Below are 72,089 nucleotides of genomic sequence, written 5' to 3' on the forward strand. Positions count from 1 at the left end.
GGCATACATTGTCGCTTCTAGGACAATCATCTCTCATAAATTATGTAGCGAATGTGGATCTTTTTACTTATAATCTCATATAGAGCATTATAGGGCTTGTATAATCTTCCCTGTTTTGGGAGTTTAAAACTTTAGACCTGGTGGATACAATCCACACAAATTCACGCCGTTATTCAAATGACAGTAGTCTTTCCTCCCCCTAACGGCGGGAAGACTGTCTTATTATGACCATGCTCAAAAGATGCATTCAAAAATCTATCACTTTCTTTGGAGTGAAGGTGTACATTGGCTAGTGGCGAACCCAAACCAAGTTTTAGGTCAAAAACGTTTTGTCCATTAGCATCAACCATATTGATTTATTATTGTATCACTAAGACATCATTTCATAATGGCGTACTTACACCCTTTATATGTGTAGCCATATTAGGAGTTGTGATATGTTTAATAACATTCTCTTCAGGAGAACCATGTCAATTGGATACACTTGCATCCCACAAATCAAATGGAGTCTACATTGTTTGTATTAATACGGTTGGTCTCAAGGACTTTAACCCAAGCAGATGCCTTTGCATTTAGCATAAAATTTTGTCACTTTCTTTTATCAATTCACTAGTTTTGATATTTCTCAAAGTCAAAATGAGACGGTGGATAAATATCTCACACCAATTCATATCGTTCTTTAGGAACAATATTTCTCCCCCTCATTGCAGGAGGATTGTCTCATTAAAGTGACAACTCGCAAATATGTAAATAAACAATTTGCTTGTGAGTAAGATTAGCAATCATCAAACTTGTATGTGATTCCATGCAACATGGTGGACAAAAGATGACGTAACGGGTCATGCCAAAATAGTGTATTTGGTTCAAGGAACTTCAGGTTCATGACATCATATGCCTTAATTTACTGCAGAAAATTCGATACAGTATATATCTGATGACATAAAGTCTTCTCCAACCATATAGTAAGCAATTAATGCAACAATATTTCAAATTCGGTAACATGATAGTAGCTCATTTGGAGCCATACATCAAGATCTACAGCACTTGATATGGTTGTTACCTTAGCTTCAGTAAACATTAACTATGAAATACTGATAATTGGAATGGACCAACTTCATTTTGAACTACTGGCCAAAATGATATACTCGAAAATTTCGAGTTAAAGACTACAATCCATAAGAACAAGTAACTTTATCATGTGGAGAACCTCAAGTTCTGTGTCACATATAAATGTGTAGCCATAAAGAGGAGGGACTTCAGGCCCTCATATAATTGGAGATCCAAGAAACTTGAGGTTTCAATTTTTTTTCAATTTATAACAACCTCTTAAGGAACATCAGGTTCCTAGATAATCGGATTAAGAAACATTTAGTTTCAATGGGAACTCAAAAGGATACAATAAATCTATGGAGTAGCACAATAGTGCTTTCAAGTTGCTTATTGTAAGCAAAAGACATCAGGGATGTGTGATGATCTCAATGTTCTTACTAGTCAATGCAATTTAATTTGACCAGTGCCCTTTCGAAATTGGCTTGATAATCATCCACCATATAGTGTACCATAGGTGACACACACCCAATTTACAATTTCCTCACATATGTGGATGTTAGGACAATATTTACATTGACTCCTGATTTTTCTCTTGCCATGATCCACTTTTGGTGGCATTTCATGGTATAGCCATGTCAATCGGCTTTCTTACTATACAATGAGATCTATGAGACGGGGAGATTATACATCTCTAGTAATATTGGAGGCACAGAATGCAAGGGGACAATAATGTGTGCTCTGCTGGAGCCATCAATCAGATATGTAAGATCTGAGATGATTGTTATATTAGCCTCATAAGCATAAGCTTTAATAATATTTTCTGGACACCATGCATAAAATTGCATTGCCTGAAAATCACTCAAAACATAAGTTTGAAGATGACACAAATCAAATTTGTAAGAATTGAACGGTAGATCTCATACGATATACACGAAGCTTCTGGTCCGTGTTATACAGTTAAAACATGACGTTCAATTATTGTATTGATGTCTGATGTAGATTAACATCAAATGCATTTTGAACTTCTGGCCAAAATAATATACTCAAAATATCGAGTTTAAACTTTATGACCATAACTTATGAGTGAAGGACTTTAGATGGTCATCTAGTTAGTTTGATCATTGAGGAACTTCAAGTCCTCATGTAATTAAGGATCAAGGAACTACAGGTTCTGATCTCTTTTAATTACAAAATCCACGATCACAAATTTGGGGTATACTCATACTCATTCGTCATAGACCAACGGTTAAATATATGCTTACTTTTAAATTGGTGTCAAAATAATCCCCTCAAAGCTTCAGGTTTGAGGTTGACCCAGATTAAAACTTTATGATAAATTGTCTATATATCCACTCGATACTTAAGGCTCGAGTCTGCACAATTAGAACTTTAGGTTCTAAGGTGGAATGCTTTAAGCAGACATAAAGAAGAATGTATCAATCGACATATGAAAATTACTCGAAACTTCTAGTTCGAGTTGACATAAAGTCAAATAAACTACGAATGAATTATATGTGTAATCGAAGCTTCAGGTTCGAATATTTTTTCTATGAACTGCAAGTTCTAAGATTTCGTAATTTGAACTTCGGGTTCAAATAAATTTGGTGCTCGAAACTTCAGGCTCGAGGAAACTAAAGTGAATCTTCAAGTTCACTTTTAACTAATTTATATTTTATACTCAAAGCTTCGGGTTTAAGTTTTACTGTTAGAACTTCAAGTTTTGCTATGAAATTTTGAACTTCTGGTTCAAAAATATTACATTCGAAATTCATATGTTCGAGGTATAGGACTGCTGCTCCGTATAAGTAACAAAAAAAAAAAAAATTTAAAGATAAGTACTGTAACGAAAGTACATAACAAAATAGGAAAATTGCAGGGAAGAAAAATAAATAGATAAACCATGCAATAAAATTAACTATGGAAACTTCTGGTTCCATTAATGAAGAAATTACACAGAACTTCTTGTCTGCTTAACTTCACAAAATGATAATTTTTTTTCTCTCCTCTAATCACACAAGTACATAATTTTATCTTGTGGAGAACGTACTTAGCTTCTAGCTTTAACCAAGTGTTCAAAATTGAACTTCAGATTCACATTGTCGTACGGAGGAGGGAACCCCAATACTAAAATAATTTGAGGAACTTCCGGCCCTCCTATAATTATTGGGGATTAAAAATATGTGAGTTCATATATCCAATTATATAACTCTAAGGATCTTCTGGCCCTCGTAATTGTATAAATTTATGAGACTTCATATCACAATTTTTCCACTACACAATCTTTGAGGAACTTCAGGCCCTCGTGTAATCATATAAAGAAAATATTTTGATCGCATTGAATTTACAATGGTCATTGAAATCCGTCTATGAGCAATAAAATCATATCATACGTCCTTACCTTTTTAGCATACTTATGCACATAATCGTAGGATTGTATAACCTGGATATCAAAAAAATATTGATCCGCCTTTGGGAGTTACTGATCCTGCCATAAATTGAATCAACATAGATAGTGGTCATCACTCTCATCAAGTCAAGATTGCTTCTCATATTAATCAATTCATAAATACATGTGCAGATGACAACATAAGGCATATACTAATACTTGTAATCATGAAATATATGACGAATTAGGATTGATGCCTAACGACAATTGAGGGAAACACACAAAAAAATCTTATGAGTGTATACTGACAAAAAAAAACCCCAAAAAAATGCTATTAAATAGACAAGTAAAAACTAATGCCTCTATTGCACCTTATGGGATAATACGTTGGGTTTTGGTTGCAAAACCAAAAATAAAGGAGAGAGGCATGATTATTGACAAAAAAAATTGAGATTGTCAGAAAGGAAAACGGGTATGATTCTATTTGCGTGATCAACCAAAACTTTCAGCAATTATACTCATATATGAGAAAAAGAACATATGTATATCAGTATATAAAGCAGGAATCGATGGCACCGTAATGATTATATATAAGATTAAAGCATAGATCATAGATCATGAAATAAACTCATGAAATAAAGCAGGAATCGATGGCACCTTAAGAAATAAACTGATATGCATAAATGACATAGATCATGAATAAACTCATAGATCATAAGTTATAGTTAATAGCAACAACGTTGCACCATAAACTCGTAGATCATCATAGAGTTTTCAAAAAATAATAGCAGAGTGTGCTGATAACGTGTTATAAAGAAGAGAGAATATGGAGAGAGAATAGTAGGGAGGAAGTAGAAGTGTATCATTCAGTCTCATTAGCCTCCTTTATATAGAGGTAGAGTTTACAACAAAGTACATAACTAATAAGTATTTACATGGACATCCACATAGATAATAATATTTACAACAAATACTGCTTTTTTTTTCTTTTTCTTTTTTTGACCAAAAAATGTTTTTATTTTGTTTTTTATTTGCTTATAATCTACATTATGTGATTATACAGTTGATAGCATCATTTAAGAGGAAATATAATCCGTTGGGCCATAAGGCTCAAATAGTTCAGCAAGAAGTCCCTGCTTCCTTTTCGGATTCCATCCCATATCCTTGCACAATTGGTCATTGTACCATATGTGAAGCGCTCCGACGCATGATCTCCGGTAGTATTTTCCGGAGTATCGCTTGGCATACTCATCCCACTGTTTCACATCTTTCTCCATTTCTTTTATGCTTGGTACCTTGAATGTGCCTCCAAGAAGCTCTGCTAGCCATCTGCACCTCATCTCTGATGTGTGCAAGGTTGAGATACTCACGGAGAATCCAATTACAGCTAGTTGTGGAATTCGTGCATGGATGCATTCCCTAATCGAAAATAAAAGGATAATATGCATGAGCTACTACAGCTAGTGAAAGTCTTTATATTGGCTATATATACAATTAAACAACCAAGTGATCAAGCCTACACATACTCCATAAAAAGAGGGAAAATAGCTGCTACATTATTGCATTCTGGTTGAAATAAGGCTAATATTGACAAGCTACTACAGTCATTTACAAGTTTTAAATCCAACTGATATAAGAAATGAATACACAGTCACATACTAAAGTTCCTAACCTTCTATGTTGTTAGATTAAAAATACAGACAATTTACTAAACTAATCTTGTTTCATTGTGCGGCCCAAATTCAGTTTGGAAAATAGCATGTCAGATATTTGGCAAAAAACTTACTCTAGGCCTATATATGGAAATGGCAGGAATATAGCTAATTAACTAACCTGTAGAGAGGTAAAATGGACTTAGGTGATCCAGCTATGTAGTCTTGAAATGTTGGTGACACAAAGATGTCTTTAAGCTTCTCATCACCTCTAAATCCAGTAGCCAATATGACCAAATCTGTCTTTACAGGGGAGTTTTCTCCTTCAACCAAAATGCCTTCTCGGCAAAAGCTGAAGCTTTTGGGAGATTTCTTAAGTAAAATACTTCCTTCTTGGACTCGGTCATAGAATTTTTCAGGCACGGTTGAGATCAGACAGGAACTGATTTCTTGAAGGAAACTATGCTTAGGTACCATTCCATACTTGGATAATCCAAGCTTCTTATCTATGTAGCTTTCAACAAATTTTGAAAATGCCCATCTCTGTTTAACCAATTACAAATCAATTATAAGTGTCAGCATTATAAATGTAACTGTATCATTCTAGCTTATGAATAAAAGATTTACCAGAGGTGAAAGAATTGTTGCAAGGAGACTGAGTAGGAGGCCTTCACCAGGCTTATGAACCAAAAGCTCCGAGAAGCGATTGAGGTATAGGTATTCGAGAGGCACACGGGCAGGAACATTCCAGTGTTCTGTCTTGTACAACACTGTACATGGATGTTCTACCCCTGCAAAATTTGACCAACGAAAGGATCAAGAGAAATTTATATACAAACTCTGAATAATTGATCTCATTAATTTTGTGGCACATCTTCGGCGCATGTGCATGGCAAGAAAAATTCCAATACCATTTGCATTTGAGCACTCCATTGCAATGTCCAATGCAGATTTCTGAAACCCAACAACTGTTACTTGCTTTCCTTTCACAAATTCAGCCGCGCTTTCATGATCCTTGGAAGCATATTCCATCGAGTGTATGACATCACCATGAAATTCTTCTGGACCCTTGTTCGGAGGAAATTTAGGAATGTTTGGAATACCACTGAATCGTCCAATGCAGAGGACTACAAAGTCCACCAAGTAAACCTGCTTGAATTTATACTCAATGATTAATGCGACTATATCTTACTATATGGTAAATTTTCTTGTTTAAGAACATTGCATGCCTACAACTAAAATATTGACGGTCTGAAAACACATCATCTTCACGACCTAAGTAAAGATGCTTTTTCATCATAGTCTGTATGAACAGTGATTCAGAAACTTTTCTCGGATTTAAATTGAACGGTCGTTCAACACAAATATTGACGGTCGGAAAACACATCATCTTCACAAGCTAAGTAAAGATGCTTTTTCATCATAGTCTATATGAACAGTGATTCAGAAACTTTTCTCGGATTTAAATTGAACGGTCGTTCAACACAGAAAGAATAGATATTACTTTTATAATTAAAGATCAATAAAAAAACTCAACAATATCCACAATAAAAAAAATCAATAAAACTTACAAGTAAAAGTTAACAATTCATTCGACTGTCTAATAAAAAAACAAAAATATGAATCACTGAATTTCATATAAAAAAAGTCCAATGATGACTTCAATTGATCAGTTAATCACGATCATTTTAGTCACTGTTGAGCACCAGCATTGGACTTTTTTGATATGAAATTCCTCGGAGGGCTTTCAACCCATCGTGTTGGAGCACCTCGAGCAACATACATTTTTATAGGAAAATCTACTCCATGACTAAAATGTTGCAGTTTAACATTATATCATTCTTAAACTCAATTAAATATATACATGACATACATACATGAAGTGGTACATACCTCAGTTGAAGGGCTTTGTTTGTCTTCTACCATAACTTTCCATTTCCCTTTCGAGCTGAAAGGCTCACCGGTGCCGCCCCAGAGACTCCATGATTGCATCTCATCCTCAGATGGGCCTTCATACTCTATACCACACACTTTGGTATTGAATTTGATGTGCCTGAGCAAGTCGAAATGTTGAGCGTATGATTGGATGTAATCCATAACTTGATGCTGCTTTGGAAAGTCCTCTGTCACTGAAGAAGGCCATGGAAAATCTGAGAATTGGTAGACTGCTTTAGGAGTTTGGAGCTTGGTACTCTTAATAGTTTTGGTCCATACCCCTCCGATGGTGCTCGAGGATTCGAACACGATGGGTTGAAAGCCCTTTGAAAGGGTGTACTTGCAGGCAAGAAGGCCACTGATCCCAGCTCCTATTATGGCCACCTTCTTCCCCATCAATTCTCGTCTAAGCCGTTGTTATGATTCTTGATTTGCATGCTTTTTTATAGAGAGCTTTCGTATTTATATATAAACAAGGGTGGATTGAACCGTTTGTGTTGTGTCGCAGTAGCAAGGCAAAAAATGTTAGAATATAATATGAGAAATGGAATTGTATTTTTTTTTTTTTTTGAAAGGATGGAATTGTATTTATATCTGAGAAAAGAAGAAGAGGATTGGTGGGTAGCTGGGGGATCACGTGCTTGCTCAATTGCCTTGTTAGAAAGTAGAAACCACCTGCGAATGGCACGTGCATGGTGTTTTTGTGTGATCAAAACCCACATATGGAATGTATCCTTTCTCGTCTTACGACCAAACAAAAGGGCAGGTGAAATTCAACAGTCGTCTTTATTTTTAATTCAAATTTTGATTTGACATATGAATTAATTTTGATAGAGCAACAGCAGGCCGTCCCGTGACAAAGTGAGGCCTAAGGCAAAATTTAAAGAGACTCTAATAATTTTTTCCATTGAAAAAAAAAATGTCAGCAAAGTAAAGTTCATACTAAAACATAGCTCATTCTCAAAAAAAAAAAAAAAAACAAAAAACACTATAACATAGAAAATTATATAAACAAAATAAAACAATACCAATAAAGAACAATAGAACCTGATTTTTTAACTACAAAATTTTAGACTTCAAGCCTTGACGGTTTGTTACAATTGTATCAATTATCTGAATTCTGATTACGAAATTAGAACAGAAGATGAAATTCAAAATTGAGTGAAAGGAAGAGAAAGATTGCTTATATGCTTCTGTGAGAGTCTGTCAATGGCTTAAATAGACATAAAAGGAAGAAATGTTACCTTTTATTTTTGAAAGAATTAGTAGGGAATCAAAAATTCATGTTTCAGCAGCCAACATTTCATTTTTGCCCAAATTTGTAAAAGTGAGAGCAAAACTTTTGGTTATCTTCTTTTCTAATCCCAGAGTGATGGAGAAAGAGAAAAGCTTGGAGTGTTTAACTTACAAATACAAAAGAAAAACAGGAAATTTTGAGGCCTCACGGAGTCATGGGTGAGACAAGGTAGTGTACTGGTGGGTATGAGATACCCTCATTTACAACTATTTGAACAAAATTTTACAAGTATTTGAACTAAAATTACAACATTGAGAACAAAAGTTACCATATTCATTTACACTATTTACATATAGTTAAACAAAAATTACAACATTAACAACGAATTTGTTCAAAAGCTTGTAAAAATGTCGTAAGAGGTGTAATTACCATTATTAGAACTAAGATTACAACATTGACAACGAATTTGTTCAAAAACTTGTAAAATATAATAAGAGGTGTAATTACCATTATTAGAACTAAGATTACACAAAGTAGGACTCAAATTACAACTTTGACAACAAAATTTGTTCTCATTTTTGTAAATGTGGGTATGAGATACCCACCACTACACTAGAATTTCCTGTCATGAGTTTGATTTCATCGGCCTCGGCATCGTCTTCCATAAACTGCAGTTCTGCATTTTTTTTTAAAAAAATATATATACACACACATTTTGAGATGGAGGCCTTCCCCAAACTGAGACCCAAGGCCACTGCCTTGGTTGCCTTGGTCGAGGGACGGCTCTGAGCAACAGTACCATACGGATCATAACCAATAAAATTGTGATTTCCCCTATATCAAAGATATATGTGATTCAAATATTACTGTGTGAGTTTTATTCATTTAAGAATACGATCATATTTTAATGTTACACTATTTTTATTCATCTGAGTGAATAGTCATTACATGTGATACTCCACCTATAATACATCAATCAATAATGGAGAAAACAACTCTAATCTCTCTCACAACCCTTATTCTCGCACTCCCTTTAACGCCGCCTCCTGTCGACGATGCATATAGCGGTTCCGACCGACTCCCAAGCCCAAAATCTTTGGGTCCGATCTCTGTTACCTTTGCGGGTGATGGGACTAATCCTTCTTGGAAGAGCAGATTTCTGCTCGAGGAAAGCCTGAAGTGGTGGTCTGATCTCCCGGGCTATGGTAGGGGCGGCGGCGAAGCAGTCTGGCTGCTAAAGACCTCCCAATCTCTCTCTATGTCTTCACTGGCGTTATCGTCGTTACTTGAGACGCAGATGACAAAGGGTGTTGCACGAAGGTGCAACGCAGAGGTTACAGATTTGGAATGGATGTTGGACGAAGCTTGGACCCGCTGCAGACGTAGTCAAAATTGTCGGTGACTTGCCAATGGATATGGGTTTCCAAATCAATAAGGCGGGACTGTTTTTTGGCTCATACTCGAGCCCAGTTCTTGGTGATTTTGATGATGATTGCCCGGTGGTGTTCTATAAAAGCTACGTTGGTCTTGAGCGGTGGTCCAGGTGGCTGGGTGACTCCCTGCGACGGAGATGGTGGTGGCTGTAGCAGAGAGGTTACTGCCTTCGTGAGATTGGGTTTGGGCCTAAATGGGCTAGGGCAAACTGTTGGGCCCGTGCTTAAGGCTGCTGCTGTGGGCCAGAAAAGGAAGATGCAAGAAGAGGGTGATGGGCTCGTGCTATTCCTTAACAAATCAATTCGGATCTTTAAGAGGTTGGGCAGCTGTAGGGCCCACTTCACCGTGCTGTTAGGCCCAATCTCTCTATGGATCGGACAACTTTTGTGTTCGACAAAATCTCCTAACCCTACCTTGAAGGGCAAGGAAAAAAATATAGATAGGTGTGGTAGGGGCCTATTCACTATGTCTTACTATTCTCCATAGTTTATAGGCTCACTTTAAATAAGTGAGCGGTTAGTTCGAATATAGGTGGTCTGTTTCTATGTATCACAGTAGTTCTCTTACTATAACTTCTTGATATGTCTAGTCGAAGGCAGCATAAGGATATGTAATGGTCATCTTGGCATGCGTTAATGAAATCCACATTTCTTTAAAAAAAATTCATCTGAGTGAGTTTTAACGACTTTATTGTCATTAATAACAGTGCCGCTTCTCCTCGACCCAAAAAAATAAAAATAAAAAATAATTTTAGTTTTGGATAAAAATACCAAAAAATCAAAAGACATTAGCAAATTGATTATTATCAGTTTTATTTCAGGGTGGTAGCTAGACATAGTGACATAGCTTATTAGCTTATAGTATATAGACTAGCAACGGTGTCCGCACTTTACTGCGGGATGTGAATTGCAACCATGAAATATAATTAAGTTTAGCAAACTTTTTGTCTGCACTAAAGGCTTCTCGTTACTCCATAGTGTCTTTTCCTACTTCCTCTTATTCATCACCTTCAATTAGTATAGAACTCCTTGGGGGTATAGATAACAAAAAGATTAAATTCAGTTTACTCCCCTGAGGTTTGGGGGTAATTTCATGTTAGTCCATGTCCTCTCAATTTAATTAGTTTACACCCAGAACTTTTCAATTCTCCTCAACCGTGTCCAATTCCTCACATTCCGTCTAAATCGAACGTTAACTACCACCACAGGACCCACTTTAAGGGCTAAAATCGTCATTTAAAAAAAATATTAAAAAAAAGAAAATAAAATCATCTTCTTCTTCCTCCTCCTCCTCTCGTCCTCCTCCCCAAAACCAAACCACACTTCATCCCAACTCACCACCATCACCATGCTCGCCAGTCTCCGAAAAATTATGTCCGGCCTTCGTGTTGTCTGGTGATGCCAGAAACCAGCTCATACACCGATCTCATCACTGCCCAAAAATGCTTTGGGCACCCATTGTTCTACCATGGCCGCCGCCTCGCCACCAGACCCGGACCGCCCCTCACCACAAAATCTGCCGCCTAGCCACCAAACCCGGACGGCTCCTCACTACCAAAGCTTTCTAGGTATCCAAATCCCAATCACACAAACTACTTCGTCACTCAAATTCATCACCAACATAACCCAGATTCTAAATCCCACTAATGCATCTCAAGCAACGCCAAATTGTAGAAAACGAAGCTCCAATTCCAAATGCCCAAGTTCATTCTATTGGCCCACCAATTCAAACAATAAGAACTCAATGATGATGATGGAAAATTTCAGAATTTGAAAGGTTCTCTTTCCAGAAAATCATTATTTACACCTTGTGAGAATCAAAGGCCGATTAGAGTCTGATCCAAATTCCCATTCTTTCGAATATTCAATGCTCGCATATTTGACCATTCTTTCTTGGATTGAGTTTTCCTATCTTTTGAAAAATTCAATCTTTCTTTCATTTTGCTTTCTTCACTGTGGTTCTCCTGTTTCGCTGCCATTTTCTCTGTTGTTCTTTCCCTGTTTCTTCTGCAGCTCTGTTTGTTGAGCCTTAAAATCTACAAGCTAAAGAAGACGACCTATACGTACGGCGCAGATCTGCATCGAGTCGATAACAAAGCATTCTTCATCGTCTGAACAAAACCCTTAGATTGCTTCCCCAAATTGGGTCTCAATTTTTGGTTGATCTTTTTCAATTTGAGCTTTTGTGCAAAACCCAACTTGAAAAGATGGAAGTATAAACCAGAACCAAAGGACGATGAGACTTGAGGCGAGACCTTGAAGCTTCGGAATCGATTGGGTCTGGGAGAAGAGGTAGATGGTGGAGTGGATGAGGTCGAAGGTGAGCTTCTTACAAATGGCCGCAACATCACTGTGGTCCAAGATCGCCGACGTTGTGTTCGCGTCGGCTGGTGGTTCTCAGTCGACGTCGTAGTCTGCATCTCTGTCACAGCGTTTTTGGGGAATCGGTGGCAGTGATGAGGGTGTAAGGTATTAATGCTGCTTCAGCTACCTGGTGGAGGTCGTGGGAAGGTTTTTGGGGAGCGGTGAGAATGGACAGAGATAGAGAGGAGGAGGAGGAGGACGAAGAAGATGAAATTTTTTTATTTTATGTTTTTATAATATTTTTTTTTTTAAATGACGATTTTAGCCCTTAAAGTGGGCCCTATGGTCGTAGTTAACGTTCGATTTAGACGAAATGTGAGAAATTGGACACGGTTGAGGATAATTGAAAAGTTCCGGGAGCAAACTGAATAAATTGAGAGGACATGAACTAACATGAAATTACCTCCAAATCTGGATAAACTGAATTTAATCTATAACAAAATATTTTACATGGCAATACAAAGCCCACTCATGTTATAAGACAAATGCACTAAATACTCTGCCAAAGAAAGATGTGTCGGCACTTGAAAAGTACCATTTAGCAGAAAGCGATGGTGCAACTAACGCATAGGACGTCCAAGACCAGCCCATGCATAAAATATTGAAAAGTTTTGGACGCTGATTGGCTTTTCCGTGTACGTAAGTTTTTTTGTCTTATAGCATGCCGGCTCTCTGCTCTTTATTTGGCTGAATTAATTGTTCTAATAGTAATATTTGTCTTATAATTGATCTTTATTGGAGGTATTGACTTGCATTCTCCGGGTGCATCAATAACGTAAGAGGCAAACCGCAAATGCAAAATTGGTGAATAATGCACAATTGGAAAGTCAGAGTCTTCTTTTTACCTCTGTCTTTTGCGTCTTACAGTGCATTTTCTCTTAGGAGTGCTAGGCTCACACTCATTGAGTGGCTCACCCTGCTCCTCACCCTCCTCATCTCAACCCTCACCGCCCCCTCCTCCGCCGCCACCTTCAACTGCACTACCCCCTCCGCCAATTCCACCTGCCAATCCCTCATCGACTTCGCCCCCACAAACGCCACCACTCTCAACGCCGTCAAGACCCTCTTCAACATCACCCACCTCCGCACCTTACTCGGAGCCAACAACCTCCCCCTCTCGACCCGAACCGACGAACCCGTCACGGCCAACCGGAAGCTCCGAATCCCCTTCTCCTGCCGCTGCTTCAACGGCTCCAGCGTCTCCTACCGCCGCCCCCAGTACATCGTCAAGGCCGGCGTCAGTGGCATACCCGACCCGAATAAGATCGAGGTCGGGCAGAAGCTGTGGATCCCACTGCCGTGTAGCTGCGACAAAGTGGACGGCTAGGAAGTAGTGCATTACGGACACGTGGTGGACCCTGGGAGCTCGGTGCAGGGGATCGCCGAGGAGTATGGGACCACCGAAGTAATGTACTATGATTAAAATTTGAACTGGAGTTGCATCACTACCGTAGTGACTTAAAAACTTTAGGGGCTTCTTTGGCAGCTTCAGATATTAGAAAGCGACCTTTGTTTTCTACCCTAGTGCCATTAGAAAATCTCGATAGGGTTGCATACTGCATCAATTAGATGACTTTAATTAAAGAGGCTGCAAATTAAGTAGTAACAGCAGATATTGTTTTTTATTTTTTTTTTATCCGGGTGTCACCTCAGTTACGTTCTCACTTGATAGTCAAAAATTAGTGGGAGTTGGCCACAAATTTGTGACAGTTGAGACTCGAACCCTAGATACGGAGTTATATGCTAAGCCGCTCTACCCAACCTTACCACACTAAGTGGTTGCAAATACTGTTGCTATACTAGTGATTTTGATATAGAATTAATTAAGATAATTATGACTAATTCGGAAAGGTTGGTTTAAGTGGATGTGGGTCCCAATTGTGTAATCTTGAGTTTATCAATAAAGGGCTAACATATTTCTATAAAAAAAAAAAAAGTGGACGTGGGTCCTAATTGTGCAGCTGAACTCCGAATTGTGTAATCTTGAGTTTATAGGGCTAACATATTTCTATAAAAAAAAAGTGGATATGGGTCCTAATAGATTGAGTTGTCCTTCTCTGGAAGATTCCCATGGCCATTCTATAATGGCAGTACTGACTTTTATTATTTTGTTAGGAGGGATAGAAAAATGTAGACACGGTACTAGAATTGTTTGGTAGGTGAGACTGTGGAAGGATAATCAGGAGGTATAGTCAGAGACATTCTGTAGAAAGTTAGCTAGCCTTATTATTCGTGTCTATAATTGTTTTGTGGGGACTCCAATAGCTACATTGTAGACAGCTGAATCAAACAGGGTGTTTATTGCTGGTGAAATGGTGCTGTCAAAAATAATTTGTATGAACTTTATTGCTGGCTTCAAATTGATCAGGTTTTGTTTGATACAAGATAGTACTGCATTTGACTGTTTAGCATTTCACTGCTTACAATTGTGTGAAGTGCCAATGTAGTTCTCTCAACAACTGGACGTGAGTGCATCTCTAGGCCGGTACTTTGTTTTTTTTGTTTTTACCCCATTGGAGAGTTTTCATCAAGTTTCAAGTAACTGTAATTTTTGTTTTGTGGCCAGATTACAATGCGAGCGATCAAATCTTAATTCAACTCTCTGGATGACATGCCCTTCGATGCAATGCCAACGTTCAAATCAATTATACATTGGCAACACCACATCTTCCTCCTCCTGCAATCAAACAACTTGTGCCTATAGGGGGTACAATAACCAAACCATTTTTATAGATCTGGTAGCTCAGTCCACCTGTTCGAGTAAGCACACCTTAACCAGTTTCTGAGCTTTTAATCAAATTCTTGGGCCATTCTCTACATAAATGCTTTAGACAAATTCACGAGTTTGGCCCCAGCAAAAAGGAAAATTTCATCAGTTTGGACTGTACTTCTGAACATGATTGCATATGGTCCCGGGCCATTCTCTTAGGGGTTTTTTTTATTTTAACAATGTCTGAACTCTTCGAGAACTTTTGAAATGATACCTGAATTTTCAGAGTGATATCTAGACTCTAATTTTCTTGTTAACGGAATACCTACGTCAGAATTCCGTTACAGGTCCATTATCCGGAGGCATGTGAGGAGCACGTGATCAAAAAAGTGAGGGCAAAACAGACTTTTTATCCCAATTCCCCTAAAATCTATCAAAAACTCCATTCCCTCCAAAGTTTGGAAGACATGAGATTCAAACCCCCAACGTCTCTCACAACAACTCAAATCCCCACCACTAGAGCACGAAATGTCCTCAATTTAACGTCTCCAAACTTCATATTTATAGACTTTTTAAGAGATACCGAATAATTATACAAAATATAAAACTTGGAAGACTCATTCGAACCCCCAATCTCTCTCACAACTCCTCAACTCCCGAACACTGGAGCACGAACTGTCCCGAATATAGTACCTCCAAACTTTGTATTTATACTCTTTTTAGGCGATACCGAATAATTAAACAAAATATATAAACATTCCAACACATGAGATTCGAGCACCCAACCTCTTTCACAACAGCTCGTGCAACAGCTCTACTCCCCACCACTGGAGCACGAGCTGCCGGTGTTATAAACTCTACAAACTTTATATTTATACTATTTATATATTTATACTATTCTTAGGTGTTATAAACTCTACAAACTTTATAAACTCTACAAGCACTCCCATGATCGTCCGTAGTCTTGATCCTGAAAAGGATCCTCTTCGGTCGAAGGATGATGACGAAGATGCACTAGGGGCAGAAATGCCCTAGTTAACTACAATAAGCGCATTATTGTACTTAACTCAATGCACAAGACCGGACATCTCATTTGCAGTGAACTTGTTAGCTAGATATAGCTTCGCGCCAACGCGACGCCATTGGATTGGTGTAAAAGATATCTTTTGATACTTGAGATGTACGATTGATATGGGCTTGTTCTATCCCTACAGAAAGATGATGGATTCGGACCCATCACACACCAGGAACGCCGCCAACACTGGCCTGCGTGCATCTTCCCCATCCCAAAACGACATGTGTTTTGGAAGGTTTTGCTGATATTGGGTATCTCTTTGACCCATACAAAGGTCATTCCCAAACTGGTTAAGTGTTCACCATGGGTAAAGACCTTGATATCTTCGAGGTCTACATAACAGACCCTAGTTGCTATATCTTCGAACAATGCAGAGATCGTTGCTCTTCATGAAGTGGTTCATGAATGTATATGGATTGGATCCATAATTACGCATGTTCAAAAAAAAATTGTGGTTTGAAGTCTACCACAGATGAGCCTACGAGCATTTAGAATAATGCTGCTTGTTTTGAACAAATGAAGCAAGGCTACATAAAAAACGACAACACCAAGGATAATCAGCAACAACAGACACTCCTCAAGATCAAAGTGAACTAGGTTCAATCTGCGGACAGTGTGGCAGGCTTGGTCACTAAGTCATTGCCTCAATTCCACTTTCGAGAAACATGTTGATAGCATCGTTTGCGGAAGTTATCCGAACTCCCATGACCGTTGTCATCAGGGGGAGATGCAGACATCAGGGGGAGATGTTTACATGTATGGTCTTGAAACGTGAAGGGTGTGTTGTGCTCTTTTTCCCCTTCGACCGAGGTTATTTTTGTCCCACTGGGTTTTTGTTACTCGACAAGGTTTTTAATGAGGCAATGAGAGAAGCACCGCGTTTGGGCAACACAAGGGAGAGTGTTCAAGTAAAACCCTAATTTGTGTTTGGCTCAAACTCTAGGTTACTTGACCTAGTGGTAATAGGGTTTCATTAGAAGAATCTAAAGATTATCTTTTCTTGTATGATTCAGACTCTATACATTGTAATCCTCTATATAAAGATGCCCCTTTTATAAATGAGAATACACAGCGATTTCCTCTCAATTTCAGTTTCTCTAAAACACATTGATTATTTTTAGATATAAAAAAAAAATCAACAATTTATATCACATTACCACAATCATGGGAATGCATTGGATATTTAAGGTCTGCTCACCTGAGGGACAGTTTTTAAGGGACTGTGAGGGACAAGTGAATCTGACAGCTGAAAATAAGTGCACAGTTTTAAGTTGTTATAATTTCTACTTTTATATTTAATACATGTGGTTGAGATGCATTTGTCCCTCATAGTCCCTTAAAATTGTCCCTTAGGTGAGCAAATCTGTTGGATATTTTATCTGTGGGTGTTGAACTAATTTAATTGTACGCACAGTGTGACAAACCCATTTTTTGAGATCAAGGGTGGGACTTGTACCTACCATTTACCTCCAAGGAATTCATAACACCTAATTTCTTATTTGATTAAAACAAAATTTGGGTTTTGAACCAAATTACAGTTAATGGTTGAAATTTCTTTATGAGATCCAACGCCCAGCTGAAAGGTACTTCATTTGCTGTTGAGCCGAGGGTTGGTCCGTTAATATAAATGAGTCACTTAGCTTATCATGACCCATATATCCCATTCTCTCTCTCAACTTCACAAAATCCAGAATGCCAGAAAGAATGAGTCCTTCAACAATAATGACCATCCTCCTGGTTCTACTCACATGCCTTTGGTCACTCATCTTTGCCTCCTCAAAATCAAAACACAGAAAACTACCACCCGGCCCTCGGTCACTGCCAATAACGGGAAACCTCCATATGCTAGTCAACCTCCCCCATCGAAGCCTCCAACAATTGGCCAAAAAATATGGACACATTATGTCCATTCGTCTAGGCAATGTTTCTACCATAGTAGTCTCCTCCCCACAAGCCGCAGAGCTATTCCTCAAAACTCATGACACTAATTTCGCCAATCGGCCCAAAATCCAAGCCTCAGAGTACCTGGCCTATGGCACAAAGGGCATGGCCTTATCCACTGGGCATGACTACCAGCAATAAACACCAACCAGCAGCAACACGCCGGCATGCCAACAATTGTCTACACCCTAGCCAACTCCGCTGAGCTCCAGGTTCGCCGTCTCCGCTGAACTCTGAGTTCCGCCTAACTTCGATCCTCTGCTAAGCTCAGGTCAGTCTCCGCTGTCTCTGCCGAGCTCCATGTAAGGACCAAGCACCCTTCGCTGCTCCGCTCCCCGCTACTGCAAACCGCTAGACAACAATGCCTCCGCTGAGCTCAAAGTCATGGCCGTCTCCACTGCTAGCAAACAACATCGCAGTCCCCACCGAACTCGGAGTCTACACTACTCCGCCACACTTCACCAAGCCTCCCTACTGAGTCTTTAGGAATGGCTCCGACAGCTGCTACAACTAGGCCCACAGCCAGCGCAAAGCTCCGCTCCGCAACCGGAAACCGCTGGGCAGCCACCGCTGGCCTCCTCCACTGACCAAGCTTCGCCGAAGCAAAATCTCCTCTTGGCAACCTCCGCCGAGCTTCTCCGCTGAGATTCACCCCTTAGGGAAGACCGCTGAGTTTCTCCTCCGGTCAACCTCCGACGAGCTTCACCACTGAGCTTTCCCGCTGTGCTCTGGTCGCTGCACTGAGTTCATTTGCATCTTTGCAGCATAGCCAGCTATCAAGGGAAATTCAACTATTTCTACCGAGCATTCCCCTACTTGCAAATGATACCTCAACTACGAGTTGACGGACATTATCGGAATTCTTTATCCGCCACAAGCAATGAACCGTCATGCTCGGCCAACTCCACTAGCCTCCAAATCGGCATAAGATAAGTAACTATGTCTTATCTCTTACGCTCTTGCAATTAGAGCCTTCACCATGACTATACATGTCTCCATGACCCTTAAGCATGCCTACAAAATATTATTAGCAACTTTACTACAAGTACATGCTACACACATACATGCTTAAATGCACTTTCATGTGACATGCATCTAGAAGCTTGTGACACTTACGACTTAATTAAACATGCTCTGATAAACGACTTGTTCGGGTTACGACTTGCTTGGGTATCGAGTATGGCCACAACTTACGCTTGGGCCATGCCTCGCATGCTCGCACAGCACCTACACACTCAACTACACCCAACTTGCTCGATCATGTCCAAATGCTTTACTTAAAGCCCCAAGTTCACAAACGCTTCATACGATGTCACCGGGACTACTCTTACAATTTTATATAGACACCCATTACACTTGCCACTATCTGTTGTGCGTGTTATATGGCCATAAGATCCACATATATAACTACCAATATTTTACATGTTCATACACATTAATGGAATATTGAATTCTTCTACAATTTGTCGCTCGCAACAAATCGAATTCTTTTCGCATTCCATTAATACGAGCGGTAGCCAATACAACAAAGCATTCTACATATGCGCGTTTTTTGTCTCATTGTGCAAGTTAAACTAGTCCCTTCTTTCTTATGGAGTTCAAGGACTTGTAGGGACTAGGCGCCTCTCAGACATTGTTTATGCTTGATGACTTCATGATTATAACTCCCCAACCAAGAAGCTCCTCTTACTTGGGGACTTGTAGATACCTCTCACTAGCAAAGCTATTTGCTACCTCACCAAGCATAAACAACACCCTCTTTGGGACACCCACAAGCCACGGTGAGGCCCAACCGAGACATGCATCCGGTAGCCCTATGTTCAAGCCACGCTACGGTATCTGGAAGTGGCAAATACGTTGCCGGGAAGCCACCTTCCCGGCCTTGCAAAGTTGCCTTCACAAACATGTTTTCTAGACTAGAATAGTGATTTCTACATCCCACATCTAAGAAAATGTAAAGGAGATGGCTTCCTTCACCTATAAAAGGAATGCCTCCTCCCACTTAAACATGATCCCCATTACACACTTTGTGATCCCCTTGGACCACAAGGCCCAAACACACATAGTACAATATTCAAGTGGAAGTAGTTTCCCGCTAAGGCGGAGTCGAACCACTATACTTCTCGCATATCTCTCTCTCTCTCTCTCACTTTCTCTAAAGCTAACTAGAGACCCCCTCGGATCTCTAACGTTAACACATAGTACTCTGGAATCTTAATGATGCAATAATTCCTTTCTCCCAGGGATTGACCAAGCGCTTAAAGAAAATTAGCAAGACGATCGATCAACTCCTGGAGAAGATAATAGACGAGCATGAACAAGTTGCCAACACTAGGAGTGGGAAACAAGGCCATGAGTATTTTTTAGACGTGTTGCTTTCATTAACGAACCAACAGTTGAACCCGAATGATGAGCAAGTACACTTTCTTGATCAAACAAATGTGAAAGCCATCTTACTAGATATGATCACGGCGGCTTTTGATACTTCGGCCACATTGATTGTTTGGAGCCTTGCCGAGCTCTTGAGGCATCCAAGGATCATGAAGAATCTCCAAGAAGAGCTCCAAAGTGTGGTTGGTATGGACCGAATGGTGGAAGAATCTGATTTGCCCAAGCTGGATTACTTGAGTATGGTGGTGAAGGAGAGCTTCAGACTACACCCAGTTGCACCGTTACTAATCCCACATGAACCCATCGAGGACATTACAATCAATGGATATGACATTCCCAAGAAATCGCGGATCATAGTAAACATATGGAGCATTGGAAGAGATCCTAATGTTTGGTCCGAAAATGTTGAGGAATTTTATTCTGAAAGGCTCATGAACAGCAATATAGACCTCCGGGGACATGACTTTCAGCTCATCCCATTTGGGTCTGGGCGTAGAGGGTGTCCTGGTATGCAATTAGGACTAACCACAGTTCGGCTAGTTTTGGCACAGCTGGTGCACTGCTTTAACTGGGAGCTCCCAAATGGCTTGGTACCTCAAGACTTGGACATGTCTGAGGATTTCGTCTTATCACTGTCAAAAGCCAAACACTTGCTTGCTAAGCCAACGTACCGTCTTATGTAGGTTACTTTTTCAATGTAATCTTTTGATTATGGAATCTTATGTAGTGTGTTGGATCTCAACAAATATTCATCCATAGTTTGTTGGATCTCAACAAGCATTCATCCATCTGTCATTCTGCAGCTTCAAGAAATGTGCGGATTGCAATTGGTAAAATGATTTCATCAGTAATATTGTTTGCATCATGAATCAATACTAGGTAATGTGCCCACGCTTTGCTGCGGGTGTTGTAGTTCATTAATTCATCTGTAGTGGTACACAGCAGTTGGATTGTTCTTAATATAAAAAATAGGACACATTGCTCATAAAGACTAAATCTCCACATGATCTTCAATAACTCTCGTGTAAGCAAACATTCAAGATGCTTTTGTTACCCCCAACAATTAGAAGTAAATCATAAAATCAATCATATTTCAGGTGATCAGATTTGAAAACTTTTAATGTTTGAAAGGGATGATAATACAGAAGCAAAATACAAAAGGAAAGAATGGTATTGAGGCTGTTGAAAAGTAATTACAACCTCTTAGATGAGTTTATAATTCTGTTCTTTTTGTTAGCATCCACCTTAGCTGCTGCAGCTTCTTTATCTTTAGCTACGGCTTCTTTCTTTCTTTCTTTATTTTCATAGACTCCGCTCCATGGCTTTCATCAATGCATCAACTTTTTTCATCAACATTTGGAAAAGTTATAACATGTATTAGTACATTTAGGTTACAGAGATACTGCATTGAGGTTACTTAATGGCACAGATTATTATCTCTGACTTGTTTGACTTAGTGTGTTCATGAACATATTTTAATTTGATCTGTAATCCTATATACAACCCTAGAATGATATACTCTGTAGAATAAGGAAAGCATATATGATGGAAAAGGCTTGCAGATAAAATCCCAACATTCTATATGGCCATGCACTAAATCCTTGCTAACACAGGGTTTCAAGTGCTCCATTTAACTCAACCTAAATAAAAGGAACAAATGTAGTTTTATTTATACTTTCAATTCACCTGTTGACATATAATATGGTTAATATTCCTTGAGCATAAGTTTGTCATCAGCAATGTTTTGATTTGGAAATGCCTTTTAGTAATAATGCTAAACAACCTACAGGTTCTTGTTCCATGTGGTAAACTAACAATTATGAAACAGAAATAATATGCACTGTACAATCTAAAACATCATAAAGCAATTGTACTACAGGACTGTTCAAATTCTAAGATATTGGGAAGATCAAGTGTGCTTATTATGACATGTGGAACTGAATAGGAGCATGCTTTCTGAGGACTTACCATCAAATAACAAATTCATGACAGTAACATGTGTAGCTACTTCATAGCATGCCTTTTCAAGGGAGCATCTGTATCCATGCAAGGATGAGTATGTGATGCCTATTGTGTAAAACAAAAAACAAAACAAAAAACAAAACAAAACAAAAAAAATTTGTCCACTTCAACTTTACCTGAACTGGTTCTTTCTCAAACAAATCTGTAGTTCAAAGAGTGTCCAAATTGCAGGAAGCTCTAGCATTTTCTTCAAGAGCACGAATTATCACTTTCCCTAAAAAAGTGAAGATGACTATTACAAACCCAAAAACCCACAAAAAGAAAATCTATCGTCCCACATCAATGAAGGGCTTGATCAATGCGCACACACTATGAACATTGTAACATATGAAAGATTTCAAAGTAGTTTCAAAAATTTACAACAGGAAATACAAAAATAGAATTCATTATCCCTAAAGCTGAACTGACAATTAATTCAGTTTACCCCCCTAAGGTTTGGGGGTAATTTCATGTTAGTCCCTGTCCTTTCAATTTAATCAGTTTACCCCCCAAGCTTTCCAATTTCAATCAGCTGTGTCCAATTTCTACTATTCCGTCCAATTTGGACCGTTAAGTCTGACTTTTGAAGGCTAAAATGGTCATTTCAAGACCAAAAAAATAAAAAAAAGGAATTTTTTTTTCTTTTTTTCGTTTTTTTTTTTTTAAATTTCTGTTTTTTCTTTTTATTTTTTATTTTTTTTCATTTAAATTTTTTTTTTATATATAAATTTTGTCTTCAACCAATACACCACAAGTTATGATAGGTTTATAAAAACACAAAAATACTCTAGGTGGTTGAAAGTCTCTCGCTGATTTACGATATTTATGATATATCTCCGATAAAGAGAAGAATTTTAGGATATATCCCCAATAAAGTGAAGAAATGTCTGTGTAAAATTATTTTTTTACAGATATTTACAGATAAAGTGTAAAATCGTGAAGAAATATCTGTGTAAAATCATTTTTTACAGATATTTATAAATAAATTGTAAAATCATTTTTTACAGATATTTCTTCACTTTATTGAGGATATCTCTTAAAATTCTTCACTTTATCAGAGATATATCACAAATATCGTAGATCAGCGAGCAACTTTCAACCACCTAGAGTATCTTTTTGTTCTTATAAACCTATTATAACTTGTGGTATATAGGTTGAAGACAAAATAAAAAAAATGAAAAATAAAAAAACAGAAGAAAAAAATAAAAAAATAAAAAATAAAAATAAAAAAATAAAAAACAGAAGAAAAAAATATTTAAAAAAAAGAAAAAATAAAAAAATTCCTTTTTTTTTTATAGTTTTTTTTTGTCTTGAAATGACCATTTTAGCCCTAAAAAATCAGACTTAACGTCCAAATTGGATGGAATGGACACGGTTGAGGAGAATTGACAAGTTTGGGGGGTAAACTGATTAAATTGAAAGGACAGGGACTAACATGAAATTACCCCCAAACCTTAGGGGGGTAAACTGAATTTAATCCAAAAAAATATCAAATAAATTTGAACTGGCTAAACACCTGTTCACTTACCATAAGATACCATTCAAAACAATTGATAGCATAATTCAAAGGTGATCACAAACTTGAGCAAAAATATCCTAACTGACCATAAAGCAAAGGGTCCTGCAATCCAAAATGCAGCAAATAGTATGAATGCAGCTCTCTTTTCTGCCACCTAGTATGAGAAAATATTGCCTTTTGAGGCAGAAAGCCAGTTAAACAATAGACTAACTGACCAGCCATCTCATAGGCTACCACCAAGTTACATCGAAAACAGCTAATTTCAATTCAGTTAATCAAGAAATGAACTTCAATATTCTAAACTTTCCAACTTTGACTACAATAAACAAACAGACAATTTCTAGAATTCTCACCATGTTAGCTCATCGGACTGATGAATTAATCTACATTTCTGCTAACTAACCACAGAATGAAAAAAAAAATTAATGGACCTGGAAGTATCAAGAAATCATAGATATACATAAATCTATTGCTAGTAGCAGCAGTATAAATCTTTTCCTCAAACCTAACAGTAATTTATCCACTCAGCAGTGTAATCATAAGCTTCATACTAACTGTTCTGAGCCTCTAATTGCTTTTTACCATTTGTGTACATATCACATTCATGACTTGTACGTATGCAATAGAAAAACATCGTATAACTTTTGATAGTTCAAACATAGTCGGAGAAGGAAAAAAAAGCCACCTTACATAAGCATACAACGTCCAAGAGTTGAGCAATTTTTACAATCCAGTAGTTCTAGGAGCTTTGTATCACAACTTCCTATTATGAACTTCCTGCAAAGCACACAATTGACAATATCAAGCATTCAAAATGGAAAACACTGCCTTAACCAAATAAGACTCAATTTGGTCAATAATTGAATCAATCGTTATCAAGGTAACGACACAAACAGTAAAACTTTATTCTCAAGACAGTAAAGAAATTCAAATTAAAAAAGACCAGTGGCTGTAATCTTTTTGATTTCTGAACAGGATATCTTGAAATAAAAGGAAAACTCTAAAAGGGATTTTTATTGCAGAGTTACTGGGATAGAAATAAAAAGACACAAAACCTAATACGCAAACTATCATAAACCTAATAAAAGACATAAACGTGAAATTCTTTAGAAACCAATACCCTAGCATTCCATTATGCCAATTTTTCTTTGTTGACCGTGATTTCATTACAGGAGGACGCTTGATCTAAACATCATCAGCATTGGGATATTTATATGATGCCAATGTTATGGGAGCCATGATTTGATAACTATTACGGCTATCAAGACACCAGCTGTACAAACCGAAGCCTGCAACAACAATCACAACGTCTGTAATCAGTGATAGGGTGATGGGGAGCACAATCACACGTACATAGTTCAATACGTAAGAGATATTTCACTAATGCACAACATGGTTATCAGCCAAAATGGGCTAGCCTCACTACACTGAAGATGTGAATTACTGAAGGGTGTCTCTTATCACTTATGATCATGGATGTAGACACTTAAGCAAGGGAAAGCCAAACACACACCTCTTTTCCCCCAAACTCGATCTAAATTTTTGAATCCACCTCTCCGGAAACAAGCCCAAACTCTTCCCCCCAAGTCCCACCACAATCTTGAATCTCTCCTCTTCTCTTTCCCACCCCCAGCAACCCACGACGATATCAAATCAAAAATTGAAAATCTCAAATCTGGCAAATTAGCATAGAAAACCAACCTCTCCTACTCGTCCCACGTATCTCACATCCTGATTGATGCGGTCGATACTCGCTTCTATTGGACAGCTTGATGGCCACGCCTCGCCTCTATCACAGAGCCTTTCTCTCTCTCTCTCTCTCTCTCTCTCTCTCTCTCTCTCTCTCTCTCTCTCTCGCTATATTCATAATAAAAACTTCGGGGGTAAAACCGTCATTCCACTGCTGATATGAACTGGTTCGTAAGAACAGTACAATTACAGGAGCTCTAGTATATAGTAAACAAACTCACCCGCGCGATGCTGCGGATTTGTATTTTTTATCATAAATTTTATATGTAGTAGGGTAGAAATGATAATATAAAAAATATTAACTAAATATATTATCACTACTAGAATTTACCCAATTGGTGTCAAACCACTTTTGTCACCTATTTTGAAAATCTCGTCACCCAAAAATATGAGTGACAAAATATGTTGGTCACCAATTTCGTCACCTACAGTGCGTGACCAATTTCTTTGGGTGACGAAATGATGAGTTTGTCACCAAAAAACGTTCAGGTGACGAAATGCATTTGTCACCTAATCCATGAGATTCCGTCACGCATTTTATTTCAGAATTGGACTGATTTCAAAAATTGGAGCCAAATTTTTGGTAACCGCCAAATTTCACTCAATGGGTGACAAATTTCATTTCGTCACTATTTTTAGTTCCACTGATTATTTGAAAATTTATTTCATATTCATCAATTTATAGCTTATTGCATGTCCTGGCATAAATTTCAATTCAACTGTCATATATTGCATTTCAAAGTGAATACAAACTAAGTATTCATATATAAAAATCAAATATCTGTAAGTACTGGACAATACTTTACATCCAAAATGTGAAACTGCTAGTACACATTCCAATCCTTTCTAATCCTCTCTTGCTCATTTAATCAATATTATCATCCTCATCGCGACTAGGAAGGTGCCTTTGGGTCTTGACCTTGTAGCAATACAATGTAGCTCAAAAAGTTTGTCAACTGTTGTATAAGAAGTTGTTGTAGTGCCAAAGAAGACTATACAGGTACCTATAATATCCCAAAGAAGAGGATATGTCAAGTAACATGAAACACAAAATACTCCCATATCAATCTCAAAAGATGAAACTTGAAGCTTCCAACAATTTAATACCTTTACAACATGTGATACAAATTACAAGGAAATATATCACAATTGACCTTAAATGGAGGAAAATACTTCATATGCAGATATGCAGGAATAGGAAGATCTTTAGCATACCTAAAAATGATGAAGATGATAACAAATCTAAGTGATAAAAATAAATATGTTCAAAATCATTTTGATAATTTGCAGGAAGAGAGAAATTATCAACTGATAATGAGTTTGTATTGAAATGTCATTTAGTGTATATAATAGATATATACTCTATGTCTATGGAACTAGTGCCATGGACATTAATAAGTATATGCACATATTCTTTTTAACCAATGATATAGAAAATGATAGGAAAAGGAGCGAAAGAGAAACACTGAGCAAAGTACTTGTAACATAAGCACACTCAGACCTGTTTTATTCCCCACCTTTTTTCTTTTGAGGAGATAAAGGAGTCTTTAGCCAAATGGAAAATGAAAAGCAGTACTATATATAATACAAAGAAGCTGTAAACTTGTTATGCATAGAGTAAAATACACACTAACCTTCAAAAAAGAAAATAAAGCACACAATGAACTTGATAAACAGATATGCTACTTTATTATATTGAAAATGCAGCAAGAGCGGTACCCACTTTGAGGTTCCATGCATAAAGATAACTAAGACTATTGGCCCATGATTGATAAAACATTACAGGCATTTGCTTCAAGAAAAATAGAATTCTGTTTATACCAGGACAGAGCACTCAAAGAGACACTTGACATAGCTTAACCTCCTCAGAACTGTAACCATGGAGATGCTCGCCATTCTACACCCAAGCATGACATAACTTGACGTTTTTTTTTAATTCTTGAGCATGGATTACCATCTGACTTATACATGACATATGCAGAATCATAAGACTGATTGAACCATTATCATTGGCAAACTTATTAAAACTCACACCAAAACTGAACTTTATAACAGAATAAATTCAAAAACTTTAACAAAAACCCAGTGGGAGTTTTGGCCTCAATACCTGAACCATGACCGGCATATCAGTCTCCACAGCCCTATTCGCAAGTTCTCTATAGAAACTCATCTCTCACCTATACAGAAAGCTTCAATAAAACTCAGATTAGACCCAAAAATTCTGAAACTTACTAACAGAGAAAGTAAAAGCCTTCTGTTTTTATTCTTGCAAGGAGAAGATCTCCACCTACCCTACAAATCCCAGATAGCCAAAAAAGGAAATTAGAAAACCATGCCAACAAAACATTAAAAAAATACACAAATTGTCAGATAACCAAAGCCAAAAATTTCTACAACAAAACCCAATAACCTGGGAAATATTGATTTCCCAAAAAGCACAATCAATGAGACTGCATGTTCCAAAAAGCAGAGTTCAATGATCATCAGGCCCAAACACGACAAACACATTAGCTCTATATCAAAATCATGTAAAGAACAATACAGAGTTTATACCTATATAAGTAAAAGAGGCTGAGATGATTCAAAACTCCAGAATTGAAAGTTACCCTTCTTTTAAACATGTATGTTGTGTGCATTTCAAAACTGAGAACGTGACACTATTTGACATAACAATGAGTCAAAAACCAAATTAAAGATATAATTTTGGAACTAACTGCCAGCTATTTCTATGTACCCTTAACAATATGTTTCCAGTTCCATGGTTTCTCTTAGGGAAAGTCAAGGACAGATATGAAGCTGAGTAGTAATAGTATGAAGCATCTCAACTCAAAGCAGGCAAATACTATTACCTAAGCAAAGTTTAGAATTTCAGGAGATCAACCTTAATAGAAATAATGACATGATCAAGAAGTGGAAGAAAGATTAGGATGAGTGAAAAGTGATGAAACTCGGATCTCCTCCTTCACGAACTCCAACTGTTCGCTATTCTGAATGACAACTTTTTTCATGGCATAAGTTCTATCGTCTGCAAGAGAATAGTAAAAACAAACTGAACCCACCAAACCAGTAAATGAAGCAACAATCATCTCAAATGTCTAATGTAATACAATATCCTGATTGAAAATCCAATACCACACAAGAACAACAAAGCCAAACTCGACAAGTTATACAGCCCAAACCATGGATCTATAAACAAAAGTAAGAACCTTCAGCTGAATGGCTAAGGCCACCAGATTGATTCTATGGAGTTAACGTAAGACAATCTCATAGTTTCACAAATATTCACATATCAAGCATTCATAATCACCAAACAACAATGAATCACATTTTAAACTCAGTTTAGCAATTCCAATGTCAGCTCAGGCTCAAAACAAATGCTTCATATCACAAATTCCCAAACCAAAACCAATCCGGCGCTATAAAGAATAAAGCTCTAATGAATTCAGATTCATACAATACAAATTAACCATTTCAGATTCACACCTACACGAACCAGATCGCAGAATCGAAAAGCAAAGCAGAGAAATTGAGATGAGGAGAGAGGAAGCAGACCAGAAAGGTGAGAAGGGTGGGAGTAGTTGGAGCCGAAGAAAAGTTAGTGATGCGATGCAATCGATTTCCTTACCTCACTTCGTCGACTCAATCAAGCCTCAGGAGGAGTCCAATGAGAAACCACACACCAATGACCCGAATCGGAAATTGTTCGAGTGATGGGCGATTTGATTAGAAGGAGGAAGGCGGCGATTTGATTAGGGCTCGGTTACGGGTGGTGGCGGTATCGAGAGAGAGACCTAGAAAGTGGATGGATGAGAAGTTGTTGACTAGAGAGAGAGCCAGACTTGGTGGATAACTTCATAACATTGACCAAAACAACACAGTTTTACATTTGTTCCACTTTCACTGACGGAAACATCCATCACCAATTTTATGTTGTTCGTCACCAAAATACACACAGCGTGGCTTAGGGGTCATCATGGGCCGGGCTAGGGCCGACCCTACCCTAAATTTTAGGGCTTAGGGTCGGACCGGGCCGGGCCTAGTCAAAGTCAACAAAATTTAGGGCCGGGTAGGGTCAAGCCGGGGCTTAAATATGCTAACTCTTACCCGCCCGAAAAGCCCAATTCCACTACTAGAATCATGGCCTCAGACATCGGCCAAAAACCGATGAGAAAAAGAATTCCGACCGATGTCTTAGTGGGTGATGAGAAAGATCCGGAAAATGCAGACATCGGTTTTTAGCCGATGTCTGGTATAATTATATACATCGGTTCTTCATTATAAATCGATGTAAATACGCTTAAATTCTGACAAATTTGTATGTTTATATATTGTTAAACCCTCATATTTTTGGCTTTAATGCTTATAGAAATATAGATCCTACAGCCCAACTATACATTTTAACATCGTTATTTACTTAAAAACGATGACTGATATTGTTTCACACATCAGTTACCATGAACGTTTCTTGTTGTTCATGATTTAGACGTGTAATTTGGCTCATATCCTACCATTCCTAATTCAATATACACAGTTGAATATTATATGAACCGATTTATTTACTTACATTAACATCAGATTCTAGGGAAAAAACGATGTTAATCATCTTATACTACATCGATTCCAGTAAAAGAACGATGTCTAATGCTATGTAATATATCGAATCACTAAAAAAAACGATGTCCATATATTTTCATAACATCGGTTTTCTTGTCCTCATCGATGGCAATACTTATATTGGACATCGATCTTTGTCTAAAAGATGATGTGCAGTAGCTTATGGCACATCGATTCCAACATAATGATTCGATTTCCTGTGGTTAATGGGACATCGATTTTGATTTTGGAACTGATGTATCTCTCTTACTGGACATCAGTTCTTATAGCTATAACTAATTTAAACTTTATACATAGACATCAGTTTGAAATAAGAGGATTGATGTCCACAAAATATGTAGCTGCTCCTATACAATATTGCATTATCCACAGTTTGACAAAGTGATTTCAATATATATTGGGGTATTTTGTCCAAAATCATCATCATTGACAGTTCACAAAATATATATATATATATATATATATATATATGACTTCTTGTTTTGAAGGACTAGAGTATTCAGATTCCGTCACTTCCGATGAGGCAGTAGATGACATGGAACTGCTAGCAGTTGCTCCATTGCTTAGGCTCTTTGATGCTACTGCAGGGTTTCTTTGAATATATATATATATATATATATATATATATATATATATATCCCTGCCCACAAACCTGAGAAAAATGGTATGCATTATGAGAATTTGGTCTGCAACCATGAGGCTCAGCATACATAATATGTATGACAAGGGCATAACATCAGAAAACAATAAGTGCCATAAGAATATCAACCAATTGGATTCTAAATGATATTGAATCATGTTATTTTAATTTGAAGTAACTGCTTAAATGCTGAGACGATTGGGTTTTACCTGCTTATACCCTTGCCCCACGAAGCGTGCACGCAAAGTGGGTGTGGTTGATGTTGAAGTGCTCACATCATTTATAACAGCAACCTCTGATGAGGGTTCTAAACTCTCTATTGGAATTGCAGAATCAACACTTCCACTTGAGTTGCCAAATAAGAGAGCACCTTGGAGATACCTGTATTTTACATATTTATGGCCCATTTAGATCGGTGCAGTTTGCATTCAAGCCACTATTGAATTCAAGGTGCAACTAAAAGAGTAAGTGCACTCATATTCTTTGATGGTGTCTTACATTATCTGTGAGGTCTACCACAATCAAGATCTCAAGAGTGTTGCTTATTGATTCTTACCAATACAAAAAAAAGAATATATATATATGTGTGTGTGTGTGTGTGTGCGTGTTTTGTTAGTGCCATTCATAGGTGTGGTGTACTGTCCAACATATCTAGTTACCCTCATCTAGTTTATATAATGCTGCAAGATCTTCTAATGGAGCAGTAGCAATGAATACAGACTACTACAATGTATAATACAGCAGTAGCCAATTAATTTACCCAAAAGTAGAGATGGTTTCATAAAGTATATCCATTCATATAAGAACACAAGCAAATCTGAGAGCACCAAACAGGAACAATTTGAGTTTTACCTCCCAGCGATACATACATATTTCCGTTCAGGAGTGTAAACAGCTTTTGAGCAATTCTTTTCAACATAATACAGGAGTCCCCTTGTTTGATCAATAACCCCGTGGTCTGCACAGAATATAGGTGACAATTATACATCAGGAAGAAATTTGAATTAAGCTTTTGTCGATGGAAACACATAAGATAATATAACATGTTATCTGTAAGCAAGCAGCCCTCAAAGACACGATCAGAGGGATCCAGAATTCTTAGCAAGAACTTATCATGAAAAAATTTAATAACCTACTGGTGGGGGGTTCCAAGAGTCAATAACAGGGAAATATCTGATTTCCCATATTCTTCCATGTAGAGACGTGCAAGCCATCCTCCTGCTGAATGTAAAACTAGGGATAAAGGTCCACCTAAAATGAAAAACAAGAAAATAAAAGGAATTCAAGGGTTTTAGATCTCCGAGAAATGAAGCAAATAAAACCATTATCGTTGATGAAGAACACTAATGTACAATGACAGAGGATGGCGAGGAAGGACAGACCACATGAATATAATGGTTGAAATCTGATGGTGAGTTTTCCGACATAACCACTCTGATGATCATGTGTTCAGAAAGAACAAGAATTACTCATGGCTTTTTGGAGCACATTATCTAACCCATTATATATTTTGACTCTCCCTTGTCCCCCCAATCTCTCTCGCTCTCTTGGTCTCACCGAAAAGTCAAGGCTAGGGAAGGTCATTACTCAATGTTACATTGAGTAATATATAATAACTAATAATGAGACTTCAGAATACCAACAATAAGGTTGGAATAAATCAAATAACTCAAACTCAAGTAGTCAAGTATTACCCTTAAACCTACAAAGAGTGCACAAGTTCAATCTGTAGGTTAATTGGTCTACTCAAACTCAATTGGGGTCAAAATTTTGTTGCTTTATTGATAAGTTTGACAAACCCAATTCAATAGAGAAAGGAGGGGTTATATGGTAGATTTCACAGTATAGTTGTGCTTCTAGACCAGGCAGATTTCACATATACCACTTAACCATCTCAACAACATGAATAATATCATTCTATCTCAATAATTCAAAAGACAAAAATTCATCTTCTTTACCTCTCTGTACTTCGACATTCCTTATCCAAAACCAAGGTATCAAACCCACAATTTCAGATCTCTAACCACAAAAACCTAGAAACCTATGTCAGGTAAGCCTCAATAAACAAAGCCAAATGAACCCACTTCGACAAAAAAATAAGATATATAGCCAACAAAGCTCGAATACCTACATGGGTTTTCTCTGTGAATGTGCCTCTGAAATCTGAATATAAGCGAAGATTAAAAGCAAATTCCATATCAAATGTGCTTCTTGGAGACAAACAGAATTTGGATAACAAAGACCCAAACTTCAAATCAAACAGAGTTTGGAAAAAGAATTTACCTTGACGATTTGATTTGCAAGCGTTGATCTGAAGACGTGAACATGAAATACAAAGAAAAACATAAAATACACAAAACAACTGAGCATCAAACCACAAAACCCAGAAGAAACTATGAATTAAAAACTCAAAAAAGCCAGGTGCTCATCCAATTACCCAGATTTCTTTCTTCTTCCCGTCCCCTTCCTCTCCTTCTCTCTCTGATCAGTCTTATGTAAATTTCGCCCTTCTTCTCTGCGCAAGCCACGAAACAAATAATTACAAAAATACTGAACAATTTTACAACAAAAATGACAAAACCTGAATGAAAACAGGACATCGAATCCAAGGCTGTATAGAGGAGATCTGAAGGTGGAGACTCGTTCTCCTTGGAGGCTTTATGCTTTCATGGAAGCTTGCCGGACTAGGGTTGGCGACTGGGGCGACTCCATCGTCTCCCGTAAGAAATTGTGGCACAGATAGACTTCATCTCCGTCAATTTCAGAGAGAGACGGAGAGGATTTTAGAGAGAGAATGTGAGATTCGGAGACACAGAGAGAGGGAGAGGGAGAGAGAGAGAGAGAGTAGGGTTTGGAAAGACAAGGGAGCGAGAGAGAAGGAGAAGAAAGATAGGTGATGGTCGGAGGCGGAGATGGAGGAGGAGAACGAGCTAAGGTGGGGAACGCGAAGAAGGAGGAGCTGAAGTCAAGGAGATCTATTCATTAGGGTTCGAAACTTTCAAAGTGAAAAAAAAAAACCCAAGTGTTGGGGGGAATGAATTTTGGTCCCCGCGTCTCTTAAACTTTGAAAGTTAGTCCCTCCGCATTTTTTCAAAATTTTTGAACGAGACTTTACACATCGGTTAATTTAACGACTGATGTTTATAATCACAATAGAAATCGATATTTCATAAACCGATGTTAGGATGTATTTTTTACATCGCGTGCAATTCCCACTGATTTAATAGTGGTGATGTCTGATGGCATAATTCTAGTAGTGTTCGCTAGGGCCGCTTCAAAATAGGGCCAAATAGGGCCAAAAAGGGCCTTATTTTGTATAACCAAAAAAAAAAAATACATTGTATTTTTTCCTCAAAATATGGCTAAATGATTATATAGGTAATACAAGACTCATTGTTTTTTGTTGATCATATTTAATACATATATAACACACACACAAACACACACACACACACACACATAAATAGAAATTAACTTATAACATTTATTAATTTAGTTAAGGTGGTTATTCAATTAACTATCTCTCTAAATCTATCAATATTAATTGTTGTGTAACAATTAAGGAAAATAATAGTTAAAGAAAACAAAGCCTATGTAATAGAAAATAATAAAAATAATATATAAATTTTAGGGTAGGGCCGGGTAGGGCTTTTAGGGCTGAGCCGGGCTTGGCCCTTACGGGCTCAATTGAGCCGGGCCGTAGGGTAGGCTCAGGCTTCATTTGCATGACCCTTACCCTACCCTATTTGAGAAAGGGTAGGGCCGGGTGGGTTTAGGGCGGGCTTAGGGTCGAAGGACTAAATGATGAGGCCTAGCGTGGCTTCTTCAAAGAGCGAAAAATTTAGTGACGAATTCGAAATTTTGTCACAAAACCCTTATGGGTGACATATTTTTGGTTTGTCACTAATACTTTCGTGACTAGTTGGGTAATTTCTTGTAGTGTATCATTTTGCATGTTACGAAAGCTGGTATTTTAACCTAACTTTAAATGGAAGTGTTGAGTATGAGCTGATATTTTAACCAAACTTCTCTATTAACATTTTTCAAAAGAAATGCATAGTCTAACAAAAGATATTCTTTACATACAAATTAAAAAAAGTGGTTAAAGATATCTCATCAAAATATCATACAATTCAAGTTGGAACTATTCATCCTCTGATGTATCACTTATTGGTTCATATGGTGTTGAAGACCCTTCATTTGTTTTTGGATACAAACGATCTAATATAAGGAGCAGCATATGAAACTTAGCAGTGAAGCTTTCAAAAATCTTTATAAAAATTTACTGCTCTGTGATAAACATATAAAGTTCTAAATTTAAATTTAAGAATTACTCAAGACACTCACCTATATAATACCATATTTATTGACTTTTTCTAGTTCTATTTTAAAAAATTATTTTAAATCAAGGTTTATGTTCTGGCCTCAGGTTATTGCACTTTTGACAAACTTAAGCCATATATAAAGACGGATAAAAAGTTTGTATAATCCTACTAAGCTAAAACCATGGATTCAAAAACAAATAAATTTTAAAATCATAATTATCTTTCACTTCTATTTGTAAGAATTTAATTGAGCTAATATTTTGTGTTTAAAAAAAAAAAAAAAAAACTGAGGAACAAAAGCATCAAAGATGAAAGAAAATAGGGGCTAATCTGGAAAATCACTGTTGTACTATTCATTAAACAGTAAAAATCCCATTCTACTTTTGTATATGTATAAAAAATATGGACCCTCTTCCTTTTTATTTTGACACCAAACACCCAATTAGGGCTGCACATAGATTGGGTTGGATCGGTTTTGACTCTAAACCGTTTCTATACTAAAGTGAGCGGTTTAAGCATTTTGGACAACCGTTCATTTAAAAAAAAAAAAAAACTTTTAACCCGATCCAATCCAATCCAATTAAATATGGTTTGGTTCGGTCGGTTAGACGGTTTTAACCTATATTATATTAACATCCTATTTATGAAAAAAAATTCTAGTAAAATTCAATCTAAATAATAAAAATTATATTAAATAAGCATAATCTAAATTTAAAATACAATAATCAAATCCAAAACCAATATTCAAAAATCAAAATCTAGAATAGATTCAAAGTGATTAAGGCTTAGCTATAAATACTAGCTTAATAATTTAATGTGGTAGTATTAAAGGTTGGAGAATGAGAGATTGAGATATGTGATCCTCTCATTAATCGTAGCGATTATATATTAGACATCTAGGCCTTTGGGCATTGGATTCGATATGATAGTATATCATTTGAGAATAAAGTTATAATTGGATACTTAGAACTTACTTAGAATAACTGGATAAATGAATATATATAGATATATATATATATATATATATAAATTTAAAACTTTTTCTGATTACATTTCAAACATAATGGTCGGTTCGGGTTCCGCGGTTTAAGCAAAAGAAAAACCAAACCAACCCAATTCATAAATGGTTTGGTTCGGTATTGAACCAGCTTTCAATTTTTAAAGTTAAAAACCTTAACCAAACCATATTTACCAATCGGTTTTGATCGATTTGGCCGGTTTGTACTGTGTTTTGCACACCCCTACACCCAATTTTTCCCATATTTTTTTTTCTACACCTCCTCCTCCTCCTCCTCTTCCAACCTTACCAATAACTTGACAATGATATCTTTTTGAATAAGATTTGTGTCAGAAAGATTAGTATGGAGTATGTTAGGGGTTTAATATATCTTGTCAAACATTCAACTTCTCACCTCTCTCACCACCACGACGATGGCTACCACCTTCACTGCTTCTCTCTCTCCTTTTCTGTCATGGCTGCTAGGAATTTAGATCCTAATTTTTTCATCAGCATTTTGTAGAGGGGTAAAATTGAACTTAAAAATATTCAAAGAAATTGAGAGGTCCATATAATAGATTTGTAGGTATGATTAGAATCACCATTCTTTGATTACATGCCGTACAGTTTTATTTCACAGAAGGTGAAAGGAATTAAACCAGGCTTCAGCATTGCTAGCAGTGTCTACTGCTATGCACTTTGTACATCCTGCTACAAAATTATAAGTGGTAGTAATGCAGTGATTAATGAAAAGATTAATTATATATCTCAAAATTGCTGAGATTACTTTTTTAAGGAAATGGGCAGGAACTCACTCTAAGAACATAGAAAATCCATTGGGCCGTAAGTAGAGCACCATACGTGGATGTTGCATCCTTGATCATTCAAAGTAAACCAGCCGTTAATAGATGTTCATTAGTATAATTGCTAGGAACTCGGTTTTAAATTTACCATTCATGTATCAACACTCCATTGCAGTATCAATAAGTGCAGATTTCTGAAGCCCAAAGACTTGACTTTCACCAATTTACGAGCAGTTCATAGTCCATTGCAATATAATCCATTGAGTGTATAACCTTCCCATGAAAATGCTTTTGGGGCCTTGTGGGGTGGGAATTCGGGAATGTTTGGAACACACTGAGGCCCCGTTTGTTAGCCAGGAAATCAAATATGGAATATGAAATAGTTTCTCATTCCATTAAATCGCCATGTTTGGTTAAATCATAAGTCTGGAAGGGAAAGTAAAATAAATGAGTTGACCGGAGTTCAATTTCATAAAAGAGGCGGAATGAAATACCATGAAGTGTGATATTTCAATTTCTTCACTCAATGGAATTGAAAATTTACTTGTTTAACCTATCATAAAATCTGGTCAATTCTCTTATCTCTACTTATTCATTTTTAATATTCCATATTTAATTTGATTGGGCATTATTGGAAAATCATTAACAAACTAATTCTCTCAAACCATTTTCTAATCTCAAGTCTTGAATCCTTCCAAACACCACAAATGAAAATGCTAAATCAATTCCATTCCATCCTTGAAAGCAAAATTAGTACAATTCCTTTTCCCACTGTAACATTCCGGTCAACCAAACGGGGCCTGATTATGTGTGATCAAATATTGACAGTCGGGCAACATACTATAGTTAAACTGTAGATTATACCTTAGTTGAAAGATGATCATCTTCTACTATAAATTTCTTGAAAATACCAAATGGAACGATATTGTGTTATAACCTAACGAACAACTTAACTACAAAAGTACTATATCAATAGGGACACAGAATTTGCTAACGCAGTGTAAACCTCTCCACTGAGGAAACTTCACTGCGTGGCTTTTAACGTAGCCAACACGAAAGATCAATCCAATATGAATCAAATGAGTTTACAGTACACAAGTTGTGTTGTTCATAACATACACAATCACTTAGCAACAAATGCTAACTTGATTTACAACTGATCTAACATTTACTTGATTTTCAATCTATCAACTCTAATCAAATCACTGATCTTTCTTGTTCTCGATGTCTCACTGATCTTTGAGAATAATCTATGAAAGTACTGGACAACACAAGGCAAAGCATGAAACAAATAAAGAGAGTTTTCAGAAAAATGGTTTTTGACCGAGAACCAAGGTTCAAGAATGAACAAAAACTTTTTTATGCTACAGAAAAAAACCCTAAACATGTATTAGTTTCGAAGCCTTTTATATAAGAGGAAAACTCCCCCTCAAACAGATCTTTTCTTTTAAACACCAAATAAGATAGATATAGAAGGATATCAAAACTTATTTGTTCTTGCATGCAGAAAGTCTTTAATGCAAAAATGCACCAAATCAATTTAATAGACATGTAAATCAATTTAAAATATGTAACAAGATTTGGAATGAATATATTAAACTCAAGATCAGTGGAACAACTCTTCTTGAACGTATCTTCCTCTTTGTTCCCTTGAAGCTCCGGTTTCCTTGTGACAATGGGAAATCATGTATTGAATGGTAATTACCCAATATACTTACAAACTCCCCCTTTGGGCATTCCCATTCAACACATGATTTTTCATCTTTTTGTCCTGCATGTTAGTTTTCACAGATAAACAATAATCACTAACAAAGAGGGCTACTTGGATTAAGGAATCAGTTTCCATCCTTTTCCAGATCCAAGTAACTAATACAATTATCACATAATAATAATAATCATCCAAAAATAAGCATCCCAAATAGTTTGTGCTTATGCACTTACAAATTCAAAACCAAAAATAAATATTGTTCATGAAGAATTTAAAGACAGAAACGGGAAAAGACGAAGATGAAAAGATGGAAATTAATTCTCCCCCTTTGAATGGGAAGGAACATCAAACTCCTCCAGCATTTTGGTCACGGTGTCCTGAAAGTCCTCGGTGTCCATTGAACCTTTGCTGTCTGCTTGATCATCGTCCTCTGGTACTGGCATGGACGGACCAGGAGCGTCAAACCCGGGAGGGTGGTGCTGCATGTTTCGGATTTCCTTGAGAACTTCCCTGAGAGTATGGTTGGTGCGAACGAGGAGAGAGTGCATGTCATCCATGTCGGTGGTGAGACTTGCAACCCGCCAATCAGTGACTAGAATGAGATCGCGAAGACTCTCAAGAGAAACAACAGAAGATGCACTAGAAGGAGATGTACGAAGAGAAGGACTTCTGCTTCGTTCTCGTTGCATGCCGGGATGAAGAACTCCGGCTCGGGCTGCGGCCTGGCACCCCTCCTCTGGAGGAGGAAGGCGCCGATGGCCTCGGCGGCGAGGAGTGATCTTTGTGCGAACCATGGTGAGAGGAAAGGAAGGGAGAGAAACTGCACACTAAGACAATGCAGAGTGAAATCCGAAAGAGATAGAGATATATAGATCGATCGAACCAGTAGGTTAGGGAAAATCAAGAGACCCATCGGTCAGAGATAGCGTCCAAAAGGAAGAAAATTTATTGCAGGTTATAATTCTGAGAATCACGCATGCAAGTAAAATCTCCCCCTCACGTTATGCTTAACCAGTAAGGAAAGGGAATTCAAACAGATGGCAATCCAGAATAGATATCAAGAGAACCATGGATTCTCATAATCTTCAATTATAGCACACAATATATTTTGCTACAGAGTATCCAAGCAATTAATGCATTTGTCATAATGAGAAGAGAAAAATATAGCATAGTTGAAGCACAGAGAGCACAAATCATGTAGTGAACAGAACATAGGTCAGAACAGCAGGCATAATGTATTCTATCAACAAATGAATGAGTACTCATAGTCAGACCTTAGGAAGAAAACTTGTGATTAAAGTGAGTGTAACCAGTATATGGGGCTTAGAAACAAGTTTAGTGAAGGAGAGAATTAGTGAAGTAAGAGAACTAAACATGTGAACTGAGCTCAATAAATCTCCTTAGAAGGAGTGGAAAACATTGTTCCCAAGCACGTAATGGATTGGAGTCATAGACCATTTTTATTTTGTGACACTTAGAACTCAGGTAACAAGACTCTTCTCAGCAACTCCCAGAACAGATGTTCTTAGGGTACTAAACATAACAAGGATGCTCCAAGGAGAGAGTCTCGAGTAGTTGTCTGCTTTATTTTATTTTTCGTGCACAGATCACTCACCAACTCGTTTCTTGCAAGCCTTAGAAAGTTCACCACAACTAAGGCCTGATTACTAGGAGGGATGGGATAGAATTATCCATTCTCGTTTCTTACAAATCCTAGAAAGTTCACCACAACTAGGACCTGATTACTTTGAGAAGATGGAATGAATCATTTGAGCAGTTTTTTAATTAGTTCTCCTATTTCACTGAGTCTCTTAGACAATAAACAAGGAGCATGCCACCACATAGGCTATAAGTGAAGGTGCAACGGAGAATTAACTGGCTAAGATACGAACCATGAGTACACAATATTTGTCCAGAATAAGACATGACAATAGTGTCCAGAGAAAATGTACAAGTCACTAATGACAGTGGTCAAAGCACACTAAGATCATAATGTTCTCTCTCAACAGTGGACACACATTAGAGTGTCTCAATACTTAGAGCATATCCCCAAAGCATTTCTTAACATTTCAAACCTAGCAGTGTCAAGAGGGTTAGTGAATAAATCAGCAAGTTGACTCTCAGTGGGCACAAAGCTTAACTCAAGTATATTTTGTTCAACCAAATCTCGAATAAAGTGATAGCGCAGATCAATGTGTTTTGTTCGAGAGTGTTGAACAGGATTTTTGGTGATATTGATAGCACTGGTATTATCACAAAAAAATAGACAACTTACCTTGAGTGATGCCGTAATCATGAAGCATTTGCTTCATCCAAAGCATTTGTGTGCAGCAACTTCCAGCTGCGACATATTCAGCTTCAGCAGTAGACAAAGAAATGCAGTTTTGTTTTTTGTTGTGCCAAGCAACAAGATTATTCCCAATGAAGAAACAACCTCCTGAAGTGCTTTTTCTATCTTTCAGGTTTCCACCCCAATCAGCATCAGAATAGCCTGCAATTTCTACGTTAGTGTCAAAGGTATAGAAAATGCCGCAGTTAATTGTACCTGAGATGTATCGGATGATCCTTTTGACAGCTTCTAAATGTGATTCTTTGGGATTTGCTTGAAATCGAGCACACACTCCCACACTGTATGAAATATCAGGTCGACTGGCAGTTAGATACAGTAAGCTGCCAATCATGCTTCTATAGAGAGTGGAGTCGATTGATTTTCCATTCAGATCCTCGCTCAGTTTTGTAGTGGTGCTCATGGGATTTGTAACCACTTTCTTGGATTCAACTCCAAACTTCTTGACGAGATTCTCAGCATATTTGGTTTGAGTGAGAAAAATACCTGCATCAAGTTGCTTCACTTGCAGTCCAAGGAAAAAGGTTAGCTCACCACACATGCTCATTTCAAATTCACTCTCCATGACCGATTGAAATTCACTGACAAGATACTTAGACGTAGAGCCAAAGATAATGTCATCAACATACACCTGAGCTATGATAAGATCATTTTTCACATGTTTTATAAAGAATGTTTTATCAATTGATCCTCTCGTGTACCCTTTTTCCACCAGATGGGTGGAGAGTCTTTCATACCAAGCTCGTGGAGCTTGATTTAAACCATAAAGGGCTTTCTTGAGTCTATAAACATGATTTAGATTATATGGATCTTTGAAACCTTGAGGTTGTTCCACATAGACTTCTTCCTGCAACACACCATTCAGAAAGGCAGTTTTGACATCCATTTGAAACAGTTTGATTCTTAGGTGACAAGCAACAGACAAAAGCAATCTCACTGATTCTAATCTTCCAACAGGGGCAAAAGTTTCATCAAAGTCGAGACCTTCAATCTGTGAATAACCTTGTGCTACTAGTCTAGCTTTGTTTCTGATTACATTGCCTTTCTCATCACTTTTATTTTTGAATATCCACTTAGTGCCTATTACATTACAGTCTCTAGGTCTTGGTACCAAGTACCACACATCATTCCTAGTGAATTGATTTAATTCTTCCTGCATGGCACTAATCCAATCATCATCTAGTAGGGCTTCCTTGATATTCTTTGGTTCAATTAGGGAAACAAACCCACACAGAGATATGACATTCATAGCTATTTGATTTTCTATAATGAAACAAAGTAAAGCATTACCTCGACTTACCTCATCTACACTTACTTGTGGAGCAGTTTGGCTTCTGGTTTTGAGACCATCTGAGATTTGTCTAAGAATGTCTTGACGTGAATGATCCTTTTGGACTTGCTTGAACCCTCTTTTTGCTTGAGGAACTGGCTCGAAGATGTTGTCAGCATTCTCTCTCTGTTCATCAGTAGTTGATGTGTCTTCTGGTTCTGGTCTGCGAGTGGGTGATGTTTCTGCAAAGGTTTCCTCCTGTCTAATGTAGGAATCATCAATAGACACATTAATAGATTCCATGACAATCCTGGTTCTTTTGTTATAGACTCTATATGCCCGACTATTTGTAGAATATCCGAGGAAGATACCATCATCGCTTCGAGCATCAAATTTTCCGAGTTGTTCTCGATCTCTTAATATGTAGCAGGGGCTTCCAAACACACGAAGGTGGTGTATGTTTGGTTTCTTACCTTTCCACAACTCATAAGCTGTTTGGTCAGTTCCAGGTCTCAAGAAAACTCTATTGATGGTGTAACATGCAGTACTAATAGCCTCAGCCCAAAAGTTCGAGCTTAGACCAGCAGAATGCAGCATTACCCTTGCCATGTCTAACAGCACTCTATTTTTTCGCTCAACTATTCCATTTTGTTGTGGAGTGATCGGGGCTGAAAACTCATGGGAAACACCTGACTCATGAAAGTAGTTAGCAAAAGCAATATTTTTAAACTCAGTTCCATTATCTGACCTTACTCTTACTAAACTCATGTTCGTGGACTGTTTTTTAATTTTTATTCTTTGGTTTAATCCCTTGAATGATTCAAAGGTTTCAGCTTTGTCTCTTAGGAAATTAACCCAAGTGTACCTGGAGAAGTCATCAACGATCATAAGTATGTATTTCTTACCTCCAATGCTTTCTGTTTGAGCTGGTCCCATAAGATCCATATGCAACAGTTCCAAAACTCTTGTGGTAGTGGCAGCGTTTATTGTTTTATGAGGAGATCTGGCTTGCTTACCAATTTTGCATTCTCCACATATCTTGTCGGTCCTACCTCTTAGTGCTGGTAGACCTCTGACACACTGCTTAGTGGATAATTTGAGTAGATCCTGATAGTTTACATGCCCCAGTCTTCTGTGCCATATTTCAAAGGTTTCTTCGACAGATCTCACAGTCAAGCAATCCTGTATATTTAGAGATTCATTAGATTGAATGTGATAACAGTTATCTGAAGATCTCTTACCTCTCATAATATTTTCTCCCTTGTTATCAAGAATCACACATCTTTGCTTATTGAACCACACATCCTCATAATCATCAGCCAAGTGACTGACACTTATTAGATTGGCAGTTAAACCCTCTACATACAAGACATTTTTTAGATTAGGAATTCCTGGAGTATTGACTGTTCCTCGAGCAAGTATTTTTGCCTTTCTCCCATCACCAAAGGTAACTGAACCCGTAGTGCTTTCATCTTCGAATGAGATAAACCAAGCTTTATCTCCAGTCATGTGTCTGGAGCAACCACTGTCCACATACCAAAAATCTTTTCGCTTGTCTGCCAAGGCCGTGAGTGCTACTAGGCAAGTTGCTTCAATGTATGCTGAGGAATTATCTGTACTTACACTTGTCATGAGACAGACATCATTAATAGAGTCAGTAGAATCAGAGTGATTAGAATGATGTTTATTTAAGTCCTTTCTAATCCAGACAGGTTTACTTCTATTTTGCATGTTTGCATTAGTAATCAAACTAGCCAATTTGTTGATAAGCTCTTTCTGCTCTTTAAGCTCACAATGTAAAGATTTTACAGATAGCTTTTCCTCATCAGATGGAATTGACTTAAGTCTCTCATTGCATCTTGGTCTAATGTGTCCTAACTTGCCACAGTAATGACATGTAGGAATAAAAGACTTAAAAGTCGCATACCTGTTATGACTAGTAGGAGGGAAATCTGCCACTAAATTTTTTAACACTCAGACGACGGAAAGTACTTAATTCTGTTGTCCAATGTAGTTTTGATAAAAAATTTATCACTTTGTTGACATTCACACAACAGAATATCCCTAATACCGTTGTGCAATCGAGCTTACTTAAACACACAACAGATGATTTCTGTTCTGTTGTGTGATTAGTGTTGTGTGGTTAACTTTTTGTAGTAGTGTCAGATGAAGAATCTGAACCTGATTAGCATGCCCTTTGGGAACGATACAATGATATGGTACTTTCCTGGATTCTTAACTCTTTGGAACTAGACTTGTCTGATTCCGTTCTCTCATGCAACACTCCTCGCACTATTTGGGAGGATCTTCGTGAGAGAATCTCACTTGGGAATGCTCCACACATATTTCAGATTCAATGAGATATATACAGGATCAAACAAGGTCAGATGTCAATTTCTACGTACTATACAAAGTTGAAGGGATTATGGGATGAGCTCTGTACCTATAGCTCAGCTTCATGTACTTGTGCTCAAAGTGATCGCACTAAATTGATGCAATTTCTCATGGGACTCAATGAGACACATTCAGGTATGCGTGGACAAATATTATTGATGAATCCCTTACCTTCTGTTCGTCAGGCATATGCTTAAGTTAAACAGGAAGAAAAGCAGCATGAGTTAGGCTCTTCTGCTATGCCATCGAATATGGCAGCTATGATGGTGCGCGGTAGTGACAACAATTGGAGGTCAAAGACAAGAAATCCAGGAAATCAAAACAAAGAGCCTTTTGAATGTACCTATTATGGGGGAGAATATCATAGGGAGGCAACATGTTGGAAGAAGAATGGATACTCTCCCGGGCATCCCAAACACAAGAATGTAGATGAAGATTGAAACTCAGAGGCTAAAGGCAATAAAACTCAGAGTTCTTTCCAAGGAAATTACAGCAAGAAATCTAGCAATTACGGCAACCGAACCAAGACATATGCTTCTGCCAATTCCGTGGATGCAAGTGATCATGTTCCTAGCTTTCAAGAACTCCAAGGTGTGCTGCCAAACCCCATTGAATCACAATATGTTCAAGTAATTGTAGCAATGAATCCCAAAGAAACTATTCCTCAAGCCAATGCAGCCTCGGCATCACTTTCTGAATTTTGTGAAGGTTTGTCTTTAGTTGCTCCTAATCGCTAGATCATTGACAGCGGGGCAACTCATCACATAACTTCATCTCCACAATCTTTAACCACTATTGATTCATATTCTTCCATGCCACCAGTTTGTTTGCTTAGTGGGGACAGAGAAAGTATTACTATGAGTGGTGCCATACAATTCACAAATTCATTTAGCATAAACAATGTTCTATGTGTACCAAGTTTCAAAGTTGATCTTTTATCTGTTGGTAAGACAATTGATGACATGAGTTGTTTGGTGACATTTTTTCCGTCTTGGTGTGTTTTGCAGGACTTGGTTACGAGGACGATGATTGGTGTGGGTAAGCGATGTGGTGACCTATACTATCTGGTGGTGTTGGCTTCCATTCCTCCATCTAACCACTTTGCTTGCAATTTAACCATCTCTTCCAACCTATGCCATCGACGCCTCGGCCACCCTTCCTCTTCACGTTTACAATATTTAGCAAATAATAATCTTCATTTCAAGTTTGATTCTAGTCATCAATGTGATGTTTGTCCGTTGGCGAAACAAACTTGTCAACCTTTTTCGCTTAGTTCAATCTCAACTACCAAGATTTTTTCCCTTATTCACTGTGACATTTAGGGTCGATATAAGACTCCCTCTCATTCTGGTGCATATTATTTTTTAACTATCGTTGATGATTTTTTTTCTTGAGCAGGGTGTAATTTTTCAACGATCTTGTGTCTATACACCTCAACAAAACGGTGTTGTTGAATGAAAACATCGACATATCCTTGAAATAGCTCGTGCCCTTCGTTTTCAATCACATCTCCCTATTTCTTTTTGGGGTGAATTCGTCCTTACAGTTGTTTACAACATTAACCATCTTCCCACTTTGTTGTTAAACAAGAAAACACCATTTGAGGTACTTTACGGAAAACTCCCTAATTATTCTCGTATGAGGGTCTTTGGCTGTATTTCCTTTGCTACCTCCGTCAATCCATCTTCCAAATTTGATCCTCAAGTTCATAAATGTATCTTTATTAGTTATCCCATGGGGCAGAAAGCCTACAAATTGTATGACATTGAAACTAGGAAAATATTCACAAACCGGGATATCATATTTATGGAAGATACTTTCCATCACTCACCACAAAAGGCACCACATTCAGAATCCAGCCCACCGGCCCAATCCATACCCATTACTGTTGTACCCGATCCATTCTCATTCTCCAACACCACATATGCCAAACAACGATCTCCCTGCACCTGTTTCTTCTTCCAACGCCGACGCTGATGCAGCTATCGAATCCGACAACGCGCCTCTTCCTCCTGTCAGTTTGGATGTCATTCCTGCCCCAAATCCAATTGAACCCATTGCTCATCCCCTCCGTCGCTCCCAACGTACGCCTCAAGGACTACGTCTGCTCATAGGTGATGCTGCTTCCACAATCCCAATCATCGTCCTCACCAAGTTCCACATCAGGTACGAGATATCCCCTTCATCAATTCTTGTCTTACCATAGATATTCACCTACACATCTTGCTTATGTTGCCAATATCAGTTAGGCGGTGGAGACCTCCTCTTATGAAATTGCTACCTCTGACCCAAAATGGTAGCAGGCTATGACTTCTGAATTGCAGGCTCTCATTGATAACAATACATAGACTTTTATCTCTTTACTTCCTAGCAAGCCCTATAGGATGCAAATGGGTTTACTGCATTATGTATCATGCTGATGGATCTGTTGAGCACTATAAAGTGCATCTTGTGGCCAAAGGTTTCACCCAAACAGCCGGCATTGACTATCATGACACTTTTTCCCCAATCGCAAAATTGGTAACTGTTCGTTGTCTCCTTGCTACTGTTGCTAGTTTCGGTTGGTCTTTACATCAATTGGATGTTAATAATGCTTTCCTTAATGGAGATTTGCATGAAGAAATATATATGTCCCCTCCTCCTAGTCTCTGGCGATAGGGGGAGAACCTTGTATGTCTCCTCAACAAATCCTTGTACGGATTAAAACAGCCGTCTCAACAGTGGTTTTCAAATTCACTACGGCCATTATTCGTGTGGGGTTTACACAATCCAAAGTAGATTATTCATTGTTTATTCGTAAAGATGGTGGTTCTTTCACTGCTCTTTTGATATATGTGGACGATATTATGATTACAGGAAATTGCACAAAATCTATACATGCTCTCAAGCAGTTCCTCCATGCACAGTTTTGTATCAAGGACCTTGGAGAGTTGAAGTTTTTTTTGGGCATTGAGATAGCATGTTCAAAGAAGGGAATTTACTTATCTCAAAGAAAGTACGCACTAGAAATTATAAAGGATAGTGGCTACTTGGGAGCTAAACCAGTCGAGTTTCCTATGGAGTAGTGCAAACTTTCGAACAAGGGTTAGCCGCTAAGAGATCCAGTAGCGTATCAGCGTCTGGTAGGCCGATTGATTTATCTGACGATCACCAAACCAGACATTACATACTCAGTGCATGTCCTAAGCCACTTTATGCATGAACCATGCCAACAACATACGGCGGCTGCCCTCAGAGTTGTACAGTACTTGAAATCTTCTCTAGGTCAAGGTTTACTATTGCACTCTAATAGTTCATTAAATTTAAGAGCTTTTTGCGATTCCGATTGGGCGGATTATTCCATGTTCTTGGACAATTCTTTAATTTAATGGAGAACAAAGAGACAAAAGACCGTGTCATTGTCAAGTGCAGAAGCGGAATACAAGGCCATGGCAGGTACTTGTCGTGAACTCACTTGGTTATGTTACTTATTAGCGGATTTGCATTTGCCTGTTTCTATGCCTGCCATTTTACATTGTGACAATCAAGTAGCGTTGCACATTGCCGCGAATCCGGTGTTTCATGAGAGAACTAGGCACATTGAAATGGACTGCCACTTTACTAGAGATAAAATTCTGGAAGGTAAAATTGTAACTAGGCATGTTGCTTCATCACAACAGATAGCTGATGTATTTACCAAGGGTTTGCGGAAAGAAAAATTCAAATCTCTATTGTGCAAGTTGGGAGTTATTGACATTCACTCTCCAACTTGAGGGGGAGTATTGGAAAGTATGCTTAATTTGGTTATGTATCAAGAAGGTTTGATAACCTAGAATTCTACCTTGATTGTAATATCATTTTGTTTTGATTGTATAGCTAGCATAGGTTGTTTTGCCTTTCTTGTTCTCCTAAACATAAGGAGTCTTCGTGTTGTACAAGAATACCACTTTGTATATATTTAGGGTTTTTGTCCATTTACCCCATTTCTAGATATTTGTTTCCCACTTACCCCATTAATTTTTTTAATTCCCTCCTACCCAAAACACTCTAAGGAGGTCTTCCCTAATACCACATTAAATTTTTTTTATATTTTATTACCAATTTACCCTCACCTTTGTTACTTAGATAGAGAGAGAGAGAGAGAGAGAAAAAAAATGGAAGAGAGAGAAACTATAGGGGACTTCGCCAAAGCCCGGTCATTGGCCGCCGGATTCCGGTTACCAGTAGCCTGAATCCGGCGAACTTTCCTCGAATTCCGGTTACCGGTCGCGGGAATCCGGCCAACTTTCGCCGCAATCTGGTCACCGACCGCCACCCACCAGACTTTTATGAAAACCTCACCGAAAAGGTTTGTTGCCCCCAATAGACATCTATTGCCCCCCAATATAGGGGTAATAGACCTCTATTGCTCCCCAATAGATGTCTATTGCCCCCCAATAGAACTTTCGGTCACTGGAATGAGAACTAATCTTCCTAAATTTAGACAAACAAAACTTTGATTAAAGAAACAAAAAGGAGATTATATTAATTCAAAACGTCTATTGCTCCCCAATAGAACTTTCGGTTGTCGGAATGGGAACTAATCTTCCTAAAATTAGACAAATAAAACTTTGATTAAAGAAAAAAAACGAAGAGATTATGTCAATTCAAAACGTCTATTGGAGGGCAATAGATGTCTATTGCCCCCCAATAGACATTCAAAACTTTTTTTTTCTTTCCTTCTGTCCCATTACTTAAAAAAAAAATAAAACAAAGAAACTGATTTGGGCACCCAGAGAAAAGCTCTGGGCACCCAATCGGAATTCAAGGAGTTCAACTGTGAGACGACGCCGCCGATCTTCTCACCACCACTAGTAAATTATGATCATCTCCAATCTCGGCATCCGTCTGCAAAGCTTCGCTCGTCTACCTGAAACGAGGTGATAGACCCAGTGGTTTCCGGGAACTGCTCTGAGATCAAGGAACATTCACAATCGGAGCCGCGGAGGTCTGCATGTCGATCTCAGATCGACTCCGGCGAAGGTGAGTGAATTGGAGCTGGGTCGGAAAAGCTCGTGCAGCGGATGTGGTTGCAAGAGCGGAAGGCAAAGGTGAGATCCGGGCCGAATGAGAATTGGCCGGTGCAGAAGCTCGATCTTGACCGCTATAATTGAACGAAGGCGAGGTGTTCGTGAGATTCAGCGAAGAAGATGGAGCTTGGGTGTCCTGAGCAATTGCCTGGGTATGGAGACTAGTCTGCTCTTCGTTGCGAATTGCCGGAGTTCGTCATGTCGTCTGCGATCGACGTCGCACCGGAGGGAGAGGGAGAGGGAGAGGGGGAGAGAGAGACCGGAGGTGGAGATCCAGGGGGAGAGAGAGAGAGAGAGAGAGAGAGAGAGAGAGAGAGAGAGAGAGAGAGAGAGAGAGAGAGAGAGAGAGAGAGAGATGAGAGACTGGTAGTGGCTTGTAATTCATTAATTAAGTTGTGGGCAAAATAGTCATTTTCCTTTAAATTGGGTTAGTAGGAATAAAAATCTGTTGTTGGGGTAAATGAGATAATTTTAGCCAATTCTGGTGCTTTTGGTCAAGATCCCATATATTTATGTTGATCAATGAATAGAAAAACGATTTTAACCAAATATCTTTCTTTAGTGAGGGACACACGAAAAAATCTCGACAGCATTTGTTTTTCAGGTGGGAAGATTACCAACGTATATTAAGTAGGGCTGGGCATCCAAAACCGAAATCCCGGTACCGTTTCGAAACCGTCCCGAAATCCACCGGTACGGGCCGGGATCAAAATCTGAAATTTACTATTTGGGCCCGTCCCGTCCCGTCCTGTAGAAACGGGCCCGGTACCGGTACTAGCCCAGTCGATCCCGGTTGATCCCGTCCCGTCCCGTTTAAATTAATTAAATTAAATATTTAATTATTTATATTAGTTGGTTGATTTTGATTGGGTAGTATATGTGAGAACACAGAGATTGACCACACCTGATCGAGGCATTTTGACCTAAACTTTTCGGCATAAGGCACTAGGCAGTAAGGCCCTAATTCAGTAACTCCCTTAGCCTCAACACTCGATTCTAACTTCTAAGCTCTCTTCTCCCTCCGCTCTCCAGATCTGCTTATCTTCTTCATCTAAATCCCAATCCCCCTCGATCAGTCGATCCCTCACTAACCCTAGTTCTAAGCTATCTTCGAAGACTCTCCACTCTCCAGATCTTCTTCTGTTCCTCTATCAGTCGATCCCCAATTGACTAACCCTAGTTCCCGATCTTCGAAGACTCTCTTCTCCAGATCTTCATCTGTTCCCGATCCCGAATTTCTTTCATACCTTGTTCCTCTGTTTCATCCCCCTCTATCAGTCGATCCCCAATTGACTAACCCTAGTTCTAAGCTCTCTTCTCCAGATCTTCATCTGTTTCCCGATCCCGATTTTCATCACAGGTTCGTCATACTTCACTTTCTCAATTCGATTCATTTCATTTTGGTCAGCTGTGTTTCACTGTTTTGTGACTATGTTAAAGCTTTGGTTCAGGTGAGGCATTGAGTGCCGGTCAGCTGTGTTTCACTATTTTGTTCCTCTGTTTCTCCATTAAAATCCGCAGTCACTTCTTCTTATCAAAGATTGTCTACTCCTGTACAGCTTGATTAGAGGTTTCAAGGTCGGCCATATTTCATTATTTCACACACTATTTGATTCATTTGTTTGTTGTTGGTCTGTCTTAATTCGTTTAACAAAGATATAATATGTTTGGATTGTTTGCATTCAACTCAAGGACCAAGTGTGTATACTGTATAGTTTAGTTTTTCATCTAAAATTAGTTTTTGCTCTCAATCTCTTAGTTTGTAACTTTGTTTATCCAACTATTAATCTATTATGAAACAAAAATACTAACCATAGCTGCTGATTCATACTTTATCTCCAGGTGTTGACCATTTGATTCAAACGTTCGATGGCTAGAGCAAAGAAGGTAGCTGCTCGGCCTCATCCAACAGCTTCGGGGCTTGAAGACTCTTCAACCGCAACTTCACCTTCTGCTCCTCGGGAAATTGAACTCTTCCTCCAGCAAGTTCAACCCAGCAAGCTCTTACGGGTTCAAACCAGCAAGTTCCTACTCCTGCAAGTGATGAAGCTCCTGCACAAGTTCCTACTACTGCAACTCAAAGTCAGAATTCTAATCCGGTTAGTACTTCAACAACTATTAAGCGTAGTTTTGTTTGGGAACACTTTAAGGAGTATGATAAGGTTGTCAAGGGAAAAGATGCTGAAGGGAATGATGTAGATATTGTTAAGAAACGAGCTTATTGTATTCACTGTCCTAGAGGAAAAATAGGCGATTTTGCAGCGGATAGTTCTAGAAATGGGACTTCGGGGATGATTAGGCATATTAATCAATTCTGCAGGTATTATCCCCAAATGTTAGTAAGAGTCAGAGGGTTCTTGTGGGAGATAAATCTCTAGGAAACAAACTTACTGCAGTAGCTTATGATCAAGATGACTATGTCGATGCGACAGTCGAAATGATTGTCATGGATGAGTTGCCTTTTAGCTTTGTTGAGAAAAAAGGTTTTAACCGGTTTTGTGGTAGAGTGTGCCCTTTGTTTAAAGTACCCTCTCGTAGGAAACTAGTTAGAAGGTTCCTATGCATATATGATGCACACAAAAAAGAACTATCCAAAATTATGAAGGAGTATAGAGTGTGTCTCACAACGGACACTTGGACTAGTGTCCAAAACATCAATTATATGGTGCTGACTGCCCATTTTATTGATGTTGATTGGAAGATGCACAAGAGGGTTATAAATTTTTGTGTTATCCAAAACCATCAAGGGGCAACCATAGGTAGACTTATAGAGTCTTGTTTGCCGCAGTGGGAGATTGAGAAGGTGTTGACCATAACTGTTGATAATGCATCTACAAATAAGTCGGCTTTAGAGTGGCTTAGATCAAAGATGAATAAGTGTTCATCTTACAAAACAGTTTTAGGTGGTAAATACATGCATGTGAGGTGCACAGCTCACATAACCAATTTGATAGTGGGACATGGCTTGAAGAGGCTGCAAAAGAGTGTTTTAGCCATTAGGAATGCTGTCAAGTATGTTAGGTCTTCACCTAATAGACTAGACAGCTTTAGGAAAGCTGTCGAGAAAGAAAAGCTTCCTCTTACAGGGCTGGTTTGTTTAGATGTCCCAACTAGGTGGAATTCAACTTATCTAATGTTGGAGGCAGCCTTGAAGTTTAAGAAGGCTTTTGCAAGGATGGAGGAAGATGATGATGAGCTTTATCTAGGTTATTTCAAGGAACCAGAGGAGGAATATGATGAGGAAGGCAATGTCGTTCCTAGTAAGAACAAAAGAAACAGAGTTGGGCCTCCGGAGGAACCAGATTGGGACAAGGCTGAGATTTTTGTTGATTTGCTTAGAGTATTTTATGATGTGACCCTTAGAGTTAGTGCAAGCTTGCATCCAACTGTGAATACAACATTCCATGATGTTGTTACCATGGAGAGAAACATAGAAAACCTCTTCATTGCACCCGAGATGGCAACTGGTTCCGACACTGAAAATGTATTAACTGATATGGCTGCAAATATGAGAAGCAAATTCTTGAAGTACTATGGTGGCTTTACAGACCTGAACCACTTGGTTATTGTTGGACTTGTGCTAGATGCAAGATTCAAGCTTAGGAATTATACACATTTTTTGAAGGAAGAGGGTATGGAAGATGTCGATGTGCAAAGTAGAACTAATGAGATTAGATCTTTGTTAATGGCGCTATATGATGAGGTACAACTCTTTTTATTTCAGTTTTTTGAATATTAGATTTTCTGATCTTATGAGTATTAATACTAATTTTATGTGTTTATGCATGTTCTTGCTTTTATAGTATGCACCGATCGTAGATGGTGGGAGACATATGCATAGACATCAAAGCCCTACAAGTTCAGGCAGCACAATCATGAGTAGAAGCAGCAATACGAGAGTTGGTGTGCGGGGTCAGTTGCTAAACTCTTGGAGAAAGGTGGTCCAAGAGAGTGAAGAGGCTGTAATGGCACATGAAGTTGATCAATATCTAAATGCTCCCCTCGAGTTTGTTGAGGAGGAGGAAGATGGCTTCGATATTTTGTGTTGGTGGAAGATAAATGGACCCAAGTTTCCCGTAGTGGCAGCAATAGCAAGAGATCTACTTGCTATTCAAACATCCACAGTTGCTTCGGAGTCTGCATTTAGCACTGGAGGGAGAGTTATTGATGCTTTTAGGAGTTCATTGACTCCTAAAACAGTGGAGGCTTTAATCTGCATGCAGAATTGGTTGTTGGGAGATGATATTGTTGCTCAAGATGTAGAGGAGCCTACAATTGAGAACACAGAGTTCTATGAGCAGGCTGAGAAAGGTACCTTGATCAGTTTCAAATGTTCAATTTTAATTTTTGTTTTCTGTTTTCTTACGTGTAGTTTCTCTATTACTGACTTTAAATGCTTACTTAGATCATGAGAGCACTGCCTCCAGCAGAAATACACGTTCAACAATCCCGAAAGCAAAGGGGAAGGGAAAGGCTGCAGTGGTAAATGTTGACTAATGAGTTTGTGAGGTTGTGAGACTGAGTGTGATGAACTGATGAAGGTTTTTTCAAATGTGTTTAATACTTCAAGACTTGTAGTTAACTAGTTTTTATCATGTAATGGTTTGTAGACTTTAAATTTCTTATTTCAGACTTTAATTTCTTGTTTAAGACCTGCTGGACTTTTTGTTGAATTCATGAATTGGTTTATGTGTTTATTCATTTATTGAACTTATTGTTGGTCTATTGAATTGGTTATTTGCTGTGTTGCACTTGCACATTGCATTTGTTTCCTGTCATAATCTGCAATTTGCATTACTGCATTACAGCCATTACTGCAATAGTGCAATCTACAATTTGCATTACTGCATTTGTTTTCTGTCATAATCTGCAATTTGCATTACTGCAATCTGCATTACTGCATTACAGCCATTACTGCATTTGTTTCCTGTCATAATCTGCAATTTGCATTACTGCATTACAGCCATTACTGCAATCTGCAATCTGTCATAATCTGCAATCTGCATTACTGCACTTTGAATTCATAATCTGCAAACTGCAATTTGCAGATTTGCACATATTGTATTAAAGAACTCAAGTGTGAAAAAAAAGAAAAAAGAATCGGGTATCCCGAATTGGGCCCGGGCCCGACCCGATCCCGATCGGTTTCGGTACCCTCGGTACTAACTTTGAAAAAACGTTGTCCCGTCCCGTCCAGAATAAAATTTCCGGTACCGGGTTCGGTACCAGTCAATAACCGGCCCGTCCCGGCCCGTGCCCAGCCCTAAATTATTAAGAGATAATACAAATTGATCTCCATACTCATTGATTCTTTGCGAGTGTTAACTATTTTAGGGGGAAACATAATCCATTGGGCCATAAGGCTCAAAAAGTTCAGCAAGAAGTCCCTTCTTCCTCCTTGGGGTTCCATCCCATGTCCTTGCACAATTGGTCATTGTACCATACATGAAGGGCATTTATGCATGATCTCCGGTAGTATTCTCCACCATATCGCTTCGCATATTCGTCCCATTTCTTCACATCCTTTTCCATTTCTTTTATGCTTGGTACCTTAAACGTGCCTCCAAGAAGCTCGGTTACCCATTTGCATCTCACCTCGGAGGTGTACAAGTTTGAGATACTCTCGGAGAATCCAATTACAGCTAGCTGTGGAATTCGTCCATTTATGCAATGCCTGAAAAAATTATATGTTGAGATATACAGTCCACCCTATAAAATGTTAGGTTTCCGACAAGAAAATGTTACCCTATATAACAATATCTATTGAAAAGTAAGAGCTAGTTAACCTGTAGAGGGGCAGTATTGCCTCTGGCGGTCCCATCATGTAGTCCTGAAATGTAGGAGATACAAAGATGTCTTTGAGCTTCTTCTCACCTCTAAACCTTGTAGCCAATATGACCAAATCCGTCTTCAGAGGCGAGACTTCCCCTTTGTTGGAGGTGAAAAATTCCGTAGAGGAGTTTGACCCAACAATTAATGCGGACTGGAGCGGGAGCTGACCTGGGAACAATCGAGAAGCCTCCCTCAAGCGTTGACCTGGAGTTTGACCGATGGCTCGAGGAGAAGGGAGGGTACTTGCAGAAAACCCTCCGATGCCTAAGTCAGTACATTTCTTAATTGTGGAGTAGAGATAGTCAGAATCAGATGGATTACCTGGACGTCGAGCCTCCTTTATATAGGTGATGACTTACTTTGGGAACAAGCCGCCATTATTTCTGGTTTGATGGCTGCATTTATTTACACACTTATAATGATAATTATTGCTGCACTAATAACAGTTAATCATTGCGTACTTATGACCGTCATTCATTGCATATTTATGACAGTCATTCATTGCGCACTTATTGCGCACTTATAATTATAATCATTGTGCGTAGTTATTGTCGTAATAATCGCCGCATTCATGACTGAAATTTAACGCCATACTAACTGCGGAGTTAATCGCCTTAATTGCATGCCTAGCAAAATTTGACCACGCCCACAATGCCCCCAAATTTTCTCTTTGGACACTCGTCCTAAGAGGAAATTTCCATTCTCTGGCTGCTTTAAATCTTGCCTCGAATATTTCCTCGAGCCCTGGCCGTCCCGATTCTTTCCTCGAGCTCTGGCCGCCCCGATTCTTTCCTCAGGCCCTGGCCGCCCCGATTCTTTCCTCGGGCCCTAGCCTTCCTAGCCGCCCCGAATCTTTCCTCGGGCCCTGGCCGCCCTGAATCTTTCCTCGGGCCCTGGCCTCCTCGATTCTTTCCTCGGGCCCTAGCCACCTCGATTCTTTCCTCAAGGCGAAGATTCATTTTCAGCATGAGACATGAAATTGCCCCCATTTCCCTTTGAATCTGATCAACAACATTTTATTCTCCTTGGCCACCGGCCATGGGTATTTACTTTGGCCACCAGCTTGACACATACATTTCAACAACTGACCACAAATATATTTCAAATATAAAAGGAAAAAGTCAGAATATGATTACTAAAGGAAAGAACGCTAGTCTACGTTACCCAGACTTTTGTCACTTCGAGGCTTGTATTCCATCACTCCCAGTCCTTAGTGACAGAAATGGAATCCCATCAGGGGCAGCTCCCGCCATCACTTTTTAGGGATAAGTGTTTCCCACAGACGGCGCCACTTGTTGGAGGTGAAAAATTCCGTAGAGGAGTTTGACCCAACAATTAATGCGGACTGGAGCGGGAGCTGACCTGGGAACAATCGAGAAGCCTCCCTCAAGCGTTGACCTGGAGTTTGACCGATGGCTCGAGGAGAAGGGAGGGTACTTGCAGAAAACCCTCCGATGCCTAAGTCAGTACATTTCTTAATTGTGGAGTAGAGATAGTCAGAATCAGATGGATTACCTGGACGTCGAGCCTCCTTTATATAGGTGATGACTTACTTTGGGAACAAGCCGCCATTATTTCTGCTTTGATGGCTGCATTTATTTACACACTTATAATGATAATTATTGCTGCACTAATAACAGTTAATCATTGCGTACTTATGACCGTCATTCATTGCATATTTATGACAGTCATTCATTGCGCACTTATTGCGCACTTATAATTATAATCATTGTGCGTAGTTATTGTCGTAATAATCGCCGCATTCATGACTGAAATTTAACGCCATACTAACTGCGGAGTTAATCGCCTTAATTGCATGCCTAGCAAAATTTGACCACGCCCACAATACTTCCCCTTCAACCAAATTCCTTCTTTGCAAAATCCGAAGTAGCTCGGAGATTTCTTGAGTATAATGCTTCCCTCTTGCACTCGGTCATAAAACTTTTCAGGCACTATAGCTATCACACAAGAACTAATATCTTGAAGGAATGTATGCTTAGGTACCATCCCATACTTGTATAATCCTAGCTTGTTATTTGCATCTGTTTCCACAAATTTTGAAAACTCCCATCTCTGTTCAATATATACATATACTTGCAGATTAATTAATAAACATCAATCTTTACAAATTGACTAGCTAGTATGAAAACTTGAACACAAGTTTACCAGTGGTGAAAGCAGTGTTGCAAGGAGACTAAGCAGGAAGCCTTCGCCTGGCTTATGAACCAAGAGCTCGGAGAAGCGATTGAAGTAGAGAAATGCAAGAGGCACACCCCATGGAAATAGGTCTGGAATATTCCAGTGTTCTTGTCTGTACAACAATGTGCATGGATTTTCTATCCCTGCACATTAAACAAACGTACTAAATAAGAACGAAGAAGAAAAGTCAAATACAAACTATGAGTAAATGATCACGTCTTTAATTACCATTAGCATTTGAACATTCCATTGCAATGTCCAGTGCAAATTTCTGAGACCCAACAACTGTTACTTGCTTTCCTGTCACGAATTTAGCAGCGCTTTCGTAATCCATGTTAGCATATTCCATCGAGTGTATAACCTTTCCATGGAATGCTTCCGGTCCCTTGTTCGGAGTGAATTCAGGAATGTTTGGAACATCGCTGAATCGCCCGATGCAGAGGATCACAAAGTCTACCAAATAAGTCTGTTTGTCAATAACTCAATTAGTATAACAATATTATAAACTGGCTGACAACATGCTTGACATAGAGAAAATCAAAATCTACAATTACATTTCACATATACCTCAGTGGAAAGGCTTTGCTTCTCTTCTACTATAACTTTCCATTTCCTTTCCGAGCTGAAGGGCTCCCCAGTGCCACCCCAGAGACTCCAAGATTGCATCTTATCCTGAGATGGACCTTCATACTCTATACCACACACTTTGGTATTGAATTTGATGTGCCTGATCAAGTCGAAATGGCGAGCATAAGATTGGACATATTCTAATACCTGATTCTGATTAGGATGGTCCTCTGTTACTGAAGATGGCCATGGAAAATCCGAGAATTGGTAGAATGCTTTAGGGGATTGGAGCTTTGTAGTCTCGATAGTCTTGGTCCATACGCCTCCAATAGTGCTAGTAGATTAGAAAACAATGGGACGAAAGCCCTTGGAAAGGGTGTACTTGCAGGCAAGAAGGCCACTGATCCCTGCTCCCACAACGGCTACCTGCTTCTCCATTAAGTCTGATAAAAGCTTTTGCTATTATCAGTCTTTGTATGCCTGTGCTTGCATATGTTAATGCTACATGTATTTATAAATGGGAGAAAGTGAATGTTTTGTTTTCGTTTCATTTTTTCTTTTCTTTCTGTTTGCCTAATAACGTTCGTTTTTGTTGATTGACTGATCCCCATGAATCCATGATCATTGTCTTATGTTTAATCCCACCAAAGTTAATAGACCAACATTTGAGTGTGACCTGGTTGTCTCAGTTTTTGAAAGTTTGACTAAGCTCCAGTGCTTAGTGCTTGGCAATTATAAATGCCTTTTTTATTTTAAATTTTTTATTTTATCAGCACAATTACAAAACTTCAAGGTAAGTTAACATTGTCTATTTTAGTGTGGCCGGCCAATTATTTATGTGGCGATTAAAAATAAAAAACTGATCATTCGGATTTGGCCTTGCGGAAAGAAAAGAAAAGAAAGCTTAAGCATAAAAAGAAGCTGATGATGCTCGTATAATACCAAAAACAGAACTCCAAAAAAGTGATGGCGTTGGACAGCCAAATAACATATATGTAAGCGATTACACCAATAAATATATGTATATATCTATGAAACCGATGATGATTTTTAAGTATCAGCCGCCGGTAAGCTAAATCCATTGTCCCTATAGGCCGGCCTATGTCTTATGCCTTTGAAGACGGCGAATTTTCGCCTCAATTAAATTAATTCAGACGAAAGATCAATATTTTGAGCTATTTTATTACAATCTCCAGGTTAGATTCGGCACGTCGAACCAAAAGAGTTGAACTTCCTCCGCAATAAGCCTTTTTGGTTGCGACAAGCTTTTTAGAATTATTGAGAATTATCGCCTTGAGCGTTAAGGGTTGAAACAGTCACCATTGGCACATTCAAACCCAACTGTTTTTTTGATCAGGTTAGTTGTTAGTAACTCACACACCCATGCAGTGGTATCTCAGCGTCAGGACACCTGCACCGACATTGCGGCGAAAGCCAGACAAAGCCAGACTAATCTACTGCACCGCAGACGCACGAACCCAAAGGTTCCCTCAAATTTGTTGGCCACGGGATGGAGCTGGGATTCGAACGCTAGACATGGGGGTTCCAGAGTAGGCTATTCGACCAACACACCACACCACGTAGTTATTCAAACCCAACTTTGAATGCCACAAGTCGGCCTAAATAATATGGAAGGAGCATAACATCTTGAGGTATGACAATGTTAAGAAGTTTAAATAAAGTTTCTATTTGAGCTTTAGGGAATTAGTTGCAGTTTATTTTATTGGAGGAGAATTCAGTGCATCGACGTGCACGTGCACCGACATAAATGGATGGTTAGATTATATTAAATACACTCTTAAGTTATTAATTAAAATAATACTTATAAATATCAAGGGTTGAGATCATCTCATAAGTGTTGGGTCATTTGCACAGTCGGTGCATAGAATAATTTCCATTATTTTACATCTTGTCCTTTTTCTCTCTCTTTTAAAAAAAATATATATATATTTTTTAGAGAATTAGTTGCAGTTTATTTTTTTAAAACCTTTAATCCACCCACCTTTACATATGCCACTGAAAATCGAACATATCACCTTTACAATGTTGGATTTATAACTTACCAACAGATCATAGCTCATCGGCTCTTGTCCTTTTTCTGTTAATGGTATACCGGCTTTCAATTTACTGGGCCTTTCCCCGTTGAGAGCTTCTGCTCCATTTTCCATCCAAGTCCAATGGGAGCCTCCCCTAGAGCATTGGGTTAAAGTGAACATTGACGGATCTTTTAAAAGCCCAAATATATGGCAGGATATGGAGGCATCTTTAAAAACTCAGATGGTGTTTTTATAGGCCTGGGCATGGTCCCAGCCCGACATGCATTTATCAAGGCCCGGGACCAAGCCCGAAATATTCGGGTCGGGCCCAAATTTCATTTTCCAACTTCGGGGACCGGAAAGGCCCGGACCAAAAAGAATGGGCCGGTCCTGCGGGTTATTTTGGTCCCAAACGTTCAATTATGCTTCTATGCTGATATTCATTTTCTGAAGGATTTCTTTCTGATTCTGACATTCTGCTTAGAGCAGTGCTTAACCCATCATACAATGCAACAAAGGAAGCTTCAAACTGAAGAAAATAACATCCAAACCAAATGAAATGAAGAAAAAGCAAGGAAATGAAATAGATAATTGCATTAAAATTGAAGGAGTCAGTATCCTTGGGGCGATTATTGGTACCAAATCAACATCATCTAGAGCTTTCTTGCCGACAAGATTTTTTGAAGGATTTCTTTCTGATTCTAACCTTCTGGGTTGAGGCAGTATCCCAATTCCCCAACTTCATCCTTAGTTCCCTACAATATCAGAAAAGGAAAAAAGTAAAAACCACTTCAATAAAAGCTTGCAACCAGTCCATAAGAATTCCAAATTCAATCCAACAATCACAATATTGACATCGGGCTTTGCTGGAATGGCTGACTTCAACCTTCTTCCCATCCAAAACTTCTGTAATTGGACAATCAAACTTCTCAAAAATGTTGGAGCTTCGATTTCCATTTTGGGATCTGAGTCAACCTAGGGTTTAGAATGAAGGGGTTTAGAATTGGGAATTTAGGATGGGGCTTTAGAAGGCTGGGTTCTTCATTCTCTTCAAATTGGGAAATCTGGAATTAAAGGAATTAGGGTTCTTATTAGAAGAATAGAGGTTGGAGAAGAGAAAAGGCTCGGGGGGGGGGGGGGGGGGGGGGGGGGGGAATGAAAAAACTGGAAGGAATAAGGGAAATAGGGAATAAATGAATAATGGATCGGGCTTTTCGGGCTTTAGAATATTTGGATTACAGGGCCCGGGACCAGCCCATAAATTTCTAAATGGTCCGGGCCTATCATTTTTGTGTATTTTTTATTTCAAAGCCCGGCCCGGACCTAGCGGTCCGGATCGGTCCGATCCGGGTTTCCGGGCTTTCGGGCTAAAATGCCCAGGCCTATGTTTTTATGTGTGCTTTCTCTTTCAAAGCTGTGATTCCAAGTGCTATAGATGCTGAGGTCCTTGCAACTATTGGAGGCTCTTTGGGCTGCATGGGTCCAGAATTGGACACATGTTTGGCTTGAAACAAATTCCTCCTTGGTAGTCCACTGTTTTAAAACTCCACATCAGGCGCAACACTTGACTAAATTGTATCTACATGTCACAACAGATTAATTTCTGAGGATCACATACCTTTCGGGAGAGTAACAAGAATGATGATTCAATTTGGTGAAATTCTCTCTCAAATTTTCTTGCTAATGATTATGGTAGAGACATGCATGTTCTCCATGACTAATTTCCGCTTTAGATGGTCATTGTGTTTTTTTAACTCTTGGTTTTTATAGTCATGTTCTAAATTTATTATTGTATGTTTTCTCTATATGGGTCAGGTTTAGGTCTGGGCATGGTGAGGTTTAGGTTTGGGCACAAATTATTACCAAACTGCTTCTTGCGGCTGGGCCATATTTCAAGCTGCAACTGCATTTTAAATGAGTTGAGCCGATTAATTCGGTTGCACTATTTTTTTGTGGGGTGCGGTTTCGATATAGGCTGATTTATTTATTTTGACTAAAAGAGGAGGCCCAAAAGTCAGGCCCAATTTTACATGCACTCCTACAGCATTCCAACACTTAACAAATCTAAAGAAATAGTGTGCTGCATGTCCACGAACTCGTATCGACATGCTTTACAACATTCATAAAGGAAGTTTTTGGAGAAACATAATGAATAAAAAGTCAACTTTTGACCCCTAAAAAATAAACGTTTCAAGTAATTATTCGTCCAAAACACTTTCACTTCACCACAAAATAAATAATCGTACAAATAAACAATTTGTTAATTTCAGAAAATCATCCGAAATTAATAATGAAAATTTGGGGTATTACATTACATGATCTATCATAATTAGTTAGGAGTCGAGCATAGTACTAAAGCTTGAAACTCTTTTTTTTCTTTTATGAGTCAAGATCATATGAGACAAAGCCAAAAAAAAAAAATGAACTCAATCAGTGTTGAGGCAATGTAAACCCTCTTAACACAGATTAGGGTTCATAAAATGTGTGCACCCTCAAAATTTATCAGTTAAGAAATGGTAGTACTGCAATTTTATGATCCATGACACATACACCTCAGATGCAAATTTCATACTGAGTGATAGGAGTAACTTAAAAATATTGATATATATGGGTTCGATCATGGGACACAAGAGGCGTAGTAGTGATTTTGTGGTGTGTTAACATCATTCAAAGAGCTAATTTGAACCATCTAACTTGTTTAAATCTAAGAGCTCACAAGAAGTGTAAAATAATGTGTCCCATGATATATATATATATATATATATATATCCTATCCAGAGCGGAACTCCGCTTTGAAATTAACGTATGAAGTTCGAGTTTTTGGTCACTTTTCGGTCGCATATCCACATCTCGACCGTTCAGTTTTTAGGTACTAGTGTATAGATCATCTTTGCAAATTTTTAGCCAAAATGATGATCGTTAAGGTATCTAACTCGCTTAAACTTATGGACGGACTGAATCTGTCAACCTGAACCGTTCTAGATTTAAGGTAGTTATCAATGCCTTAACAATCATCATTTTGGCTGAAAATTTGCAGAGATGATCTATACACTAGTACCTAAAAACTGAAAGGTCGAGATGTGGATATGCGACCGAAAAGTGACCCAAAACTCGAACTTCACACAATAATTTTCAAAGCGGAGCTCCGCTCTAGATAGGATCTGTGTATATATATATATATATATATATTTATATACACACACACACACAGATATATATATATCTGTGTGTGTGTGTGTGTGTAAATACATACACATAATATAGAGTAGTTATAGTAGAGCTTCTTTTGTAATATAGTACCTACCCTGTGTTAATATAGGAAGTATTTGTTGGCATTCCTTTATACAAACCAAGTGAATCCTAGTTTAGGAGATATGGATGAGAAAGATGGAAGTGAAACTCAACCTTGAAGAACAAGTCAAAAGCCTTATTGAATCGTACGACACTTCATGTAAGTTTCATTCATTACATTGCATGATTGAGTGTAGGGATTGATAGCTGTGCTTCAATTCCGAAGAATCCTGTGTGGTGTCTTGATTGCTCATTTGTTGATCTGGTAGCTATGATATCTTGTCTTTTAAAGGCAAGTGGGTATTGAGTGTTTATACCAGATTTGAAGTCTTAATTTGTTGGGTTTTTGTTTATTTACCCCATTTCTAGGGATTTTTTTACCACTTACCCCATTAAGTTTTTTTAATTCACTCTTACCCAAAACACTCTAAGGAGGTATTCCCTAATACCCCATTAAGGTTTTTATTTTTTTTAATACCATTTTACCCTCACCTCTTTGTTACTTAGAGAGAGAGAGAAACCATATGAGACTTCGTTGGAGTCGGTCACTGACCGCCAGATTCCGGTCACCAACCGCTGCCCACCAGAATTTTCTGAAAACATCTATTGCACCCCCCCCCCCCCCCCCAAATGTCTATTGCCCCCTAATAGATGTCTATTGCCTCCCAATATAGGGGCAATGAACTTCTATTGCCCGCCAACAGACGCCTATTGGCCCCCAATAGAACTTTTGATAGCTGAAATGGGAACTGATATTCATAAAATTAGACAAATAAAACTTTGATTAAAGAAAAAAACGAAGAGATTACATCGATTTAAAAATGTCTATTGCCCCCAATAGACCTTTAACAGGCCTCTATTGCCCCAATAGAACCTTTTTTGTTTTTCATTTTTCTTTCATTCTAGGCTTCTGCCCCCATTTTATCCAAAAAAAAAAGAAATTGATTTGGGCACCCAGAGAAAAGCTCTGGGCACCAAATCTCCTTTTTTTTTTCTTTTTTTTTTGCGAAAATACTAGATGAACTGAATCAATTGATGGAAGCACATTTCTGATGAGATTTCATGTTTCCTTGACCCGGCAAATCTACAGTAAACCCATATATTACAAGAACGGGCTGAAAGATTTGTATCGGTGCTCCATCCCTAGAACTTTTAATAATATGGCAATTTCAGTATATCAATCACTAATCGTCGTTCTCCTCCGCCACCAACGAACCAGATCAACCTTCTCCTCTGCCACCGACCTGTGACGAGCGTCGGAGAGACTGGGTCGAGCACAGGAAGTCGAGCTTGAGCGTCGAATCTCGCTGGAGATGACTGAATAGTTGCGGGCAGCAATGGAGTCAAGGCGAATGCCGAAGATAACCGATCTGTTTCGCCGGAGATAATCGAGTCCAATCCCAACCTTCTGACCTTGCGTTCTATTCCCATCGTGGACCCGAATCAGTGACGTCGTCTGTCTGACTCTGACGAGGAAAGAGTGACGGGGAGAGAGAGAGGGGGAAGGAGAAACCGATCGGAGGGAGGAGATAGATGACAGAGTGGCATGATGCAATTTCTTAATTAAGTTATGGGCAAAGTTGTCATTTCTCTTTAAATTGGGTCAGTGAGAATAAAAGTGTGAGCCCCTGAAAATTTTATTTAATTTTTAGAAGGTAATTTTCTCCAATAAGATTTTCGCAAGGTGTTTTAAGTGAATAAATCAATTTCGGAGATTGTTTTGTTGTCGAGACCACAGATTGGGCCTTATGATTTAAGTTTGGGCAAAGATTCTTTCATTTGGGCCTAGAAGGTTACAGAAGTTTAGTGAGGTGACTGTTTGTTCAAATTTCGAAGACGATAAATTGAGTTGTAACAAAGTTTTGGATTTTGGATTTTTACAAGATCGAGTTTTGGGCCTAGGACAAAATCGAGAATTAACTTGGGAAGTTTCCGACGAAAAACGAATAAAAGAAGAGTTACGAGCCCCAAAACTTTGTAATTCGTTGTAGGGCAAAATTGGAATTTCACGGACATGGGTATAAATAGGAACTTGGAAGCCCTAAAACCAAAACTCTCCCCTTTTTCTCTTCTCAGCCGCGCGACCTTCTCCCTCTCTCTCCCCCGACCTTTCTCTCCCTCTCTCTTCTTCTTCCCTCTGCAACCACCGAAGATCACCATCTCCGGCCACCATCTCACCACACCGCCACCTCTAATCAATCCAATACCCAAATCTGACCCAAGCCCAAGCCTTACCACCGACATGCACTGCCGGCAGTCTCCACATGGGACAACCCAAGGCTGTGACACCACTATGGCTCGACCCTCTCCGGTTTCCAGCCATCTCTTCACCGCATCGCCACTGTCCCTCCACTCAGCAAGAAACAAGGAGCAAAACCCAGAAGTCTCAACACCTACCGGAGCCAGGTAACGCCTTACGAGTTTCGCGGGAACTCGTAGCTCTGCATGCCTTCATTCTCCAGTCTCTAGCTCGAATGGAGCTAAACCACCTGCATAGTTCGAATAAGTGTTTCACGATTTACAATAGCCCAAAAATCCCGACCTCTAGCTCCGGCCAGAACCACCGCACGGGCCGCTACTGGCGCATGAGCCACCGCAGCTCCTCCGCTCGTGGTTGCCATACTCCCAGGTCGTCACGATTAGGTAATTGTCGTACCCTCTTTTCGATTAAACATCTAATTTCGATTTGGATTGAGAAACCCTAACCCACCTCCGTTTAATTTGGAATTGAGGTTTGTGGAATCTGGAAAATTGAAGCTTTGGAGAAGAACTGAGCTACTGGGTCAGTTTCAATTAAAATTGGTTAAGGTAAGGACCTCAAACTCTATTCTGGATGCGAAATTGGTTGAGTGTTGAATATTGATTGTATTGTTTTTTGCTAGAGGTCTGAATGGGTTGATGGTGGTGAAGTGCAGCTTCCACGATTTTGCTTCTAATTTGGAAAAGAACAAGGGTAAGGGTCTTGGTACTTGGAAATCTGTTTTCCTGTGAAATATTGGTACATGGTGAAGTTGTGGCCTTGTGGATTACTTGAGATGAAATTGGTTGAATGTATGGACAGAGTTTATTTTCTCAATTAAGATGATGTATTTGGTTTTGGAAATGTCATTTTGCTGATGGGCTTAATTTGGTGGTAATTGAGAATTAAAACTCGATGTGTTGAATGAGGTCAAAGGGATTAAGTAACCACAATTTTTTGAGAAATTGATTATGAAAATAGTGGATTTTATTTGATTGAGCTAAATTAGGATATTGGATTAACGTTCATGAAATAAGGTTAAAAATCGGAGTATTATAGTGTCGCTATATCCCGAAAGGAAATGAGGTGAAATCATTCAGGAATGGTAATCATTATTTAATCGCTTAAGGTTAAAAAGCTATATAAAATGAGGTCAAACCAGTTGACCGAAACTTTAATATGGAAAGAAGTGTGATCACCAAATCTCGAATGAGCTTACTACGTTAAGTGAATTATTCGGGAATGGTTACCATTAAATATCGGTTTAGGATAAATTGGTGACTCATAAAGAAATTGAACGATGTGAAGTAATGAATTGAGTACTTATCAGATTTAGTTTTAGTTAAAGGACTCGAGCGTGTGCACTTGGATTTGGACAAAGTATTGAAAGTCGAGAACGGATCTAATTGTGGAAGAGCACTCCATTTCCAGGTAGGGTGAGCCGTCCCTATCTTGTTAGTGGTTTCCTGTGTGTGTATATGCTTATAAATTATTATATTGCCTGCAAAAATGTTTATGGATGCCATAGTTGATGCCTCGATGCCTTTTATTGCATTAATTGTTTATTATCGAGATTGAACGAAAACCGAGGCTAGACATGGCATGTTGTGATGAGATATGACATGATATGATTTTTGTGACCTGAGAGTGATAGGAGCAATTCTTCCTATGGTGTCAAAACAGTGAACCTCCAGAGGGGCGATATGACCATATGTTGTGTCGAGCCCGTGTCACCTTAGTAGTGTACGTAGGGAGTCGACAGTGATGTCATATGGCATTGGACCAGTAAATGGACACTCTCACTGCCCATAGCCGGTAAGGAAAGTGAATGGAATATAGTTATGGATTTGGCTATGATCGGCAGTTGGTCTGGTTTGCCGGGTATAGGAAACCAAGGTTTCGGTCACAAGTGAGTTGGAAATCTTGCAGGTGAGTGTCTCTGAGCTCAGGTTGCTTCAGCATGCTGCATTTGTTTTATAAAAGAGAATAAATGTTCATGGTTGCCTCTCTTTAAAGTATTTTCGATAAACGTGCACAATACTATGTAGTAAATATTTTCAATTACTATTACTTTCAAACCTAGCATGGTAGGGTCGGCCCTTATTGGACAAGCGAGGACAAAAGCTCACCCCTACAACAGTGTGCAGGTTTCGAGCATGTGATCAGGGAGCGTACAGGGGAGGCACATGGCCGGGCTTGGAGTATTTCTCTTTGACCTTATTAAATTAAGGTTTTAGTCCTTTACTGGGTTTTGAAGTCCCCTATTTATTTACTATTTTACTGATTTGTTTTTTTTTTTATTACTCGCTTATCCAAAAATTCGAGAGGCCTGTAACCCTGGGGCACCTCTCTCATACTTGAAGTTTGATACGCTCAAAGCAAGCGCGCAATTTAACCCTGAAAATGTCATCGTTAGTATATGGTAAATAGGGATCGTTCTAACCGGGGATTGAGGGTACACCTGTCATTGTAAAACAAAAAAAAACAAAAATAAATGCAAAGTATAATATTTACAAAATATATACAAATAACTAAATAAAAGGGGGATTTAAGAATTAGAGTTTTGAAAATTAAAATAAATAAAAGAAAGAAAATATAAAAACACATATATAAGGGTGGAACGCAAGGAACAAAGATCAAATCCACAATCATATGAATGAAATCCAATCACAATTCCTATAGTTGATCTTCTATGTCATGAGAAAGAAGTTGACCATGTGAAACATTAGAAAGCAAACGATTTCCCATTTTTTTACTTTCCTTCAATATTTAATCAAGTGAAAGCACCTAAATTAAACCTATTGAACATGCAATCGTAGTCTAGAAAGCTAGCTACTCAAGAACACATTCAACACATGAAGAACAAAGAAAGGATGTCAACCAAAGTGCACAACCTAGTTATGAATAAGTTCACCTATTTGCAATCCTCCTTAATTGATTTCGACTTTTGTCCAAAGCCTTCACTACTTAAATTAGCTCCAATTACATGCATATATCCTAAGTTGGCCACTAAAGAACACACACATATAAAAGTTTTCTGTAATCTAAAATCAATCAAGCAATCTCACATAAGCAACATATGAATCAATATATAAAAATCACAACTTTATTTCAAAACATATAAACGGGCTTTAAACTTTGCCCTTAACGTCATGTTAACTAGAATTCATAACTCTACGAATCAAACAAAGGAAGAGAAATGAAAGTTTGAAATACACCGTGAAAGATGGATGACAAGCCTTGAGACGAAGAACTCGAAGATCCTTGAAAGCAAGCAATCTTCTAGGGATGACACAAGGGTGGATGGCGGATAGGATCTTGATGTATTGCATGACTTCTCCTCCTCCTTGGTTGAGACGCAGAGCTTCTAAAGACTAGAGAATGGAGAGAATTTTCTTATGTTTATTTTCTGAGTGAGTGAGGTGTTGTGGTGGTGTTCTGGTCTGGTATGGTGGTGTTGTGGTCTGGTATGGTGGTGTTGTGGTGTGTTGTGGTGTCTAAAACGTCTAAAGAGGAGGCTATATATAGGGGAAGGCAAGGCTTCATGAATTTAATTTCCAAAGAATTTTCTAGTTGCACCACACAACTTCGACCAATCACGTAGCGCCACGTCAGCTCTGTTGTATCATCCAACCAATCAAAAAGCTCCAAAATCAATCCCTAATATTTTGTTGCTGATTTTCCCATGATTTAATCTGATTTTATTCACAATTTTCAGCCAAATATCTAGGCATGAACCTAGACAATGTATCTGGATGCATTTTGGACCTTTTCTCCCTTAAATCTCTCCATGGTTTTATCCTTAACATCCTCCCCTTGATTTTCTCTTGATTTTCACATTAATACTGCAGATTTTATTCTCTAATTTCAGCCAACATATCTTGAGGGAATTAAGGAACGAATCTAGACTTGTTTTGTGCCTTTTCTTGTTGCACAATCCCATGAAACTCTCCCAAGATTTTCTCAACGTAATCTCCTTGATTCTCTCCTTGATTTTCACATTATCTCCATAATTTCCCATGCAAAAATCAGATTTAATCTCCCATAATATCTCCTACGTCATCTTCAAGCCATGTGGTCTCCTAATGCCTTCAGGTTTCCAAGTCTCATCAGGATTCCTGCGTTGACTGCGATTCCTAGTTGGACCAGGAAAACTCCATTTCTTCTTTCCAGCTCATTTCCTTGTCCATTTTCTCCCTTGAATCTAGAAAATAAAAACTAAATTAAAACTGATTTATTTAAGGAAATAATTTTACTAAATAATTAAGTAAAATATGAGGAAATAATTATTAAAACGTCGCATAAAAACGCTCCTATCAAAATTACTTAGTGAACTGTTTTCCAAAGTTGGGCTCCGAATTGTATGCCCAAAGTTCATAGCCCATTTTAAATCCCGCTTTGAAAATGTGTTATTGGGTTGCTATAATGATTTGCTCAGAGAAAAATGTTTTGTAAACCAACAACCTAAATCCAAAAGGCCTTGCAGTTTTGGGTTAATGGGTTCTCGGGATGTCATTTTTGGATATGTCAGTTACTCATTGGCTCGGGGTCGCGGTGCTGTGGGATGTCACAAAAAATCTGTTGCTGGGGTAAGTGGGATAGTTTTGGCCAATTTTGGTGCTTTGGTTCAAGAACCCTAATTTGTTCTCTTATTTAGTAAATGCTTATCTCTTATTTTTAGGATAAAATATATTGTTAAGTGATGTTATTCTTTTAGAAAAATATGTTTCCTATTAGGTGTTAAATTCTTCAATGAAATTGATTATGCCCTAACAGGTTTAGGGTGAGTTTTTGACGCATATATAGGTTTTACAAACATGTTTTCCGACTTACGCTTTGCAAGATAAAACATTTTATTTTTTTCCTGAAGGCAAAGTAGTGTCTAGGTTGATAGTTCACTTATTCCATGTCAAAGTGAATTAGTGAATAAAAAGTTCATTCATAATTTATTCATATCATACTACATATTTGAGTGTCCTACGAAATCAGTTGGGAATCAAGCATGCTCAAGGATTGATGTTTGAAGAATTTAAGATGAGTGGAAGCACATCTAAAAGCAGTGAGTAAATTGGTGAAAGATTGTTCAACCGGTTAGAAAGAGTCCATTTAGAGATAACCGTGTCGAAAGTTATCCAAGAGGTTGTAAGTTTTTCTTGTAATTTACTTACATTCTTATATATAATGTGTGCTTGAGCCTTAACCACATTGAGGATTTTACTGTGTAAACGATTCTCATGTTTTACCCATTTGTTTCTTTGTTTTGATATGTGTTGGCTGAGTTTTTAAATTCTAATTTAATTTATTTTCGTACATAAGGGATAGCAAACTCTTTACAATCCCTTAGCAATGTTCTGATAAGTTTGTGGTTTCAAATGTCTTGCCTATTCACCCCTCCCCTCTGTAGGCCACATATTCTTGTACTTTCACTCTATTTGATAATTTAAAAAAGAGAAAAATGCACCAATAGTCCCTCAAGTCTTGTGCATCGATACCCAAACTCACAAAACTATCAGTCTAATACCTAAAGTTTTATATGCTATCAACACATACTTCCGTTAAATTTCTATAATTGTTCGATTAAAGAGCTGACGTGGCGAGCACCTGAAGAAAACAGAGATGTCAAATGGTCAAAATAACCCTCAACTTCTACTAACAACTTATTTAATTAAATAATTTTTTTTATAATTTTCTCTCTCCTCTTCTTCTTCCTTTGTTCTTGGGTCCGGCTCTAGGTGAATCCCGCCTCAACCTAATGGCCTTCTGCAAAAACTTCAATGCTTGAACGCATAAGTACAAACCCGACACTCCCATAGTGGTGACCATCACGGCGATCAAGGACAACACTTTTGAGTTCACCATCAAGTCGCCGTAGGCATGTGGTGGCGTCAACGCTGTCGGTGAGGCACATGTATAAGTCGCGTAGGTGAAACAGTCAGATCCGTACTGCCAGAATATGCCATTGGAATCGAATTGCAAGTCAATTATTGGGATGGCAAACGTGATAGGGATTCAGGTGGTGAAGGACTTGGAGTGATTTTGGGGGCAGAAATTGCAATTGGAAACCCTAGGTTTGTTTGCTTGTTTATTGGTTTGAAGAAAAAATAGCGTGTTTGTATTTTGGGAGCTTTGATATGAATAATTGAATAGCTCAGCTTACTTGCTATGGATTTAGTTGTAATTTTTGGATTTGAATGAGGAAATGAGGATGGATTTGACTTTTAAAAAAAAATCTAGACAAAAAGGGGAAAAAAAGAAAAAAAAATCGGAGCAATAACCCAAATCATCTATCATCGTCAGCTCTACCTTTCTCTCTCCACAGCCCACACCGTCATCTAT

General features: G+C 38.4%; 4 protein-coding genes and 1 pseudogene across 4 annotated transcripts; 2 read left to right on the top strand and 3 right to left on the bottom strand.

The window, feature by feature from the left end:
• Positions 1-4,362: 4,362 nt before the first annotated feature.
• On the bottom strand, positions 4,363-7,582 carry LOC112172235 (probable flavin-containing monooxygenase 1). The gene is made up of 5 exons (XM_024309500.2): positions 6,982-7,582; positions 6,000-6,237; positions 5,716-5,879; positions 5,270-5,631; positions 4,363-4,855 (listed from the first exon to the last, which is right to left on the bottom strand). Exons 1-5 carry the CDS (start codon positions 7,417-7,419, stop codon positions 4,513-4,515), a joined length of 1,545 nt encoding a protein of 514 aa, XP_024165268.1. The 5' UTR covers positions 7,420-7,582; the 3' UTR covers positions 4,363-4,512.
• Positions 7,583-18,271: 10,689 nt separating this feature from the next.
• On the top strand, positions 18,272-20,962 carry LOC112171387 (cytochrome P450 CYP736A12). Its single transcript, XM_040508556.1, has 2 exons — positions 18,272-18,356; positions 19,986-20,962. The coding sequence occupies exons 1-2, from the start codon at positions 18,272-18,274 to the stop codon at positions 20,855-20,857; spliced, it is 957 nt and encodes a 318-aa protein (XP_040364490.1). The 3' UTR covers positions 20,858-20,962.
• Positions 20,963-30,601: 9,639 nt separating this feature from the next.
• LOC121050023 lies at positions 30,602-32,821 on the bottom strand. The gene is made up of 5 exons (XM_040508557.1): positions 32,656-32,821; positions 31,834-31,953; positions 31,567-31,655; positions 30,907-31,078; positions 30,602-30,709 (listed from the first exon to the last, which is right to left on the bottom strand). Exons 1-5 carry the CDS (start codon positions 32,671-32,673, stop codon positions 30,602-30,604), a joined length of 507 nt encoding a protein of 168 aa, XP_040364491.1. The 5' UTR covers positions 32,674-32,821.
• A 17,312-nt stretch (positions 32,822-50,133) lies between these two features.
• Positions 50,134-58,755, bottom strand: LOC112174160 (annotated as a pseudogene).
• LOC112171388 (zinc finger BED domain-containing protein RICESLEEPER 2-like) lies at positions 51,459-53,328 on the top strand. Its single transcript, XM_024308582.1, has 3 exons — positions 51,459-51,629; positions 51,740-51,793; positions 51,910-53,328. The coding sequence occupies exons 1-3, from the start codon at positions 51,459-51,461 to the stop codon at positions 53,326-53,328; spliced, it is 1,644 nt and encodes a 547-aa protein (XP_024164350.1).
• Positions 58,756-72,089: the final 13,334 nt, after the last annotated feature.

Source organism: Rosa chinensis, chromosome 6 (genome assembly GCF_002994745.2).
Source record: "Rosa chinensis cultivar Old Blush chromosome 6, RchiOBHm-V2, whole genome shotgun sequence".
NCBI lineage: Eukaryota > Viridiplantae > Streptophyta > Magnoliopsida > Rosales > Rosaceae > Rosa > Rosa chinensis.

Excerpts from the sequence above, each read along its gene's own strand:
- LOC112172235 (XM_024309500.2), bottom strand. The coding sequence starts at position 7,419 with ATGGGGAAGAAGGTGGCCATAATAGGAGCTGGGATCAGTGGCCTTCTT. Across the intron at positions 6,238-6,981 it reads AACAAAGCCCTTCAACTGAG|GTTTACTTGGTGGACTTTGT; the intron begins GTATGTACCACT and ends AAATTCAAGCAG. Across the intron at positions 5,632-5,715 it reads CAACAATTCTTTCACCTCTG|AGATGGGCATTTTCAAAATT; the intron begins GTAAATCTTTTA and ends TTGGTTAAACAG.
- LOC112171387 (XM_040508556.1), top strand. The coding sequence starts at position 18,272 with ATGGCTCCGACAGCTGCTACAACTAGGCCCACAGCCAGCGCAAAGCTC. Across the intron at positions 18,357-19,985 it reads CCGCTGGGCAGCCACCGCTG|TACTCTGGAATCTTAATGAT; the intron begins GCCTCCTCCACT and ends GTTAACACATAG.
- LOC121050023 (XM_040508557.1), bottom strand. Across the intron at positions 31,656-31,833 it reads ACTCTTGGAACCCCCCACCA|ACCACGGGGTTATTGATCAA; the intron begins GTAGGTTATTAA and ends TATTCTGTGCAG. Across the intron at positions 30,710-30,906 it reads TGGGGCAAGGGTATAAGCAG|GTTTGTGGGCAGGGATATAT; the intron begins GTAAAACCCAAT and ends CATTTTTCTCAG.
- LOC112171388 (XM_024308582.1), top strand. The coding sequence starts at position 51,459 with ATGGCTAGAGCAAAGAAGGTAGCTGCTCGGCCTCATCCAACAGCTTCG. Across the intron at positions 51,630-51,739 it reads GCAAGTTCCTACTCCTGCAA|GAGTATGATAAGGTTGTCAA; the intron begins GTGATGAAGCTC and ends GAACACTTTAAG. Across the intron at positions 51,794-51,909 it reads AAGGGAATGATGTAGATATT|GTATTATCCCCAAATGTTAG; the intron begins GTTAAGAAACGA and ends TCAATTCTGCAG.